A 55,591-nucleotide genomic window follows, 5' to 3' on the forward strand; every position below is an offset into this window, starting at 1 on the left:
GTGATATAGCAATAATTCAAGACACTGGATAGCAGAACTAGCCGCAATAGAAGTTAAAGCATTAACTAATGTGTCTTTAAGAACATTTTGACACAGGTTGTCCAGCCTCACACAGAGCCAAAAGGCTTCAAAACTAAATGGGCCCACTACATCCTGAATGAGCCACTTTTCCATTTTAGGCACCAATCTTTAGACTCAGTTAAGCATGGTCAGTTTGGCATAGTTATCCATACTAAGAGAGTGAGTCTTAGTCACTTTCAGAGGTTGTAAACATGTTGTCATTAATTAAAATGTCTTTGTTGCATCTCCAACATTCTTTCACATATCTTGCTCCCTGACATCTTTACCCATAACCTCCTTTTCACTTTTGTCTTTTTCATATTTGTTTTTTCCATTTGTTGTCACACTGTTACATAGAGGTTGAGAGGCTGTTGAAGGTGTTAGGTCATTTTTATCCGCACTAGAGACACTGAGTTTGTCTGTGACAGGATTCTCTTTGTCACTGAGTGGTTCATCCTTCTGAATATCATTCCTGGATTTGTCAGAGGGCTTAATGGCAGCATGTACGCTTAAATAATGTCTGTATGCTCTCTGGATGACCAAGGCTGATGTGTCCTCCTGTTTACGGCGGAGGGTGGTAGTGATGGGTTCATAGGACACTTTGGAAGGATTGGAGGCCATGAAGCGCTCCTCCATCTGCCCCCTTAGGATGTCCATTTCCCCACCCTCGCCAAGAACACGTTTTGTGAATGCAAACAGGATGTCCAGGCAGTGAATGCGTTCACCACTCACCATGGGGAGATCCATAGAGATCAGTTCGATCTTGTTAGGCATGGCAATGCGTAATGGTGGTTCTAGAGCATCAGCAAATTGTGGCAGCTTATTGTACTCCATGAATTGGGTTGCACGAGGGTCAAACTTCTCCCAGACCTCATAAAACATTTCAAAATCGTCCTCACTCAGTGGTTCGGCACTCTCTTCAGTGGCCACACTGAAGTTTTCCAGGATGACTGCAATGTACATATTCACCACAATAAGGAAACAAACAATAATGTAGCTCACAAAGAAGGCAATTCCCACGGGAGGATTTCCACAGTCTCCTTTAACAGAACTGCCAGGATGCTCTGTGGTACTGTTACACTCATCTTCATTACTGTTAAGAATGGGAGCTAGCAGGCCATCCCATCCTCCAGATGTGGTGATCTGGAACAAACAGATCATGCTGTTTCCAAATGTCTCAAAATTGAAAAGGTCATCAATACCGTCTTCTTTCTTGACGTAAGCAAAGTTTGACATGCCAAAGATGGCGTAGATAAACATCACCAAGAAAAGCAGGAGACCAATGTTGAACAAGGCAGGAAGTGACATCATCAAGGCAAACAACAGGGTGCGGATTCCTTTGGCACTTTTAATAAGGCGGAGGATGCGGCCAATTCGAGCCAATCGGATGACTCTGAACAAGGTTGGTGAAACAAAATACTTCTCAATTATCTCTGAGAGAAATGTGCCTAAGGAAAGAAAGCAAAACATATTAGTCAAATCTTAAACAGTACAGATATACTGACAAAATAATTGATTATGATTCATTTGAGCACCACAGTGGACAGAAGTGGGTCATACCAATGATTGACAGAATGACTACGATGAAATCAAATATATTCCACCCATTTGTGAAATAGTACTGGCGGAGTGAGATCATCTTCAATAAACACTCTCCAGTGAAGATGATAATGAAGCACACATTAATCCAGTACAGAACATTGCCCTTTTGCTCTGTTTGGTCAGCAGTTTCCACCATCATCGCTACCATATTGAGCCATATGAGGGCCATTATGACAATATCAAATGCTTGTTTTGTGGTGAAGTCAAAGATGTATCCTTGAATCTTGTTCTGAAATATACACAAGTCAGAGAAACAAAAATCTATTTTAGTATATAAAGTAATGATCAGATTAGCAATGCAGATTAGATGTAGCCATAATTAAAGTTACATACTGATGGTCTAGGAATAGGTTTTTGTGGTTTCTTTGACCCCAACTTTTTCATGGCATTGTAGTACTTCTTCTGTTCCTCAGTCATGAAGATGTCTTGACCTCCAAAGTGAAAAGGGAATATAAGGCATATTAAATAACTGAAAATGAGATAAGGAGGTACTTTATAAATTGCAAATAATGCTTTCACATATTGCATTTCAGTGCAATTAATCAGTGCAATTAGTCAAAATATCAAATTTTGTTAAGAAAATAGATGTGATACTTATCTTTTTCTTTTGCTGATTGAAATTGTCTATGATAACACCAATAAAGAGATTGAGTGTGAAGAAGGCTCCAAATATAATGAAAACAACAAAATACAGGTACATAATCATGTTGATCTCTCTCTCTGGTTGTTCTTCTTGCTATAATAGTGAAAGAAAATGGAGATATCAATAGGTTAAAGATATAATGCTTAAATTTTCAGCCCTGGTCGATTTGGTGACAGAAGTTGGCAATTTCTTCTTATAACATCTCACTGTGGCTGCTTCTTGTTGTTCTATTATGGCATTGAAAAAATTTAAAATTATCAGCTGATGAAAAATGCCAAGAATGCCATTGTCATGTTTTGGAGATGTATTTTTGATGAAATGACACAGCCAGCATTAACCCCAGACACACATGTACTAGGGTACTACATCAATTCATTGTTTCCTGGGAGTCCCCTGTGCATATGAAGGCAATTTGTATCCAGTATGGGAATGGCAGACGACACCATTAACAATTAAAACTATTGTATAGAGAGGTTATTTCAGGATGTAAACAGGTACTGTACCTATCCAGAGACAGGTACAGTTTATGAAAGAGGTTATATCATGGCTGAAATCATGGCTGAACTAAAAATGGAATCACCTTGCCTGGAGAGTCCACAGCAGCATACATTATGGGCATCCAGCCCTTGAACGTGGCCTGTATAGAAATAGAGAATTATAAACAAACATGTTGTAGAAGCCCTTTGATGTTTCCACCTATATTCCACCAATACAACAAATAACTTTTACAACCTTAAAAATGCACACACTTTGCTATTATCTACATCTATTACTATTTATTCTTATCTTTACCATTACAATTAATTACTACTATTACTATTGCTTACCACTTGCAGCAGTGCAAGGTAACCCATGCCAACATTATCGAAGTTGATTTTAACACTCTTCCAGCGAGCACCTTCTTTCAAGGCATCACATTCTGTCTTGTTCTTCACGTCGTTTGGAGAGAAAATCTTATCTGTGGTTCTGTTGACACAATAGCCGTACTTTCCTGCGAATAGATTGACTCCCATGATGCTGAAGATGAGCCAGAAGATGAGACATACCAACAACACATTGAAGATGGAAGGAATGGCTCCTAGCAGGGCATTGACAACCACCTGCACACCAACACACAAACATAACCCCTATTTACAGCAGGCAGAGATCATAGACTGTAGAAATGATGCATACACTGTATACTTCGGCAATGGTCAGAATAGGAAAACACAAGAGTGAATGTTTGAGTGCCAACATGCACATCAGCAAGAGCTCATCACAGCTATGACTAACACCAAAGCTCATTCACAATGACAATCGCATGGTAAAAGTGGGGAAAGAATTAAGAAAAGAGGCAGGAGACTGAGGAAATATACTATGTATCCAAAAGTGATTTTAGTGGGTTACAACTAATTTTTGAGAAACATTGAAACAGAACACCTTGTAGAGGCAGGAGGACGCCACAAAATGTGTTTACTGTAAACAAAAGCATAAATAAAACATGAAAACAAAGGTAACGATCCCAGGCAACAATATCCAAAACCGTGAAATTACAATGGAAACTAATGTGGTGTTACTGACGTACTGTTGCTGTTCATGCAAATGAGGGAATTCACTGTCTACCACGTGAGGAAAGACCATCATCATAACAGTGCTCTAAATCTAGACCACCACAATACGAAAGCAACTAATCAATATGTGCTGCATTGATTTCAGCAGCTGACAATCCTCCCCCTTCAGTTACATAAGTTATCAACCTCTGTTTATACCATGCTTGCATTGCACATCAAATTTTGTAATGGTATGAGAAGTAGATTTAAAAAAAAAAGTTGTCTTATTTTGGTTACAACAGACTTGGCGCCATTTGTAAGAAATATCCTTAGTCGCTTGGGAATGAGTGGGCAAGATTGATACCACTTTCATATGAGTTTGTTAAATATGAAGCTGGAGGCACACTGGTAACAAGGGGATATAGCTAAGTGAACTTTGAATATTCTGGTAGGATTTTGTTCTGTTTAGACAGAGCTAGCTGTTTCCCTTAGTTTTCAGTCTTAATGCTAAGCAAAGCTACTGGCTGCAACTTGATATTTAATGGACAGATATGCTAACAGTATGAATCTTTTTATTAGGAATGTTTTGCCCCATCTATAATAAAATTAAAGGGAGCTATGCAGGTACTCCTTGTATTGTAATTGTATTGTTTTGTATCAAGCATCCTATCCCACTGTGGATTTGCACATGACTACTCTAACTTAGTAATATCAATCTTCTCATCTAACTGTCTGCAAGAAAGCAAAAAAGAATATTTCTTAAGAAATCTGCATCACAAGTGAATAATTAGAGGATTGTTCAAAGAAAGCGAAGTAATCAGCTAAGTATTTAAGTCACCTCTTAGCACAAATAACTACTGGAGAAAGAGGATTAGGGATGAAGAGGAATGCCTCATTTACATGCAACATATTTTTTTGTGATATTTGCCATTGAGGTCTTGCAAAGTGGTAGAGCTTTTATATGCTGCTCTTCACCAGACTAGAGTGACTATGCTCTGTCCCAGTGTGGTAAACTGATGGTAATGCACCAGGACCTAGAGTGGGTAAGGAAATCCAATGAGCTCTTACCCTCATGCCCTCAAATCGTGACAGGGCTCTCAGGGGCCTCAGAGCTCGCAGGGTTCTCAGAGACTTGATGGCACCAAGGTCAGATTTTCCCATGGCATTGGCTGCCAGACTGACCAGAGAAACCTGGAACAAACACACAAAAGCAAGCATATGTCACGACATAAATACATGGCACACATTAAGCAGAGCATGAGGGAGCATTTCCACACCACACACTGTGCTACTATTGTCTCTGTCCCATACTGAGACACTTCTAACATACTCACAAACATATAGCAGATTATAAGAATTGCTCTTAAGAATAAGTTGGAAATAAATAAATTTCACTGTATGTCTTTTTCTACATAAACAGAGAGACATTTCAACCTACATCAACAATGAGGAAGTCCAGCCAACACCAGGCATTTGTGAAATACTTGGCAAATCCATACGCAACCCACTTCAGTAACATCTCCAGAATGAAGATATAGGTGAAGATTTTGTCTGAAAATTCCAACACTGTTTTAATGGTCTTCCTCTGCTCAATGTAAACATCTTCAAATGCCTGGATGTGAATAAAATGATGGTGAATGATTAACTGTCAATACAGTATGCTCGGAAAGCAATTATCACTGTTGTTGTTATTTAAAGGTATAAGGAGTAATCTGTAAATATTGACATTTATAATGTGTTCATAATCGAAACATGTCAATTTCATTCAAAATCTTGACCTTACTTTGCAGAGAATGAAATTTTTTCTAAATTTGTACCATAGCAATTACAACAGACTAGCATGAGATGGCACTAACTCAATAACATTCAATGGAAAACACTTTAAATGCAGCTGAGTTATTTGAGAGTCTACTGCTTGATGACAAATGCCAAACACAATATGTAAATAAATGAGAACAGCCAAATCAGGTATTCAAAAACAACTGCACCAGACAAGAAGTTCCCACAGAGACTTACCAGTGCCCCGCTGCTAAGCAGGATCATGAAGATGATGAAGCTCTCAAACCATGTGTGCTCCACTATCTCATAACAGGTCTTTCTCAGCGTCCACCATATTTTACACCAGCCCACCTCCGCATTTACCTGACAACATTGGAACTTTTGCACACAGCCTGTACAAAGACAAAGAGGAGATGGTGTTTTAAAAATGCAGCATCAGATTGACTCCAAAGCTGTAGAAAGTTAAGTGGCAACAGTAGTTGCAGTAATATTCACCGGCAGGAAAACAGGGATCAGGATCTAGTGAATCATGTAGTTCAAAGTCTAGAGACTCTCTTCCATCCCCAGCTTCCCCAAAGTCCACTGTGCTGCCCTCTGAGGAACTGAGCTGACCATCATCATCATCATCATCATCTTCAATCTGTAGATGAAGCCAAAGAAAAATATAGTCATAGATGAGCTTATGGTGGCACATATAAGAAGCACCTATTTGTTCATGTAATGAATGCAGTCCATCTCTCCAAAAGTTTAGTTTTCATACAAAAAATACCAAGAGACTTGGATAAGACCAGTGTAATTGTTGGTATGTTCAGAACAGATTATTATGTCTTGTTTAAGGCATGCATTCAATTCAAGATTGAATCAAGTGTATAGATCTGAAAATAAAGATCAGTATGTCCACCTTCTGTAACAAGATTTAAAAAAATGTAATTGTTTGATTACTGACATGAAAACAAATACACATGTCCTCTTTCTGCATAGTAGACTAGCCCCAATAAATGAAACGAAAATAAACCCTTAGGACAATCTTTAGCTCGACAGCAATAGAGCAGTTGAGTGCCCATCACCAGAGTCATAGTCAACTATGTTACAGATATTACAATATGCCAAAGGTGATGGTAGTCACTGTAATTGTCATTTTGTCAACAGTGGCTGCTTTGTATTTAGATAAAATGAGTACAAGGATGACAGCACGCTGCATCTGTCTTCCCAGCTTTCCTAAGAGTGTGTCTCCTAATAGCTGGTAGATGAGCACAGGCTGAATGCCTTGCTGATGAATGCAGGAGCACTTGCATGTCCTGGGACCAGCTAAGTGCAGGGAATGATGTAAGCATGTTCCTGTGATATACTCTGAGCACTAAAGTTAATGTGTTTGTGCCACCAATTAAGCTTCAATCCATCCATTCTGTCGGAATTGCTTCATGTTAAATTTGAGAACAATCACAAGTAAAATCCATTCACTGTTTTGTCAAAACCCTGGAGACACAAGAATAGAAAAGAAAAGAATAGAACAAGAAAAAATAACACAGCTACAACCAAAGTCAACAAAAAAAAGAGAAAAATAGATGAGTGGTCCACTAAAAGGGCATTTGATGGTTACTGTAAATATGGCAGGCAACTCCATGATAATTGTAATGCACAAGAAAGTGTTTTTACAAGTCTCTCATCAGAGCATCTGTAAAGGATTGGCAAGCATGTGCAACAATAAAACTGCTTACAAATCATGACAAAAAATGAACCTAGCCACCAATATAAATATAAATGTGAAAAGTTAGTACCTTAACATCACAGCAAATATTGAATAGAAATAGCAATAGAAACTGTGTTTTTCTTTCATTCCTTTTCCATTGGGAGCTTTTCTCCATCAAAAAGCAGTCTCCTAAAGAGGAGAATTCAGCTCCCCTGCACTCAGATTTAAATGGCACATAATCTGATTAGGTATGGTCTATACTACAGTATATGGCCTCTCCTTGTTAAATGGTCATGGTAGGGAAGTTCAAGGAATCATCATATGCACAGGACTGTGGGCTAAGTGCTTCAACATGACTACTGCAACAGAACATCTACTTCAACAACAATAGCTGTACATGCCAAGAGCCACACACAATACTGAAACCCTTTGCTAATTCATTGCACATCACAAACTCTAGTCTTCTTGCGATATGGCTGATAATACTTGTTTTTAAAGGAGCATTATTTAAGTTATCTATAACACTAAAGACACTTTGACAGCCCAATAAGAAAAAGAGCAGACTTACTATGTGGCATCCTGCTGCATCAGATGAGGCACTGCTGAAGTCCTCTGTGTTGAGGTTTTCAAAGTCAGACTCTCCCACAGCGATAGGAACAGTGACAGTCAGACTGGGATTGTTGATGAAAGACATTATGGAATCATCACTCTTGCTAATGACGACGATGTACTTGTCGCCATTTTTGTCAACTCCAGTCACATCTCCATTGCCATTCTTGGGAAAGTCTTTGATCGTATGGTTGGGGACACCATTGGGTCCTAAAGGTTTGTGGAGTTCGTCCAGGGATTTCTCCTCACCCTTCTTTTTCTTCTTATCCCTGAGACAGACACTGTTGCAGGTGCTTCGAAGCAGGGACTTGGCGAAGGCAATGCCTCTGTGAATCCGTCCAATGGCAATCTGCATATTGTTCGTATCACTGTCATCTTCCGTTGCTGCCAGGTTGTCAGCACTGAATGAACTCAGCAGCAGGGCCAGGAACAGATTCAGCACCTATTGAATAATAATATGACTTCATGTAAGATTGCATTATCTATTAGCTACTGTACTTTATGATAAAATGTATAGCTATTTAACTGTAAAATAGATGGTTATTTTTTATCAATTAACTAGATCCAAATAGTTGGATGACTTGGACTCATAAATTGATCACAAGAGATGATAATGTACCACAAGGTTTCCAATAACCATGACCATCATGTAGACTATGATGCACATGTGCGGTCCAGACACCTCCATACAGTCCCACATGGTCTCTATCCACTCTCCACAAAGCACTCGGAACACAATGAGGAATGAATGAAAAAAGTCATTCATGTGCCAACGGGGCAGTGTGCAGTCTTCTGAGATTTTACACACACAATCCTTGTAGTTTTTTCCAAACAGCTGCATGCCCACTACAGCAAAGATGAAGACAATGATGGCCAGCACCAGGGTCAGGTTGCCCAAAGCCCCAACTGAGTTACCAATTATTTTTATCAATGTGTTAAGAGTGGGCCACGATTTAGCCAATTTGAATACTCTCAGCTGAAAAAAAGAAAAAAAGAAAAAGTTATTTCACATGTTTCTGTGCTCAAAATGCAATATAAAATGCAATATAAAGATATTTACACCTACCAATCTAAATGATCTTAGGACAGACATGCCAACCACATTTGACAAACCAAGCTCCATCAAGCTTAAACTGACAATGATTCCATCAAAAATATTCCATCCCTCCTGAAAGTAATAGTATGGGTCCAAAGCAATGATCTTTAAGACCATTTCAGCTGTGAAGATGCCAGTGAATACCTTTTCAAGAAACAGAAATATTCACAATTATTAAATTGAAAATGGTACCTATTTTGCACAAAAAAGTCAAAAAGTCCTACACTCCACTCACCATATTGCCCACAGACAACACACGGTTGAAATATTTGGACATTGGATAATGATCCATGGCCATAAATAATGTGTTGAGCACAATGCAGATGGTGATGGTTAGGTCCATGAATGGATCCATCACAATTAGTCTAACCACCTTCTTGACCTTGAGCCACCTTGGACAACATTCCCAGATGAGGAACTTGTGGGCGAAATTGTACCAGCAAGGAGGACACTTCTGCCTTGACTCTTCAAGCTCTGACATACACAGGGGAGTTAAATCAAAAATGTTTTTGTCTGAAACTAACCATAATCTTTGATATAATAAAGATAATCACGCTGTGGCATACAATACCTACCCTCCATTGTGCTAGTTATGACACTAGCTACACTATAAGTTCTGTTTCTGGCTTCTGGACCCTCAAGGAAGTCCATAGACTCCTGGTTTGTTCCTCTGCAAGCCTGTTGGCACTCAGTGTCAGTGGTGTCAGCCTGGAGTCAGAAACATAATCACATCTTTATTTAAACTTGAAGGATCATTGAGGTTGCCCCTTATTTACATGATGATGTTGAGTTACAAACACATTAAAAATTAAGAAAGGAAAGAAAACACATATATTAAAAAAACAGCTAAAACAGTTACAGTGTGAAACAGGGAGGTCAGTGATCAGGATTTTAAACTGTCCATAGGTTGGTAGGCTATTTATTTTTAGTGTGTGTCAAAGGTCATTTCATGTATTTGGTGCACTGAAAAGGCTGATTTTCCAAATTCTCGGGGTACCTTAAGCATAAGCCAATCATGTGTGCGAGATTGATACACTACAAGGTTCCAATTCAGCATCACTGAATTTACTTACCAGGGCTTTATAGATAATATGTTCTGCTAGCGAAGATCAACCCAGTTTGTTGTACAATATACAATGGTGTGTACTTTAATTATCACCAGTAATAAATCGCAGTTTTAGAGCAGTTGGAGCAGCATTTCTATAGATGACATCCTCATAATCCAACACTAACAAAGAAACAGCCTCAACAATCCTCTTTCTACAGATCACAGGGAATAATGTTCTGTTTCTGTAAAAGAAGCCAACCTTTTGACAGAGTTTAATAATAACATTGTCTATATGATGTTTGAATATACATTTTTTAGACAGTTGACACTGATGCAATTGTGTCACATATTAGCATATACAGTAGTAGCTGCAGACACTAACAAAAGTTTCAAAATGAATCTGTGATGTGTTAGCGAAAAACTACAAAAGTAAAAGGACATAGTAAGAAAATAAAATACATTAGAAAACTGCATATTCCTTCGATTGATTGATTGATTTGCCACACTGTCATTGTATTGTACTGACCGATACCATATATAAGTACGATTGCATTAATAATATTTTGCAGTAAACCTCTCTATGATAACTTGGCACCATAATGGCACCATAATCATGAATGAAATTTCAAGAATGAAATACCAACATCCCCTCTTATCGTGGTGGAGGGGTTTGCGTGTCCCAATGACCCCAGGAGCTCAGTTGTCGGGGGCTTTTATGCCCCTGGTAGGGTCTCCCATGGCAAACAGGTCCGGGGGGAGGGGCCAGACAAAGGGTAGCTCAAAAGACCACTTATGATGAGTGCTATAAATGGTTTTTCGTGTCCCTTGCCCGGACGCGGGGCCAGGCCTGGGGGCGGGGCTCGGTGGCGAGCGCCTGGTGGCCGGGCCTTCTCCCATGGGGCCCAGAAAGGGGACATGGGACCCCCCTCCCATAGACCCACCACCGGTGGGGTGGGCCGAAGGGGTCGGGTGTGTAGAGGGCTGGGCGGCAGCCAGGGATGGGGACCTTGGCGGTCCGACCCTCGGCTGCACAAGCTAGTCCTAGGGACGTGGAACGTCACCTCTCTGGTGGGGAAGGAGACTGAGCTGGTGCGCGAGGTTGAGAAGTTCCGGCTAGATATAGTCGGCCTCACCTCAACGCACAGCAAGGGCTCTGGAACCAGTCTTCTCGAGAGGGGTTGGACTCTCTTCCACTCTGGAGTTGCCACTGGTGAGAGGCTTGGTGCCTGTATGTTGGGGTTTACCCCAGTAGACGAGAGGGTAGCCTCCCTCCGCCTTCGGGTGGGGGGACGGATCCTGACTGTTGTCTGTGCCTATGGTCCAAATGGCAGTTCAGAGTATCCACCCTTCTTGGACTGCTTGGAGGGGGTGCTGAAAATTACTCCCTCTGGGGATTCCCTTGTTCTGCTGGGGGACTTCAACGCCCACGTTGGCAGCGACAGTGAGCCCTGGAGGGGTGTGATTGGGAAGAACGCCCCCCCGATCTGAACCCGAGTGGTGTTCTGTTATTGGACTTCTGTGCTCATCACAGGTTGTCCATAACGAACACCATGTTCAAGCATAAGGGTGTCCATATGTCCACTTGGCACCAGGACACCCTAGGTCGCAGTTCGATGATTGACTTTGTAGTTGTATCATCGGACTTGCGGCCGCATGTCTCGGACACTCGGGTGAAGAGAGGGGCGAGGCTGTCAACTGATCACCACCTGGTGGTGAGTTGGCTACGGTGGTGGGGGAGGATGCCGGTCAGACCTGGCAGGCCCAAACGCATTGTGAGGGTCTGCTGGGAACGTCTGGCAGAGTCTCCTGTCAGAGAGAGTTTCAACTCCCATTGACATTGAGTCCGAGTGGGCCATGTTCCGTGCCTCCATTGTTGAGGCGGCTGACTGGAGCTGTGGCCGCAAGGTGGTCGGTGCCTGTCGTGGCGGCAATCCCCGAACCGAACCCGCTGGTGGACACCGGCGGTGAGGGATGCCGTCAAGTTGAAGAAGGAGTCCTATAGGACCTTCTTGGCCTGTGGGACTCCAGAGGCAGCAGGCAGGTATCGGCAGGCCAAGCGGAGTGCAGCTGCGGCGGTCAATGAGGCAAAAACCCGGACATGGGAGGAGTTCGGTGAGGCCATGGAAAACGACTTCTGGACGGATTCGAAGAGATTCTGGACCACCATCCGGTGTCTCAGGAGGGGGAAGCAGTGCATCGTCAACACTGTATATGATGGGGACGGTGTGCTGCTGACCTCAACTTGGGACGTTGTAGATCAGTGGAAGGAATACTTCGAAGACCTCCTCAATCCCACCGACATGCCTTCCGGTAAGGAAGCAGGGCCTGGGGACTCGAGTGTGGGCTCCCCTATCTCTGGGGCAGAGGTCGCTGAGGTGGTTAAAAAGCTCCTTGGTGGCAGGGCCCCGGGGGTGGATGAGATCCGCCCTGAGTTCCTCAAGGCCCTGGATGTTGTGGGGCGGTCATGGGTGACACAACTCTGCAGCATCGCATGGACATTGGGGGCAGTGCCTCTGGATTGGCAGACTGGGGTGGTGGTCTCTCTTTTTAAGAAGGGGGACTGGAGGGTGTGTTCCAACTATAGGGGGATCACACTCCTTAGCCTCCCTGGTAAGATCTATTCGGGGGTGCTGGACAGGAGAGTCCGTCGGATAGTCAAATCTTGGATTCAGGAGGAGCAGTGTGGTTTTTGTCCAGGTCGTGGAACTGTGGACCAGCTCTACACCCTCTGCAGGATCCTTGAGGGTGCATGGGAGTTTGCCCAACCAGTCCACATGTGTTTTGTGGACTTGGAGAAGGCATTTGACCGTGTCCCTCGGGGAGTCCTGTGGGGGGTTCTCCGGGAGTATGGGGTATCGGACCCCCTGATACAGGCCGTCCGTTCCCTGCATGTAGCAAAACGTTTACTGCAAATTGCCCTCTGAAATTAATAGCGTCCAATAGCCGTGTGGAAAATTGAAATGTATTTCAAACAATTGGGATATTTTGAAAGATTATAATTACAATTAATTTCACATGAAGGTGCACAATATGGTGGAAGATAGAGTAAAACATGCTGCTTCTTAAGAAAACACATGCAAATAGACAAAACACAAGCAAATTAAGAAAACATTATGCGCAGCTGCAGATACCAAAACACAACACACTAACAAACTACCACACCACAACATTTTACAAAAATGATAACCGACGTGTTTCCAGAGGATACTTAAGAGTGATGGACACATCAGTAACTCACATGTAAATATTATTAAAACACAAATGAGGCCCCTTTTCTACTAAGGTAGACAACGGGTTACAATATTATTTGTATAAAGGTGAGCTGTCCTCCAAACTGTCTGAAGTATTGTGTTACACCTTTAAGGTGAACCTTGTGCATTCGTTTCACAACAAGCTGTACATAGAGACCAATGTTATTTGTGTTAAATTGCAGCGCGTTTCTCCTTGTCAGCCAACGTAACACACAACGCACAGTGTGGGTCAGACAGGAAAATAATGAAAAGAAGAAGGAAACAGAAAACCAACTGAGGATACAGCAGAGCTACAGTATACAGCAATTGAAAAGGGGCCATCTGGGCTAAACAGCCCTTTCTTACATTGTCTCCGGTAGAGGCCATATCCACTGTCACTTTAGGAAGAAGAAGCCCCACGGGTGATGATGGGAGTGAATTTCCACCAACCAGAGACACAACTCCATTACAGTCAACAGAGCTGCGCTTGATCCCACTGGGTGCAAGTAGGAAATGTGGCAAAAAGCTGCACTGGCTCATACTGCTGCTACGTCGATCACACCTCCGGGGAACAAACAAAGAGCCCCTCCGACTAAGGTTGTCCTCAAAAATGCTGTTTTCATCATCGGCAAACTCATTTTCTGAGCCCATGTCCTGTGCTTGGGTTCGGAAACTGAAAATGCTGGTTCTGCTGTTCCGTCGAGATGAGAACAGGGGTCCACGAAAACTTAGAAAGGACTAAGAGAGAAACATATCCTTCAGTGGGTTGTACTGATACACGAAGAAGAAACAACAGTGAGATAACAACGGTCATATGTACTAATGACAATAAAACAGACTTGTGTGGTGAGGTGAAGAAAAAACTGCATGGGTATGATGATCATAATAATGTCGGTGGTCATTGTAAGGAAACTGAAAAATTTTAAATGCATACTGATGAATAGTAAGATGAAGAAGAGGAAGATGATGACCATGATAATGATGATGATGATGATGATGATGATGATGATGATGATGATGAAGAATAATGTAATCATGATGATTATGATGCTCATCATCATGAAGAATTGTAAGGAACGGAAAACTGCAAAATTAAAAATGCATCTTGATGATGAAAATGAAAACGGTAGAGGAAGTTGCAGACAAAGAAGAAGAAGAAGACGAAGATGATGATGATGATGATGATGACGATGATGATGATGACGATGATGATGATGATAAGATGTCATAGTGATAACACTGAAAGAAACTTTGTATGAGGCTTAATTTCCTATAATTAATGATCGGAAGGTATTAACCTGTATAGGATCAGCAAAGTAAAGAAACATACATAACAAAACCTTCACTGAATTGTCAAGTGCAGTAATGATATTATCAATAAATTTTCTTCTCCTGTCTGTCAGTCATTTTGAGCTCTGCAAAGACCTTGACAAAAGTCAGATGCTCCTCTCATTGACAAAAGTTAGACAGAGCTTTACAACACATCTGTGGTCAGTTGTACATGCATCTACAGCTAGTTGTATGTTATTTTGCTAGTTAATCTGAATATCTTATTGTTGACATATATTACTTAACTTATACGATTGCAATTTGATAGGGCTGATATTTGAAAAACAAAAATGTACATATTGAGGTGAAATGCCAATTATATCATTATTGTATATCATTGGTGACTAAATTACATTAAATAAAGATGTGTAAATAGTAGTAGAAAAAGTACAGCATAAAAAGGGGCTTGAAATTGAGCAGGGACATATTAAGCACAAGATAAATAGGTAGCAGAATATAACTGAAATCATACTAAACCTGATGAGCAGACGAGCATTTCATGTCATAGTTGAGCAGGTTTGCATCCACAGAGAAGCGGCATCGGGCTTTGCGTATACTGTCCTGAGACTCGGATTTTGGAAACTTCTCATCAGCCCCTTTGCCCTCTTCCTCCTTTCTTTTTTTTCGCCTGTTGCGTCTCTCTTTGGCACTTTTGGAGCTGAGCTTGGAGATGTCCGAGGAACTCCCAGTACCATTACCTTTGTTGCCATCCTCCTCACTCTCTGCAGCGCCTGCTAATAATGCTGCCTAGAAGAGGAAACAAAAGAAAATGAGGGAAAACAAGTGGAATAGATCTTTGTGAAGCTTTATTTTTGTTCAGGGTTAGGATTAGTGATGTTTCAACTGCACACTATGTAAACATGCTGCACTAATTTCCTGGTTATGATTGGATTAGAATGTCCCATAGAAAACTGCAATTATCTAGGTTTCAGATAACTATTATGCACTGTGGATCAAGTCAGGTTGCAGTGGAAAATTTTAAGAAATTGTATTGGATATCAAAACAAAAAAATTGGCCCTGATCCAGCAACTTGGTGAACGCCCATTGGTGACCACAGATGGTTATGGTGAAGCCCTATTTATCATGTACAGTATATAAAGACCTGTACTGTATGACTGGGATACTGACGGTTCAATTTAAACATATCAAATATAATCAAACACAAAGTAAGAATCATATCTAAGGTACTAGTGGACATGGAAATACTACACTACACATCTCAGTTCATGTTTCTTCATCTGCTGTCAGTAATAACTTTTTTCTAGTACTATAAAAAAAACAAGATGTGTCCTAATTTTTTGTTATTTAATTAGAATCCTTTTTAAAATCATTGTACCGGTAGTGTTAAATATGATATATTGTCCTGGACCCACCTGAGCATTCTCTTGCTGCCGTCTCAGCTGTTCAAGCATAGCCTGAAACTCTTCTTCCTTCTCCTTAGCCTCCTTAATTGTGGCCTGGCTCTGCTCCTCATATGCCATAGCTACTACAGCCAAGATCAGGTTGACCAGGTAGAAGGAACCAAGGAATATCACCAGCACAAAAAAGATCATGTAGGGCTTTCCAGCTGCCCGTAATGTCTGGAAGAAACACAAACAATGTTCTGGTAGAGCTGGTGAAGAATAATCATCAGTACTAGCATTAAATGATTACTATTTATTTTACTCTATCATTTTATCTTTACTATTCTTAATTTTTTTCTTTCTGCCTTGCAATAAATTACACAAGCGTGATTTTAACTATGATAGTGGGGCCATGGTCCCACCTAGAAGTGCAGTTTTATAAGATATCCTTCTTTAAATCCATTAGTTGTGTCTGCCACCTATACATTTAGAAAAATAATGAAAGCAGGTCAGCATATGGGTGCAAGGAACATAAGCAGCAAAGACATTCAGGTCACCCTGTACATGCAGCCTTACACAAGGAACCAGGCGAGAAGCAAACAAAACAAAAAGTAATTCACATACGTTTTAAGAAATAAAGCATTTTGCAACACACTCTGGCAACCTCAGGTTGCCCCATAAATACAGAATAATTCAAGGAGCCAGGTGAAAAGCAAACAAAAATAAAAACAAAACATTAAACCAGCATACAAATGAGAAAGTTAGAAGTCCTTCAATGAATGACTGATAAAAATGACATAAAATCATGTCACAGACACAGTCACAAACACAGTTCAGCTTAAGTGAATTCTTTGTTGTCCACACTTGACAGCCAACTCAAGCACGGTTCCTTAATGCTTATATTGTTAACATACTCGCAACCTATAATGATAGCTTTTGGTTAGTCGCAATTCATCCTAAACTCAATGATTAGTTCCTTAGTTTTTTGACGCATACAGGTCCATGATCAGACTCCAAGCCCTGAATAAGAGACAACAGGGCGGTGTCATGTGCTCAGTAGTCATTAGGCAGCCACTGCTTACACTGTAAAGCTGTGGCCTATTAACTGGATGCCCTTTTAGAGCTTTTCATGTTCATCTTTGTTCCCTCTGGCTAAGATGCACCTGCATGTAGTTTAGAGGTTTGTTTGAACAGTGTGTTTGAAATGTTCTTTTTAATGCCAATGTTGTAATGTGAGAATGCTTTGTCTTACCAGAGCCCCAGAACCAACACAGCTGTTTATGTATTTAAAGAGGCAGACAGTAAAATATAGCATCATGACCAACCCGTGGGATCAAATATTTGATCAATATGCCACCAAACACAGGGCCACTGAGCAGCCAAAGAACCAAGGAAAACCCATAATGGCATTTAGCTTAAACGACTGGTTTAAAACAGCTGTTAAAAATACCTGGATTTGATTTTTTTTAAAAAGATGTATGTATGTATATATGTATCATATATCATGTATAGCTGCTACTAGGTCACATTATGTGGACATATAACATTTTCATTTATATGCAGATGACACTCATATATTTTATCTGGCAACAATGTTATAAAAGTTTGCAATTCAAAATGATATTTCGATAAACTGAGGGGTTTTCTTTTGATCATTTAAGAAATAATTGCAGAGATTTATAGATACGATTACATCATTACATCATTTATCATTTTTATCATTCAAGAATTACTTAAATGTGGATTCGCCACACTGTTTACTGTAACTTACTGTATACAAATCTCACCTGTCTAGAATCTGGTTAGGAAAAAATGCAGCAGTCAAATTTCTCCGATTTCTTTGTCATGTAACTGGCTACCTTTGCATAATTGAATTGATGTTAAGATTTAACCAATCAATGTCTGGGCCTGGCCTCTTAATTTCTGACCTTCTTGGCTCAGGTACAAAATGTTATTTTTTGTGTCAATTTGTTCTCAACACTTTTTTGGCTTTCTAGCTTTCTTAAATACATTTTCTTTTAACCTTTTTAACATGTTTATAACGTATGAAGTGCATTTAATTAATTATTTTACTATTGCAGTATTTTCCTGTATTTTTATTTGTACATCAATAGTTAATATATAGATAGATAGATAAAAAATAGACAATAATTACATAGGGAATGTACAAACATTGACGCATACCTCAGTATTAACTGAAGATAAATGTGTTTATATGAATTATATACTTAGGAAAATTCTTCCAGTTTCTTCCTACCTGCTGGTAGAGGTTTTCCCAGTAATCTTGTGTCATCAATCTGAACAGAGCAAGGAAGGCCCAACCAAATGTGTCAAAGCTGGTGTAACCATAGTCGGGGTTCCTTCCCATTCTTACACATTTGTACCCCTCTGGACACTGCCTGCAACAAGACAGAATGTGTGGAGCTCATGAGGAATCACCCATCTCCCTGTTTACACTGTACCTTAATAATAATGCAGAAACATACGTGTATACATGCACTACAGTATATTCACTCTATTCAATATCTGGCTTTTTATTACTTGTGGAATCAACTAACCCAGCTGCAGTGGAGAATCCACAAAGCAATGCATCCTTTTTGCCTGGGAGGCGATAATACAAACCTGGTAGGGGGAAAAGAAAGAAAATCACAGTTTTGCTATCAATGGTGATAACTGTTGTCTAAATCTCACAAATTATTGTATCAAAAGCAGTAGTTGCTAGGAAACCTACAGAGATACAGGTTTAATTGGTAGATTGCAATTTTTTGTTGCATCAGAGGGGTCATTTTTGAGGCCACAGATGGGCTGCACAAAATAATACAAAATGCCTTTAATATAGTGCACTCCAGTACAATGCAACTGTGAAATATGGCCTCATAAATTAAAACTGTAATTGTATTGCATTAGATTGTAGAAGTAATAAAGTAATAAAGAAAGTAAAGACAGTGGTGAAAAAAGGGAAAAAATAATGACAGGCTACAATGAGAAAAATCAACAGAGGTTTAAAAATAATCACTCTACATAACCTCCCATATCGCTTAAGTCACAAAATGTTTCATTCTTTTATGCAGGCTAAAGCAGAACAGAGGAAAATGAAATACTTACTCTCATTGAGCGGGTTTATGTCATTCGTGTCTGTGACATTCAGTACACACTTTTGCTGTAAATGGCCCATAAACAGTTGTAACCCTATGAGGGCAAAGACACTCAGGCAGAAGACAGTCAGGATCATCACATCAGACAGCTTCTTCACTGACTGGAACAATGCACCAACGATGGTCTTCAGGCCTACCGAATACAGTATCACTTGTTACTCTAGATATTCTATGAAAAGACATTATACAATATAATCATCATGCCAATGAGCTCTGTTGGTAACACATTTATTGTTTGATTACATGTTTTTCTTTTACCATCTAATGAGGATCTTTCACAGTTAAGTTTCTTATTGCAAACACTACAGAAACTAGAAAAAGCCTTTAGAAACACTATGCTGTTAGTATTTTGTTCTTTTGTTGATAACATACATTTATCAGTCAAAACTGTGGTGATATGTGGTGATAAAACAGGAGAAAGTAGCAGAGAAAATCAGGATCATGCAATCCACTCAGAAACAAAAAGCATATTGTTCAATTTACAGATTTCATATAGTAACTATAGTACACAAACAAAATCAAATATTGCCGTAACAGATGCTTAGGGGGGAAAACAAGCAACAAGTTCAAAATGCTGTTCAAAATTTAAGAATGTTATGAGGGCTGAATAAAAACAACAACTCTGTGACATATCTGTGATAAGAAGTGAGATTTGGGAGTATCCCCACGTTCATGTCATGGCAATTGGACAGTAAAAGAAGAGGTAATTGGAGGAGGAAGGCTGGAGGGGGCAGCGTGCAAGATGCTAACTAACATGTGCATGCTCCTTACCTGGGATAACTGAAATAGCTTTAATAGCTCTCAGCACTCTGAATGTGCGAAGAGCTGAGACATTGCCTAGGTTCACAAACTCGGTTACATACCTGTAGGGAAACTAAGAATTATTATCGAATCTCAAACTCAGACAAAAAAGAACATCTACCACAGATTGAAGGCAACATAATGCACTGAATCCCATGTGAAACAATCAAACATAAAATGGGGTTTTTGTACTAAATTATAACTGGTAATATAGATGTTACTATTGTTACTAAAACAGTTTAGAAAAGATATAAAGATTGTCTTATTTTGTTATTAACTGATTTTGAAGTACTTACGCCATGACAATAACAGAGAAATCCAGCCAGTTCCAGGGATCTCTAAGAAATGTGAACTTCCCTAAACAGAATCCTCGGGCTAAAATCTTAACGAGGGATTCAAATGTATAGATTGCAGTAAATGTGTATCTGTTGGAGACAAAAGGTGTTGCTGTTACTCTACAAGGCCTCTTGCGATACAGTATATATATGTGATTTAACATGTAATTCAATGAAAAACTTACTCTACAATCTTTGCCCAGTCAGGCGGTTGACTCAGTGTCATGAATACACAGTTGGTGATGATAGTGAACATGATCACCATGTTGAATAATTTGCAGGCAGCTGTCAAGGAAGCCACTTATTTCAGAGCTAAATCAACATTGGTCATTTGTCATTTACCAAATCTCGAGCAAGGTACAGTAGCACTGGAAACAGGTCACCAGTGTTTCCCACACATTCATAGATTTTTCGGCTTTTGGCTCGCTCGACCTCGCTCATAAAAGCATAATAATGGGACTCTGTCTGTGAATATAGCTTGTCGTAACAATTCCGGGGCAGTAGGTGGCGGCAATAAAACCAAAGAAGACGCACTTAATTCACCTGGTCGGCCAGAAGAAGAAGAAGAAGAAGATAGACATATGTCTTTGCTAGAGGCTATCTGCTCGTGTGTGGTGTGTATGAAACAGGAGGAGTTCGCGGACGTAAACAAAACAGTCACGTGTCCCACAGATGCACGTGTAGGTCAGGAAGTGACGTGAAAGGGACCTATATGGTTTGTTCCGTGTCTGTTTCCTTACGTGTTGGACTAACTACATGTTGACATATTGAGGAAAATATTTCGGTTTTATGGAAACGGATTTCATATTTCACAAGAATGGATACTTGGCGAGCTGTACAGAAAGTCCTGAGTCATAAGATGATCGTTGTGGATAAAGGGAAGACTTTGAAGGTATGTAGCATTATAGCTGTTAGCTTACTTTAGCTGAGTGGCTAGCCGAGCTAACCGCTAATACTATTACAGCTGTGAGCAACCATATAATTCATGAGTGGTCTTGAATGAATCAGGAGAATCTAAGCTTTCTAACAATGTACGGCATGAATATACATGTTTAAGGGTTGGTGTTTAAAACATCAGAAGAACTTGTGGCTAGCTCCCAACTTCCGGTCCGTCCCGTAGGAGGAACAGCGTGTTTTACGCGTCTGCAGTTCCGATCCTTCATGTTGGCTGAAACAGACAAGTCATCCTCAAATATGCTGAAAACCATGTTGAAGTTTGGCCTGCAGTTAGTCTTCCCTAATGTTTATGTGGCTTTGAGGATGTTCCTCACGTTGCCGGTGACAAACTGTGAGGGGGAGCGCTCATTTTCTCATTTGGGGAGAATCAAAAATGAGCTGAGGACCACACCACCACAAATAGATGCCTGTCCTGTGGGAAACACTGGGTCACCCTTGAAGTATATTGACAAACAGCAGATATAAGGTATTGGGTTTAACATAAACAGGGTTCATGCTTTCCACATTAATATCGTAATGAAAAGGATATGAGTGTACCAAAATCTTCATTGATATTCTTCTAAGAGGGTTGAAGGGACTCAGGAGGTACAAGGCAGGAGTGGCATTGAAGCGGAAGATGAACTTTCCTCTGTTTAATACTAGGAAAGTCTGATAGAAAGACAGATGTGACACATCTTATTATAGTTTACAAAAAATATGAAAGAGTATCTAATCATATGATAACTTCCTACTACCATCAAAGAATACTTTATCTCTACAATTTACAGAGTGCATTTCAGTGTACACATTACTAATCACATTTTGTATATTGCATTTAAACCTCATATAAATCCTTTTAACCGGCCTTGTCTTCCCGTACAAGATCCAAAGCCTCTGGCAAGATGACACTGCCTTGATAACAGCTACATGCAATGCTGGGTCAGGAAATCTTCACAGCTTTAGGAATACTTAATCGGAAATAATGTCTACTTTCTACCACAGTTAAAACAAAATCAAAATATGAGTGTGTCAACTCATGACCTCAAAAACAGCACTTGTGTTTTTTTGTCACAGTTCAAGTTTGAAATCAAGCAAACCTACTCTCTGATTGCTGTAGTAGGGATCCAGGTCCTCCAACGGTGTTGAGACCATTCCTTTGGGAATGTCCCCATACTGAAAAGGGAGTGATTTGCCCTCCTGCAGGTCACGGCTGGGCTTACGCTCATTTTCATCATTTCGTTTTTTCTTCTCTCCCTTCTCTCCCTTTGGTTTCTTAGCTTTCTCTTCAGAGATACGTTTCTCGATGGCAGAGAGGGACTCACGACTGAAGCGACGGAAGCTTTCTGGTCCTGGTGGTACAAGCAACTGTGCCATTTTTTCATCCTGCACCTTCAGAGTGAACAGCGAGCCTCCAACATGAGAAAGGCCTGAGGGGTCAGAACAGATAATGAGAGTTGATTAAAGGGTTGAAAATAATTTTTAAAATCCTTGTTTTTTGTACATGAAATATTATTATTATTTATTAATTGAAAGATTGATCATTATTTATCAATTGAAAGATTAATGAGTAATTAGTAACTTGTTAATTGTGTGTTTCTGACAAAAAAACAAATCTGACTGACTGATTAAAACTACCTTAAATAAAAGGAGAGGGAGGTTGGTGTGATTAGTTATCTGGTCAGGGATCATCATCTCAGGAAATGGCAGGCTATAATGAGCCGAGCCATAGCTATCATACACATAAATTCCTGCCAGCTATGGTAAAATTAGACCTAATTATCTTCTCCTCTGTAGATGAAATTAAGATTTGACATGACAATGATCAATTCCAGGTGAGACTCTCGCCCTCCTCTTCCATCCCTCAAAATGAGAAGAGTTCACATTTCCCTCAGAGCATGAGGCACGGCACCGGGAGGAAAAGATTCATCCTGCTAATAGGCCTGACTGGTCTGATGTGTTAGGAAGACCTATGCAGCATTAAATATAAATGCACTATAGGCTGCCACTGCCCTGCCCTGCCACTGAGAGCTTTTGCCTGAACTAAATGTTATAGTGTAATAGAATACTTCCACACTTTGTGCTGTGAGGCAAGAAATCAATCACAAACACACTGGTCAATCAACTGCTCACAGCGCTGGGTTGTACATGTGTGATGTAATCGTAACAACAAAGTAAAGCCACAAAAAAAAAGAGAAAAGAAAAGAAAGGCTGAGTTTCCATATTTCTCCTGCACAACTACTGTAATGTCTGGTTTACACTGACAGAAAATACTTTTGTCATCCTTACAAAAACAATATAGACACAGCTGAACAGAGACTTTGAGAGATTTTGATAAAGGATTTTAGAATTGTGTAATATGGGTGTCTTCATACAAAATACAATCAAGATCATAAAGAAACCTCAATAGAAAAGTCAATAGCATTACCATTGCCAGACTGCCCATATGCCTTGTAAAGACAGATGGTCATTTGCACATGTTCATCAGTGGTGAGGGCATTTCTGGGCAGAAAGACAAATGACTAAATAAGTAAAGTGGTAAAATGGTCTAATCTAAGCATCACGGTCCAAAGCAAGGCTTCCTCAAAATTTTATTTTGAGCAATTTGAGCAATTTTGAGAATTTTGTTACATATATGTTTTTTCATATACTAATATGTAGGCCTAGTTAGTATAGATGAATGTCTACTGTCTGTAAACATTTCTATAACCTATGCTCAGTTCTTGATTATAAAATTTTGGATTACATAATTAGAATAGAATAGAATAGAATAGAATAGAATAGAATAAAAAAATATAAAACTAAATATAAAATAGAACAATAGAAAACTAATTCATGTTTATGTGCTTACTTTATATGTATGTATGGTACATTGATTGCTCTGCTGTTGTGAAACAAATAAATTATTATTATTATTATTATTAATAATAATAATACTTTCTTTTGCATGAAGTGTACTAATAATAAACTTTGGATGTGAGATGACAATAAGTGACATCACTGAAACAGCAGTAGGACAAACTTCTACTTATCTGAGAATGTAAAAAAAATAAAAATAAAATAAAAAATAAACCTCACTCAGCAATGTCAACCTGCAGTGAACTTCCAAAGAGGTATGCATCATTCATCTGCTCTCAACTCATTACAAGCAACTTAAGATATGAGCTGCCACTTTAAAGCTTCAAATAGGCCCACTTCAGCTTATCTGCAACCTGTCGGCATCATGAGGCCATGCCGACTAACCTAAAATGGGTAGACATTTGATTACCCCAACTCTGTCCTGTTGATGAGCTTTGTTTTGATTGACCTCAAGCCACCTGTATGCATGAAGTATATCAAAAACTTTTGAATAATTAATGAACATTACTTATATGCATTTTCATTGACCTCAAAATGGCTCTTGGTAATTAGATGGAGAATGCTTCGTGACAGATTGAAGCTAATTGCTTTCAGGCCTCCAAATGAAACCAGTGGAAGCTATGAAGAGCACTGTCAGTGTCAACAAAGGACAAATACACCATTGATTTTGACATATTTTTAAAACATCTCATTCCATTAAATACAATGAAATTAATTCGCATGTTGTTTTGAAATTTACACTAAGCAATAAATATTTCTGAAGCCTGAATATGACTGATGAATAAACTAAAGTGAGGCGTAATGCAGTGTGTTTGCGCTCACTAGGGTCCTCCCTCTCTGAATATTATCTATGTTTTGAAATTGATTATTGTGAGTAGACTACAAACAAATTGTAACAAGCGTGTTAAAAAAAAGCAGATCTTTACAAATGTCAAGAGCAGAGGCAGAAGATTTAGTACAAAACGAGAAGTTAGTATGTCCATTTTGTTTCTGCCAAGGCACAGCTGTCTGTACTGCTGAACATTTGTTTTTCAGAAAACAATACTTGTCAACACAGTCAAGAGTAAAGAGAGCGTAATGTCAGACTCATATGGATGTATCTATCTATTTATCCACACTTTTAAAAGTTTTTGTGAATTCTGAATTGTCATTTCTGAGGCAGATGGTTATTCAAAAGCATCACACCTTGCTCCATAGCTCAGTTTCTGTCAACTTTTTGCAACACTGACAAACCAAACAAAGGCAGCTAGAATAATTAAAGCACATAGGGATTAGTACATTCATTTATCAGCGAATTTGAAATAGCATGTTCTTTTGTCTTGAACATACCTGCATATATAGTGATCGCAGTTCAGTATCTGCACCCTCCTATGGGACCAACTCACTCACAGCCCTTACAGTAAGTGCTCATAACTAATGCTTGCTTCTGCCGCCTCTTACAGACTACAGGATTAGATCTTGCTCATTCAGGGCGTTGGCAAGGAAAAAGTTGATGATGAGGCGGTGCTAACATTGTTTCTTCAATAGATTTTTCTATTTTCTTTTTTTTTTAACTTATAGGGCTGCCAGGCTACACTGTGTGGCTACAGCCTAGATAGAAAGCAAACAACAATCTCTAATTGACAGCAATCTAATAATGATGTTGACAGTCATGCATACAGGAAGTTGTCTGAGCTTGAGTGTGGGCTAATAATTGCTGCCATGCCCATTAACTACTGCAATATACTATAGCCCATTGTTTGTACTAGAGATTTCATCTATCTATATGAACTAGATGAGATCAATCACCCATTTTTCCAACACTTAGTATCATAAAAAGTGACATTTAAAAACATATTAGATATAAGTCATATGACATAATATAAGAGGGCTATATCAAATTGTCATGTGTGAAACACCTCAGGCACAGTTCCTGAAATTCAAGGACATTAAATATGTTGGTAAAATGAAGACCATCCATTACAAACAGACACACTGGAAAGCAGTTATATTTATGTAAAGTTTAAAGGCTCAGATAGATAGATAGATAGATAGATAGATAGATAGATACTACAGACCTCCATGAATAATTTACAGAAATAAATACACTTTTCGAATCAATGTGTTTTGATAAAAACTACTCAGGACACAACTTCATCAGATTCTATACAACTCACCATTAGTTGTCCATCCTCGACAGGTGAAGAATACTCGAGAAAAAAATTAGGTCAAAGAGCTTTAGTTTGTGTAGAAAATGTTACTTAAAAATAATTCTGTCCGTCTTCTTCTGAGCTTCTCCCTGCGCAGAGCTGGTAATTTCCACGATTTCAACAGGAAACCCTGCGAGAGAGTGTGAGAGTGTTTCATCCGCCCTCCGTTCAGCTGAGTCTTGTCGGACTACTGGACTGCTAAACTTCCGGATGTTCCTGAGTACCAAAAGAGGGGGCAGAGATGCCAGAATGCCTGCTTGTGGTGGATTTGAGCGTGCGTAATTGCCAGGAATAGTAGGTACATATGTTTGCTGAAACTAAAAGCTCAAGCAACAACTATGAATGAGATTGTCTTTTGAATGTGTGTGTGTGTGTTTGCGTGCGTGCGTGCGTGCGTGTGTGTGTGTGTGTGTGTGAAGTGTGTGAGTTTTTAGGAGTCTAGATCAAACATCTGGCCACAGGGCAATCGTTGACCAACAGTTATACAGAAAACAACACAGTGTAAAGTATAGAAACCAAAAGGCTGCGTGAGGAGGTCACGTGTAATGCTATTTAGTTTTGTTTGTTTTTATTTTATTGTATTATTTATGCACGAGTAATAATTCTTTGTAAAGTCAGGTGGGTGAGTTACAGTAAATAAGTGTGATTCGGGATCGCTGTAAATTTGATGCCACCTAGTGGCTGCAGACCATGTTGATATTTATTTAAATAAACACAAATATGCATAGAAAAAGTAGCAAAAGGCAACGCAAAATACAAAAGTTTGTTGTTAGATCATTATATAAATTTAAGAAAAAAGTGTTTGTTTTATTCTCATTTTCTGCTGAAGTGCACCTCTCCCCCATGTTCTGAATATAGCATTTTATTCAATAGCAATTTATGAGCAAGATTTAGGCTATGTTTTTCTTCCAGGTGACAAAAGAAAGACATGACAGTATTAGTACATGACCTCCTACAGTAACATACAATACTGTATGCACCTTGTGTTTAGAGTGCATGGAGAAGATATAGAAATAAAACTTGCTAGGAAGAAAACATGAATGGTTTTAGTCCTATTTATAACATAGAGTAGTGATGCTCTGAAGCATTTTGTCGCTGCAATATAATAACAACAAACTATTTAAAACAAAAAATATCTCTTTCCCAAACCTTTTTCACCTGTTACAAAAATGTATCCTGGTTAAACATAATTTAGATCAGACTTACAAAATAAATCACCAGTTTTTTTTTTCACTTGCTGCTTCGCGCTTCCCCACTAAAATATTAATTTGCTTAAAAACAAACATCTCAGCAACTTCAAGAAAAAACAGGAATTAACCTCTCAAGACTTATCATAATTGTTAGCGTGACAAATAATTCCTTTTTTTCTTATTGTAGCCCTACATTGCATAGCTCCAATACCCTCCCTTTTCTTCCCTCTACCCTGAACAAATGGTTCTTTTTATTATTCGGCTTTAAACTTTAATCCTTTTATTAATCATTTAATTCCCGATTTCCGTGCATGTGTCAATACATATTTGGTACCAAGAACAAGTTTGGAAATGAGTTGAAATAAAAAATATTTTTTTTAAAAAAAAACCCTGTGTTACACAGTGCAATAATTATAGGTCATGCGTTTCAAAAAGTCAGTGTTGTATTAGTGGTACTTTGATGTATGTCAAAGCATTGTGAAGGACAAGGAGTTCACCCAGGATACAACCTGCTGGGGGCGCTGTAGTGATGTTTCAAAAGGCTTTAGTTTAGTTAAATAGAGAGACTTTTAACAGAGAGGGTGAGAATAAACACTGAAGAGAAACCTGGACAAAGAGAAACCAAATCGGCAACAAGCAGGTGCTCAAAATGGCTCAGCAGGTAGGTTCAAAATGTTTATCTTGTACAGTAGATTGGAAGTGACAGACTGATAGATTTTTTGTTTGTTGTGACTGCTTTGTTTTCTTGTTTTCCAGCTTAACAGTGAACAAGGGACCACATTAATTCCTGCAGAAAAAGTTGGAAGGGAGTCAAGAAGTTCAATGATATCTGCTTCTTTTAATTTTATTAATTCCATTATAGGATCTGGAATCATAGGTAGGGTTAAATGCTCACTCCAATACAGTCTGTTGTCTTTTACAAAACCTAAATCATTCAATTATATGAAACTGATTAGATAAATTAAATTAAACCATGGGCTATTTTGTTACATGATTTTAATTCTGTTATGATTATGTTCAACGATCAGTTTCAGTTGTTATTTTTGCTGCAAGTATAGACGCTTGAAGCAGTGAAGCCCTGCAGTGTTAAACCCCTCTCATCATATGACTAGCGCCTGTTGACCCCCATCCTCCCTTTTAACTCTTTCATTCTCAAAAAATGTCCTGAGTCATTGCTCAAACTACACAAAACAGCAGCACAGATTGTTTCAAGCTCCATATTATTATTGTTATTATTATTTTTTTTTACACATAAGAAGGAATTCTACATTAATTTTATCTGTAATTTCTTTAGGGTAAAGTATTCCGTGCGTAAACTAATTATAAACACTTGTGTCAGCATGGCACAGAAACTATAAATCTCAAAAGTCTGTAATCTGACTTTTTTAACAAGACAGATCAATAATCTCAGTTTCTTTCAAGATTGTTTACAAGTCTAAGTGGACTTATTGAAAATATGTGTTCACTGTAGAGATAGATACAGGTTTTGCATCAGATTTCTAACTTTAAACAGAAATAGAGTATGAAAATTAAGTTTGGCATTTCTTTTTATCTGAAGAGCTCAATGTGGTAAGATATCGTCGATAAAATGTCAAGTAGGCTTAGTGTCTCTAACATGAAACTTACCTTGTCTTAATTGTCTGCTACTTTGTGCTGTGTAACTGCTGCTGAAAGTCACCTACAACATTTATTCATATTAACTTATTTATTTAAAACCAGGTTTACCATATGCATTGAACCAGGCGGGGCTCCCCCTTGGCTTCCTGCTTTTGATAGTTGTTGCATTCATCACAGGTGGGTATACAATGTCGGTGCCATTAAAACAAAGGAGACATGAAATTAATCAGATAAATAATATTATATTTTGCTTTTTATGGCAGACTATTCAATCATACTATTAATCAAAGGAGGGAACCTGTCAGGGACAAACAGTTATCAGTCACTGGTACAAAGCACATTTGGTTTCCCTGGATTCCTCATTTTATCTGGACTGCAGTTCCTTTACCCTTTCATTGGTAAGCTGTTTAAAGATAGTAAAATATTCAACTTGAAGTTGTAAGCTTTGGCATGTTTTATCACATTTCCAATGGGGATTGAAAAGTTATTGTATTTTCTATTCTAATCTTGCTGCTGCTTCAGTTCTTGTTAATGAGCCAAACCTCTGTTTTCTTCCTCAGCTATGATTAGCTACAACATCACAACAGGTGACACAATGACCAAAATATTTCAGAGAATACCTGGAGGTACGCAGCCTATCATCAGAGGTGGAATGATACTAACAGCTCTTTCCCCTTTGATAAAAACCATGTGTGCAATAAAATGTAGCTCTTTAAAGGAAACATATACATTACGTGTAAAATATTCCAATGCTTGAAATTAGTAATTAATGCGATGTCTTATTTTATCTTTGCAGTTGGTCCAGATCACATACTTGCAGAGCGTCACTTTGTTATCTTGCTATCAACCCTTTTATTCACGCTGCCTCTCTCACTTTATCGAAACATTGAGAAACTTGGGAAGGTAAGTCTGATTCTTGCGCAGTTTGCAGTGTCATTTGGTGATGTATAGCTTCCTGTAAAACATCCATGTGTGTTACCAGGTGTCCTTCCTGTCAATGGTGCTGACATTTATCATCCTCATCATTGTAATCATCAGAGCAGCTACCTTTGGCCCACAAATGTATGAATGCACATTCTGCAGTTTGCTAATCTTAATTTTCAACCACTGAGTTCATTTAAATTATTACCAAATAATTTATGAAACTTTAACCATAATTATGTTGTTCTGTGTACCTTGATGACTGAACATGAATGTCACTCTCTAGCCCTCCTACAGAGAATGCATGGGCATTTGCAAAGTGGAATGCAATTCAGGCAGTTGGTGTAATGTCTTTTGGTGAGTTTTTCTGCATGATGCTGATGGTGGAGGTGCCTTGAACTCTTTTTAGAGAGAAACTGACTGGAGACAAACTAAAGGAAAAGCCAACATGAAGTATCTTAGTAAGGTGTTGGGCCACTACGTGCTGCCAGAACAGTTTAAATGCACCTTGGCATTGATTCTGCAAGTCTCTGAACTCTATTGGAGAGATGAACACCATTCTTCCAAGACACATTCCCTCACTTGGTGTTTTGGTGATGTCGATGGCAGGTGTGGTCTAACACGTCAGTCCAAAATCTCTCACATGTGTTTAATGGTGTCTTATCCTTAGATCTAAATGCTGATATCACTTTAGTCTCTGTTCCTATTGAAACAGCAGCAAGGTAAGCAGTCTTTGTGACTGAAGTTCCTGCAATCCGTGTCCCAGCAATGAACCCTCTTTCAAAGTCACTTAGATCTTGATACAAAATCAGTATCAACCTGCTCAGTATTTGTATTCATGCCACAGAGCATGCGTGGATGTTAATTGCTTAAGTGTACCATGCAGTGTACCTGTGTAGAATCATCTGCATTTGTTATGTCTCTCCACTCATTTATTCAGGCTTTCCTTTAATTTATCACCAGTCTGTATGTCACCAAATAGTCTGTAGTGTAGTTTTTCTGCCCCCTACTGGTAAAAAATCAATTTATACAGCTTTAGGTAAATGTCTTTACTGTTAATCAATCCCATCATGGGGACAAAGCCCACAGCTTTCATTTATTGACTATAAAGCACAAGATATGCAGTACAGCATTAATGGCAGGAGATCTGGACTATTAATTTAGTGAATGCTCTCTCTAAACACTCCACCTCATCTCAAATAATGTGTGCTGTCATCACCCTCTGACTAAGACTCTCGGGGAGTGGAGAGCTGGGTCTTCACCACTCCATCAAGGCCTTTATGAAAATTGAAAATTATGGCCTTGAATTGAGTTCCCTGGTGGTAATAACTATTACAGCTACAACAGAGGCAATGTGGTTGGCTCTTTTGTGCATGCTGTGGGAAAGAAATTCAGCCTGAACTAAGGCAGGCATGGAACTATGGTAGCTTCTTAGTCTAACAGGGGATAGATATATTTAATTTACCACTGAAGAAGAGAACTACAAAGCAGGAGTATACCGTATAAATTGTTTCTTGAGTCCTACTGATGAGCTCCAGTGCTTGTGTATTCAACATCTAAAATGTTTTAAGTTGGAGTTCAAGCAAAGGAGTAAAAACTGTGGTTATGGGGTTTTCATGTAAATGCAGCAATATTGTTCAATATTATAATTCGGTATGATAATGCAACTCTGATGTTCTGCCACTGTGTGTCTCTTTAGCCTTTATATGCCATCACAACAGCTTCCTGATCTATGGCTCTCTGGAGCAGCCCACACTAACCAACTGGTCACGAGTCACACACATCTCTGTAGGCTCTGCACTAATAATTAGTGCCGCATTCGCTGTTGCAGGCTATGCCACCTTCACTGGGTACACACAAGGTATCAGTACAAATGCACAGAATATGATAAGCTTTGTGCTACATGCCTCTTGTTTTTTTAATTACAAATGCATTTCTTTTATTTTTAGGAGATATATTTGAGAACTACTGCAGAAATGATAACCTGGCAACATTTGGTCGTTTCTGTTTTGGCCTCAGCATAATAACCACATTTCCACTGGAGTGTTTTGTTACACGAGAGGTAAGTACAGTAATACTCTTTCATACGTAGACATATGTAAACAGTTAAATGTTTACATATGTGAGGGAAAGTGGTACCCTTAGAGTTTGAACTTGACTCTTAGTTGTATTTTTGGGCTTTGCATTAACAAGAACAAGAACATTTGGCACATACATTAATTGCTCCTGCACTGTTGCTCAGTGAGTACCAATGCAAAATCAGCTCAGGTGTTTGTATGTGTTACCCTCTGCCAACTTGCAAATATGAGACTAATTTGAATAGTCTTTCCATTAGCAGAAAATGCATAAATTTAATACGTATCTTCTTGTTTATCTTCCCAGGTTGTAACCAATGTCCTCTGCTGTAGGGATCTTTCAAAAGCTGAACATGTGGCCATAACCTTGCTCATAGTTGCAGTCTGTACATCAATATCTTTGGCCTATGACTGTCTGGGAATTGTTTTGGAGCTGAATGTAAGTCATACCTACAAGACCAGTCTGCTGTTTGTATGTAGTGGTCTTGCCCATAAAAATAAAATGTATTTATGTGTGTTCAGTTTTAGTTTAGTTAATGTTTTTTTTAACCTTAATGATGCTCTCTTTGTCCTACCTTTCCAGGGTGTTTTGTGTGCCACACCGCTGATCTTCATCATCCCATCTGCATGTTACCTCAAACTCTCCATGGGCCATTGGTTTCAGAGTGAAAACTTGGTGCCCATCATTTTGATATTACTTGGCTTGTTTGTCATGGTCACTGGTTTGATCATGACTGGCCTATACCCACAAGACTGTTCACACGGTGTGGAGATGTTCTACTGTGCGGATGCCAACATCTCTGGCACTGTACCACCTGTATAAAAGAACATCTACCCAAATAATTATTTGTATTGAGAGATTTGAAATACATAAACAAATGAATGTGGACACCCCTGCCAGATACTGTACTTTTAATATTTTAGGGCTTTTAAAAAATGTTTTGGACAGTTTAAGGGATATCTACCTTAAAGCTACAGCATTCAATGCAGATTTTCAGCCAGGCCTTATCGTTCAATGTTAGAGCCCAACCTCACTGAGGCTCTTGTGGCTGAATGGGAGAAAATCTCTGAGCCAGGTTCCAGAATCTTGTGAAAAGATTCCCCAAAAGACTGGAGGCTGATATAGTAGTATATTTGCCCATGGGTTTGGTGCTTTAAGAATCATAAATGGGTGTAATGTGTTGGTGCTCCACGTTTGATTATATTGTACATGGAAATGTTTCATTTGTATTTTTTGTTTCAGAATGAATAGTCTGTTTTAATGTTTAGGCTATTCTGGATTATTTGTACCCTACAGATGGGGAATGGTCGTTTATAAAAGCAGCCACGCGATGTCACTGTAGACAAACAAAGCAGTTATTAAAAGGAAGCAGAAAACAACAACACAGATGTCATGTTGATGTATTAAGTATAACACTAAATCTACCTAATTGTTGTTCAAGGCCTGACAGCGTTGGACTTTATTTTTGTGTGTTTCTTACCAAGTTGTAACCAAAACGCAGGCCCCACGCCGCTTTTCAAAACGCCCCATCAGGATGGACGGAAGGTAAACTGGAGAGTCCGCCCCACTTTTACAGCTCAGTGTTGCGAGTCATGCAGCTTCTCGGATGTGCGAAGAAAAGTTGGCACAGCTGTGTACGATGTAAGGACGGAAATTATATAGATATGTCATATTAAGAAGGGAGCGAAGAAAGTTTACCACTGGAATGATTTGTGTAAAAACGCACAAAACGCCGAACTTCGCAGCGAAATTATGGATGGTTTATCCAAACAAAATCTGTTTCTAGCAGTCTACTACTAACGTTCTTTGTAGACCGATGGAAGTTGACAACTGCTTGGGAAACCAACTGCATTTATGGTAAGATATGATTTGTAAATAGTTTTTTTAGTCAGTTCTATCAGCAAAATGAAGGGGAAAACGGTTCGTAAGACTGAAAAACTGATGACCTCATGTGGGATTCGCCCAAATTTCAGTATTTGACTCTTTGCATCACTTCAAAGGAGCAGGTTAGACTGAAGCATTTAGTATGTAAACTGATGACAAAAAGATTAATTGTGTCTTTTGTTTGTGTTTGACTAGTCCGAAGGATTTTGTTACACCAATGAGTTTAGTCATGGATGATCACGGATCACAGCCCCATCCAGGGAGCTCGGGTATGAGGTATGTAGGCTCTTCACTGTCATTGGAAATATCAGCTGTCATATCTGTGTATTATATTGGCCAATGACGTAAAAAAATCCACGTGTCCTTTTTTTCTCCTCACCGCAATATTATTTTTCTGGGCCAAATCTCCATGGTCTTGATAGTGCTGTTTGGAAAACAGAGTTATAAAACAGATAAAGCATGAAAAATAAAAATAAATCCTTCAAGCTTTTTACCATTGTGCAACTGCTGAATGCCTGAGAATAGTGCCACCTTTGTAAAAAGAAAAGAAAAAGCCTGTGTATAACCAACTTTCAACCCACATTCCTTTCACTCAGTACATCTCAGCGAACTCACAGTTGTTGCAGACGTTTCAACCTTTGAACTCGCCTCATTTCCTGCTCTCAGAGCTTTACTGAGAAATTGCTTTGACCATATGTTGAGGTCATGGGAAGTATTTTGCAGGCAAAACATTGTGTGTCCTCTGACACTGTGATGAGTCAGATGATTTTCTTGTGGAAATCTTCCACTTCAGCTTTGCTTGAAATTGATATTTTAATAAGATACTGATTGGTTGTGTCCAATAATTTAAAGAAAATCACTGTTAAAGTGCTGTGAATATGTGACACGGTGGAATTTCCCATCAGTTTTGGATTCAGGGACCTGGAGATGATGTCAGCTGCTTGTATTCCAGTGGTTGGAATCATTAAAAAGGGGGGAGTGAGTTTCCAGACCTTTTTTTTTCTTGGTACAGTCACTACTCACTCCTTTGGCATTCAGAGGCGATCTGCCGAGTTTTTGAGATTTAAATTAGAGGTGAGATGGAGAATATGAAGCCTTGATAGCTATCCGTGCAGTTTCCAAGCCAGTATTCCATGAAACTGGAGCTATGCAGAGTTTCCAGTCCTTCCCTATACAGGACTATAATTTCCCATTTGTAAAAAATAGCATTCCAGCACATCATATACAGTTAACTAGAAAAAAAACTGATTTGATTTGCATTCATATTTCACAAGTATTATATTGTGTAATCTGGGAGCACAGCCACTCTCCTTGGCAATGGAGAGCTGTAGACTACCTAAATCTCTCTGTGGTTTGACTATTATTTGGAAAAGTAAACCACCTTCTTCTATAAGTTGTCAGTGTGTCGGGGGAAGGCACATGTTCTCTATCTTATTTGTGGCTTCTTATATTTAGAACCAATAAACCACTGCTTCTGAAAATCCAGCCACTTGCAGTTCAAAAGCAGTCATATGTTAAGGTTTCATGTGACCCCCCTCCCTCCAAAAAGCTATGCTACATTTGTTATCCGACTACTGACCCAGCCAGAATCACTGGGTTGGCTGTTCTCCAAAAACAGATGTTGCTTGCACATGTCCACACACATATTATTTAACGTGAGTTAGTCTCAACAAAATTACAGACACAGGTTTTCTTTCTTTCTGTATTTGTTTATGTTCAGCTGAAAATCTATTTCACCACACTTTAAAAAAAAAAATGAATTCACCAAAAGCATGAATCTTTTTGGAAGCTTATCTAACCAGCAACAGATTCATAATAACTCTATATCTCAAAGTGGAATAATTATTCATCTATACTCAGTCTAACAGTGCACTGCTTGGAGCTGGACTTGTTGATTGGACACACCTTAAACCATGATCTCACATGGCTGACTTTCCTCAGGGCAGAATGTGGAATTAGTTAAGGTATTGTGAATCCCTACAGCTGTTTCCAGACATGCCGGCAGTCCAAGGGCACAGCTGCTCACATGAGTGCAGAGATGAAAATTATGGCAAGAATGACTTGGTCAAACTAAGCGAGTGGGCACGTTGAGTTAAAACACAGTGACAGTAACTTGTTTTCACAGCTACTTACTTACAGCTAGGGATAACAAGGCTGTCTTCATTCAAGAATATATATAATTGGCTATACAGCATTCCGCCCTCAGAGAGCCCACTCAGATTTTCTGCACTCAAAAAGTAAGATAAAGGATGTCATTCAAAGATACCCACCCACTTGATGTAAGAAAGAGAGAAAACTGCATGAAGTCTTGCCCTGGGAATAAACTGGTGTGTCTTTGAATACTGGGATGTTTCATCTGATGGATGCTTTCTGCCTCAAAGGGCTAAAACAGACAAAATGGCTAAGATCCAGGGAAAAGGGAATAATGGGTCGTCTTTGTCACTGCTCTGAAGCCAACGCATTGACCGTAAATAACAGTGAATACTTCTCACCGGACAATTATGTGCATTATGAAACACAGTTTGTTGGTTATTACAACTAATTTTTCTTTTTATCTCTAAAGTACACACTTTCATTTTGCATTTATATAATACTGTTATTGTGCAAAGCCATTGTTTTAAACAGATTTGCTGCACAAATCCTGCGTGGACACTGGCTGAAGTCTTGGTCCCTCTTTGTTTCTATAACACACTCTTCCAGATCATAACAGTTAGATGCCTCCCACTCTCATCCTGTGTGAATTAGTTCTTTGTGTGCTGTCAACAGGAACTGTTACTTATCTCCGATAACATTCAGACATTTTTATGTGACAAAGGAGTACATTTCTCTGAATTTGTTTGACCCTCATTATCAGTTTGTTTTGTTTAGATGAGATATAACAGAGAAGGCCGAGTCAGGTCTGCCTGGGATTGGTTGGGTTTGCTAATGATTTGTTTAACAATAGCTTGCTGTCTAGTAGAACTGCAAAGATTAGTCAATAAATCAATTAGTCCATCAACAGAAAATTAATTGGCAACAATTTTGATAGTTTTAGTATCATTTGCTGTTTGCAGCATCTTAAATGTGACAATTTCATACTTTTCTGTATCCTACATTTGGAGCTTGGACTGTTAATTGGACAAAACAATACTTTTAAAGATGTCACCATGAGCTCTACAAAATTATAATTGGCCCCTTTTTCTTGTTATTTTCTGACAATATGTTATGGACATTTTGATGATTGTATAGACATTTTATATGCTTTACAGTGTAGCAGTTACTCAGTGAATGACACATCATATAGCTGAACAGAAATAGACAGGCATAAAATGTAGAACACAAAACTGCACACTTTGAAATGATTCTCTAGATGGCACTATTTGTGTGAATATGTTCACAGTGCTGAACTCACCTAGATCTTTGTGCATATAGCCATTGGCTTTGTTGAATCTGGCATAATATCAGACTTGTAATGTGCTGATATGCCTTATCATCTCCTAATATTTTGTGTAGCAAGTTAATGGACTATGGCATGACACAACAAACAGCAGACAGCTGTTGCAATGAGGATTTCTACACTGACTATTAGCCAAAGCCACTTGGTGTCAAAGATCTGCTCTATTTCTGTTTCAGCTGTATTTCATTATGTAGCATGCCTCTGAGGGGCTGCATTTGGTTGAAAACTGCAGTTAACCTTCAGAATTCAGTTCATGCTGGAGACATATAGTGAAACACAAGAACATACAGGTATCTCTATATAAAGCAAGGAATTTCTGTATGTAGGTATGCATGTATGTTTGTCCTTTGCATATCTGTTCAACTGTTCATCCGATCATCTCCACACTTGGCGATTGCATTGCTGGGAAACAAGTAGCCTCGTGTTGAATTAGGTGCAATTTGGACATGCGATATGTTTAATATTAATAAACTTTAATTCCATCAGCAATCAGTGAGCTGCTCCACTTTGTCAGGGGAGGAGTGTGGAACTCCAGAGCTCTGCTGACTGACTCCTGCATGTCAAGGAGAGACCAGAGACGAGGCCTGAAACAAGTAAGAGAAAAGTGGACTAAAGAGAGAAAAATATACAGTGAAGACAGACCTTTTAATCAAGAATGGACACTCTGACCCTGTGTCTAGACAGAAAGCATAGTATTAGCAGCACATTTACCAAATCAGCAGCAAGTGACTACACAGGAGGCGTTCAGGTACATGGTTGAGAGTATGTCACTCAGGTATCGTGGTGCACAGAGCCCAGTACACAATGACTGTAGTTATACATGTAAAATGAAGGAAATACTTCTATGGATACTTAGTTCAAAACCAGTTTGTCTGATATGCTCCGAGACTGTGGTGACCACTCAAATCCAACTGAAGGCACAGGAAATAGGAATGATTTAAGAGCCCAATTTAATTAATCCACTTTATTTTAGGATGCACATTATTTTATTTTTAAATGCAGCCCTTATTTTTCTTGAAATGAGAAAAGAGCATGTATTTATTACTAGAGTACATAACCTATTATTTGTATCGTATGTGTACAATAGAATATAATCATTTACACCTCACATCAATTCTTATTAATTTTTCTGTGCATTGAGGTAGCAGCCGGAGGCCCAGCAATTGGACCGTTCCAAACAGGCATGCTCTAAATAGGCATTGCACTAGTTTAACAGAAATTATGAATATGTTCCTCCCTCAACCATGCTTTAAAAAAATTAGGGCAATTGTTATTGTTCTTGTCTTGGGTTTGCATACTCAGCATATATGAGATATGGGTGTAACCCTTGTTATTTTAAGATGCAATTAAGTGGGGTTTTTTTCCCGATGTTCCAGTTCTCGAGGTTTGTGTGCAATATTCTGTTCTCACTATTAGCAATAGTAAGTGAATAAGTAAATAAGATACTCCATTTGCCTGTTTAAGTAAAGATTCACTGTGTGCACTCTCAATTCACGTGATAAGCAAAGGACAAAAAAGCATGCTTGGTGTGCTTTTTGAAAGATGCCCCACTGTAGACAATGCTGCATTGTTTCAGATGAAAGGACACAGTGTGAGAGTTATAATTATGACTCAAGGGGGAGCTGTCTCTCTTCACCAAGGTATTTTATTTAAATGTTGGTCTAACTTTTAAAAAAAGCACTACTGTGGTCACATCACCAGAGTTTAGAATGATAATAACCTTTTCTTTTCTGTTCATGCTCCTCAAGCTGTGTATCTGGAAGTATATGCCTGCAAGCCCAAACAACAAGATGTTAACCTCTTGACAGCTTTAGTAAATTGAAATAAATCTATTTGTGCATAAACTGAAACTGAAACACACATGTTCTGTTCATATGTTTCCTTATCACACATATTTTCTGTGCAAGAACCATGAGATTACTTCAGGGCAATGTTTAGTCTGAAAATACACTGAGATAAGGTGAGGGTAATGTACTGTTACAGAGCCCAGTTCACACACTCGCTGCTTGGGGCATTGTAAAGGGAACTGAGAGATCACCATGTACAGTATAATCTCAAATCTCATTACTCAACTGGCTGGCAGACATACTGACCCGCTAGCTTACACTGCCTCTGCTGTGGTATTAGGCACCGCACAACATACAAATGTGCAAGAGTGAGCACCACAGGGAGCAATAACACTGAATGAAAATGAGGTGGATCATGACAAACGGATATTACATACTGCACTGAAAAGCTAATAATGTGACAAGGTTGATCCTTAAATATCTCTCAGAATTCTTTATAATAGTGTTAAGTGCGTCCTGAGAGTTTGAGTTTTACTGTGCTGGGAAATAAGGTGGGAAAAATGATACTCATAGGAAATTCTCATAGGGTCCCTGTGCTCCTTTTCTCCCTAATCTCTTTCCGTCCCACACATTTTATGAAGTAATGGCCTTTCCAGACCTTCTTTAAAAAGCTTGTGTTTACTGTGAGTGACCTCTCACCAAATTACCAGCTGTGGCTCTGGCCCTGTGTTTTGTCTTTCCTGTGGGACCAACCCCCTTCTGTGTAGCTCCTTAGCTCCACCCCTTTGAGCACGAACATCTCCATTCACCACTTAACCTCCTTATCATCTGATAACATTTGGTGGTGCTGTATGTAGAATGGCCCACACATTCCTAAGTGAGAGTGTAGGGCTGCTGATAAAAAAGCAAGGCAATGACCACTTATTTCATAATGGAAAGTCAAATGTATTGCTTCTGTTCCAGATAGTGCACACTTAACCAAACAAAGCCATAGATTTGACATACTTCATACTGTACACAGTAAGTCATAAGGTTCATTGATTTATAATACACAAAAGTACTAACAGGCTACTAATGCCACTAGAAGGCAAAGTTACAGCTTCCTGCTTTTTTTGCAAACCTTTTGTGTGAATCTGAAAAAAGGAAGGCATCTGTTCCTACACAAATAAATAAAGCTAAAAATAAATTGGAAATGCTTTTTAATTGAACCAATCCTGAAGTGCTGATTAGATTAACAATGAAACCATCTGAAAAAATCGTGCTGAGGCAGTGCTTTGTCTGGCTGGATCTGTTAAGTGCAAGGTGCTGACAGTCACTTTTGACCGCTTTTACTCACAATACTACCCATCTGTCTGTCAGGAATATATCTGTTGACTTTGGAATATTGTGTTAGTCACAGCTCTTCACATTTTATTTCTGTTGAAGTTATATGTCACCTAAAATGATATAACACTAGGCGAGTTCTTTCATTCTTAAAGTGAGGAAAAACTATGAAATGGTCACAATCCAAATGAAAGGCATATCAGTATTAACAGTTCATAGAGAAACTGCTAACTGTAAGGAGAATATATTGTTCTAAACTTTGGTTTACCAGAATAACAATCGTTGTCATAACATTCAACCGACAAGGAGTGAGTCAGTTTAAGTAGAAGTAAGGTGTGGCTGAAAAGTTGGCAGTGGATTCTATAATGAAAAACAAACACAGGAGATCTACCTGATTAAATTAGGGAGTTGGGAAGATACCGTTTTAGTCCAAGAAAATCAATTTTTTCTTCGAATGCTCTGATAATTGAATAATTTCTGGCATGATTAGAGTTAAGGCTCATTCATTGTACATGATTAACACATATTGTATCATGGTAATCCAACATATTGACCCTATGCTAAATCCTGAGTTAGCAATGTGAGCCCACGTGCTGCAGTGCAGTGCACCTCACTGCTCTGTTGTTGCACTGGCCCCACCCACAAGTTTCATGTCTGCACAAGGAGGCAAAGCTGCTTACTGTGCGGCTCATGGCAGCGTGGGGAGTGCCACTGACACACAACGCGCTGGAGCTTTGGTGCGAGGGTAGAGGAGACAGATGTCTGATGTCACAGATTGGGCGTGGCATTTAAGGTGGGCCCTTTGAGGCTATACTGATAGAGTTTAATCTGTCAGACTATTCATGGGAGATACACAACACAATGGAAATTATTTGAGCAGACACAACCTTAAGCAAAGAGGTAAGGATCGTGGAATGAAATGTTGGCAAGCTGAGAGGAAAAGCAGTTCTGTCACACCTGTTCTCCAAATTTCTGCTTTATTCTCGTTTTGTCAATAATATTATCTTTACAGCACAGCCATGCTGTCACAGACTTTTTCTTGAAGCGCTGGACAGAAACTTTAAATATATTTGTGAACTAAATGTTTGAACTCAGATGGTTAACTGTGTGTTTTGACTCGAAGTGGAGGGTGCGTTGTACTTGGCGCACAGTGTGACATGTTTGAGCCTGCACAATATTGTTGACTTGCTGATAAACTAGAGTTCTGGGGATGTTGTGGTCATTGGAGCATTGAATTGTTCTCTCGTTACTTAAAATAACTGGGGTGTTTTTCAGAAAGTGTGACCGAGCAGAAAAGCCCTTTTTAAAAAAAATCTTGTTTGTTTCTTTGTACATCAGCCCACTATTCCCCAAGGGGCCATCCTGCTCAGCAGCTGCTAACTTACCACAGTAGGCATTTTTCACCTTCTTCAGAAACCTCAAAGGAAAATTAAATTTCTAATGATGCTTTGGTCTGGTTTCTTCTTTGTGCTTCTCCTACCTGTTTGATTTAAGATTTGCCTGAAGGGATATTCATTTATTGGATGGACAATTTGCATAAATGTGATATTTCTGGTAAAAGTCATGCAAGCTAGAACAGAGTGTAATGGTATGTAAGGACTTTGATATACCTTTGTTCAACTGGTTGACTCCTGCTGAAATTATGATTGACCATTCTTCAACCTTTCTTTTTCTACCTCACTGTCAGTTTGTCTTTGTAAGCACAAACGCATTTGAAGATTTTGTTTAATACAAGAAGCAGCTTCTAGATATTTATTTATCATGTTGAGGTTTTTCTGTAGAAATGTGTACATTTTTGAAGTCTTAGCATTCTGTGTTCTTTCCCTCAGGTATGAGGCAGAACATCAGATGTTTGTTTGAGCTGTTTCACATATTCAAATTGAAAATTAATTGATGGCTGAACTTAAACATAGATGGTTTGTTGAATACATCACAGCATGCAGTATTTATTCATTGCTTATTTATTTCTGAGTCCATTCTTTCTTGCGTTACTGAAGTTTACAAGACAGTTGTATAATGAAACGTTTTAGATGGCACAATGCTAGTCTATGATCATGTCTGTCAAGTATGTTCAGTGGTATTGAATGGACTTGTCAGACCTCCCTGGGAAACCCTGTGAATGAGGCATCAGCACAGTCAAGCTTCAACATGTCTCCTCTCATTCAGCAACACATCCTGGGCTTCTGAAAAAACACAGCCCTGGATGGCAAAAACAAAACTGCTTGTGTCTTCATGTCCGTCACCTGCTCGAGGTGTCTTGATAAAATTGCTGATGACACAGCTATATAAACTGGACAGACCCTGAACCTAAGGCAATGTGTATTTTTTCCATGCTAATTTATTAATTATTTATATGCGGGTATTTACAGGGAGATAATACAATCCAGTGAATGACACTTATTAGCAGTGTCAATAAGGCCTAGTTTAAGAACAGTTGTAAAATGTGTAGAGAAACAGAAGTGTAGACATAGTGCTAAAGAATTCTAATCCCATTGCCAAATAAACAGCCGGGACCATGAAATCAGGACTTTGTACCCAGTAGAGACCACAGTGTGAATGTCTGTTTTAGCTACTCCATTGACATACTGTATGTATAGGGAATTTATGGCATTCATAATAATATTTGATGTTCCCACCCCACTGGGTGTGATCAGCACATTATTGTTCATCTAAAACTCCTTTCCTTACTGCTTTGCATCTTCCTAAACTGTCCAGTTTGGGTGAGAAATATGACTTTCCAACACAACAATATTATTCTCAGACCTTCTACAACCCACTATACTGTAGGTACTGGACAAAATGAACAACATATTGATAGTTAAGCTGTTTTTTGACTGCTGTGGGGGCTAAAAATGTTATGTGTGCCCTCAAGTTGGCACTACCAAACAGCACATTGAATAACCAAATTCAAAAGCATGTTTAGTCTGAGAAATATCCACATGCTTTTCCTTATGTTATTATTAACATTATTATGGCAATCAACCTGTTACATTATGCAATATTATGTGAAGTGGAAATTTTGTCAACAGCAAATATACTGGCAATCCTGGCATCACATCAAAAAGTTCATGATCCTGCATGAAATTCAGAACAGATAACAGTTAACGGGAAGTACCGTAATTATTGTTGGTAATCCTGGCATGTTTTTACTAAAGAGAACTTAAACTGCAGTAGACTGGAATTAAACCCCACAATTGTACATGATAACTGTTATCTTCTCAAGCATGAGAACTACAGTCTATAAATACAAGTACAAAATCTGGCAATATGGGTTGAAATGTTGGATGCAGATCTGTGAATCAAAATATTGCTTCTAAGTAATGAGTGTGCCACTTTTTCTTTTTTTTCTGTCTGAGAGCCAGTATCACCCTGAAACAGGTTTTGTTGTTTATTATGTGGAAATGATGACTGGCAGTTGGAGGCATGTGCTCACCATTTCAGTCAGCCAGATCAGTCAAATGTGTTTTCTACAATCATCCTGGCTAACACTGGTGCTGTTGGCTCAAAGATAAAAAGCAAACAAACATATAAACTCGAGTGTTTCTGTTGTGTCTCAATTCTCACAGCCAGTTTGTTGTTCTGTTGCTGTCTTTTTGCAGTTTCTCAAATTATAGTGTATCCTCTAGGTTAGTATCTGTATTTTAGACAACTACTGATGAACTGAAACTCATGATTGATACACACATGATTACAGAGCCTGCCATCAAATTGTTTAAGGAACAGCAGAAAATAATGTGTGAAAAGAACCTTTCTGACATTTCTATATTTGACTGCCACTTTGTCTGAAAAGGTTAACCTTGTTCTCTGTTCATTGTCAAAAACTAACACTGGTCAAAAATGGTGGTTAAAAAATGTGATATGTACGAGTCCATGAGACAAATTACATAGATAATATCAAAAACTGCCCTTTACACGTAAGCTAAATCAGGATGATTATGATGATTATGATAGTACAGGAAGTGAGCATAATAGTATTGATAGATATTTCCCAGCTCTAATTGATTGATTGATCAGAATAATGTAACTCCAGTTTACACATTTAGCAAATATTGTGCAGTGGCTTCATGATTGGCATATCTACAGACTATGATACTTGGGCATGTGGGTGTGTTTTCATATATGTCATAATGCTTGAGGACAGCCGCCCCGTAGCAAAACTAATAATCCCTTGCTAGACGTGCCTCCGTAGAGCCTGTGACCTTGCATTGCTCAGATTCCTCTGTGCCCCCACATGAGACTTTACAGGCTATAATTCAGGACATTGGGTCTGCAAAAACCCACTTTATCTATGTGCTGACTAAATTAAGTGACACTTGAATCTTTCTGAAGTAACAGATTCCTTGGCTCACCGAATAACCGAATAACGGCATTGCAGTACAAAAACCTGCTTTTTGGTAGCTTAATGGGACTTTGTGTTTACTTTTGTTTCTTGCCATAACATCTGCAGCTTTTCATTTCAGCCAAACAGTAACAAAAAACAATGTTTTACAGCCATTATGTAAAGGACCAGTGTGTAAGATTTAGTGGCATCTAGAGGAACAGACTTGGTAGAAATGTAATAATATTCATAACTATGTTTTAAACAGGGTATAATCCCATGAAAATAACAGTGGTTGTGTTTTCGTTACATTTGGTCACCATGTTGCGCCACCATGTTTCTACAGTAGCCCAGGATGGACAAACCAAATACTGGCACTAAAGAGGGCCTTTTGCATTTTTCATGACCAAAGTAGGTTCTTCTACATGTTTGGAAGGGGAGGATGATGGGAGGTGTATTCATTTGGCATCTGCAAAGTCACCACTAGATGCAATTAAATCTTACACACTGGACCAGTAAATGTCATAATGGTGACTGTGTTGAAGTCAAATCATCTTTTTTTTTTTACAAACAGCAGGTGTCCAGATTAAAGGATATCTCTGGATTAATTAAATCAGTAGTATATGAAAATGATTTGCCTTCAGTTGCGTTTGTTTTTTGTGACATACGTTGTAACCATCACAGGACTGCTCTCTCCCAGATTGAAACAAATTCCAGGGATGTTAGGCCTAGACAAACACTCAAAACCGGACTTCAAAACTTAAAAGTTTTTGTCATAGTTAATAACCATCAAATTAAAATACTAGGTGTACGAACTGATGATTACTAATGCATCGGGTGAATTTGCTCCATTAAAAAGAACATACACTACACTATCTTACCTAAACACAGCATCTACAGTGACTGAAGCCGAAATCTCTATCTTGCGTCTTATTATCAGCCTCTCTCACATGTCTGTCCATTCACAGTCATTTCTTCAGGCTCAATGAGTAAATCTGTCCACTTGGTTGTCTTGTGACTTGTTTGCAAAGTGGACTTCTCTCTCGCTCTCTCATGTAATAGCCTCACTGCCTTTCTAAAACCTGAAGAAGAAAGGATTCCTTTCATGCTATCTGGTGCACTTCGATTTTCAATCAGATTATTGTCCCAGATAGATAGTAAGAACCATTTTAATGACATTTTTAAAAATGCACACACACGCACATGAGTGGAAAACCATTCCCCTGTCCTCTCATAAGTGTCGTTCACTTACTTGTGTGGCTGCCTCAAAGCAACAGTCAAGTTTTTTTTTTCCCCAAATACTGAAGCGGTGAGAATAATTTACACTGTCTTGTCCAACTACAGGGTGTCGACCAAAAGCAAAGCCCCATCTCCGCCAGGACTAAAGAGGCTGGATTCTGCAGGTTTCTCCCAGTGGTACCCAGGAAACCCTCATTTAACCATGGACCAGAAGGAGAATCTCATTGATAAAGACCTCTCTCTAGTTGTGGTTCTGCCCGATGGAGTGGAAAAGATGACCACGGTTCATGGCAGGTATAGTTAGACCACTGAATCTAAATCAATGTCATGTTCTGTGACAAAAGACCACATGTGAACTTCAAAACTAAATCATCTTTAAATGATGCAGTTGCACAAAATGGGAGTTATGCAGCTTGAACAAGAATACTATTTGTTAAGACTGAGCATTTCAATGTAACATTTAAACACTACATCATAAGACTGATGTCATATTAAGTCATCACATAAAGTTCAGTTCCAGTTGGATTGAGTCAGCGAGGTGGAGTAGCTGAATTTGTGGTTTTAATTAATGTGTTTACTGGGATCAAAATGGGTTGCTGTTCTTCATTTGTGTTCTCCTACTATACAATATGAATAAGAATTAATTAACTTTTATTCATAAACTCCACAGATGATCTCATGATTGCATGCTACAGTACAATGCAGCAGGGACACATAAAAAGCTTACAGTTTCAACATATGTCTATGTCAAAGTTTTTTAGAACAAGGTCTTTGTGTCCTTCTGTGAGTCTACTCGGTCACACTGCTCAGACTTTCCATCAACAGAGTTTACTTAAGATATCATTATCTTTCTCACTTTGTTTACAAACATTCTTTCATAGGTATCTTTTGCACCTTGGCCTCTTGAGAAATGACTCAGACCAATCCACTATGAAAGGATTAAGCATCAAATTCTTTACCTTCTTTCCTTCCTCTAAACCTGTTCTTAGTGCCTGCACAACAGCGTTAACACTTTCTTTTAAGGATTAAGTGTAGGGCATTGTGTTTTAACCGTATGGTGTAGCACTTTCACATAAGCTTCCTGCATAATGTCTACCGTTGGTACTGTAAACTACTGTGAAGTTGCTCTACACATACTTTGCAGCTTCTTTAAACTTGAACTTTTTATCTTAAATAAATGTGCCAAGCTATCAGATAAGCTGTCTCTTTAACTCAAACCAATTGCAGAACTATCATTGAATCCAATTTAACTACTCTTCTTCACTCTTATGCTGTATACATGATTTGGTTTTCTCTCTCTCTTTCAGCAAACCCCTAATGGATTTATTAGTGATGCTTTGTGCCAAGTATCACCTGAACCCATCCAGTTACACCCTAGAACTGGTCACCGCCAACAGGAATAACATCAAGCTCAAACCCAATGCTCTCATTGGAACTTTGGATGCAGAAAAGATCATACTTAAACCTAAAGCGGAGGACAAAAGTAAGAAAACAGGTCCTCAAATGCCCGAGGTATGTGAAGCTGAGTGAGACAATGTGCTTGTACATAAACAGCACCATTTGCTATTCGTGTTGACTAAACAGATTTTTATCAAAGTGACACATTTTGTACTCTCCAGGCAACTGTCCGGATGGTGATAAACTACAAAAAGACCCAGAAAACAATATTACGAGTCAATCCTCGAGTTCCCCTGGCTGAAATCTTGCCAGCAATCTGTGATAAATGTGAATTTAACACAGAGAGTACAATTCTATTGAAAGATGGACAATCACTGGCCCCTTTGGACTTGTCCAGTTCTCTTAATGATTATGCAATAAGGGAGGTTTATGCAAGAGACACAAAAGGTAAGTACAAAATAAATTAATATAATGAAATAAAAGATTAAACCTTTCTGTATATCTGGAGATTTTTGTGGTTTAAAATATCGACCACTAGTGTTTGTTTTACTGTACTTTGCTGTCTGTCCTTGTTCTGTTCGCTCTGCAGGACAATCTGCTTCTCCTGTGTGTCCAGCCTCACCAAGTCATTCAGGTAGTTCAGTTTGTAAATTGCATGATTTATATCAACAAAGCTGTCATGTTTTAAATAATCTGACTTATCTTACAATTTGTTTTTTCCAGGAGCAGTTACACCAGGCAAAGATAAAGATCAGAAAGAAAAAGAAAATAAAGGCCTCTTCAGCATGTTTAGGAAAAGCAAGAAGAAATCTGACCAGGTATACATGTATTTTTGTTGTTTTTAATGTTTCATTGTTGCACATACTCTACTGCATTAAGGTTTGATATTCAGATCATGCAAAGATGTAACTATAGCAGAAAGTACATTGAAATGTTCAGAGGGAGGTTTGTGTACTTAGGTTTCCCATTGGTTGACGTGCACTATGTTGTTTGGGAACAGTACTCTTATCATGTTCTGATTGGATGTTTGTTCTTTAAAGGCAACAACAGCCAGCGCACCAGCTTCTCCGGTGCTTGTGAGCAAGCCTCGACCACTCAGCATGGCCTTGCCTAGCTCAAACTCGTCTCCGCTCAAATCACCCACAAGCTCCATGGATGGGTCAAAGAAGAGACGAGCGCCTCAGCCCCCAATCCTTGTGTCTCAGAGCTGCACCTCAGACATTAACACTCGCCAGAGACTCAATTCTGAACCTAGTGCTCAAGTGGATAGTGACCAGGTGAGTGAACTCTGACATTGTCACAGCTCTGACTGCTTCGCTGTAATGCTAGAATGGCAGTCATATGATTTCTGTGTTTAGTTGCATTGATGATATAACTTAATTAAGTCTTATTATGTAGATGGCTGGTTTAAGTCGGGGGTCCTCAGCAGAGTCTTCACTGAAGAGAACCAAACGCAAGGCTCCTCCACCCCCTACATCCCCTAGTGTTGTTGTCCAAGAAACAGATCCTGTAGATGAAAATTTGCAAGGTTTGTCTTTGTTTACATTTGTGTCTATTTATCTGTGTCTCAAATCATGTCTCAAATGTTTCATTTGTCACTCATACAGAGGGCTGCAGTGTTTATTTCAGTCATGCACTTCATTTTACTGCTGCATTGGAAGTAAAATATTATTTTATTGTGTGGTGTTTTTACATGTACTTTGACCTCAAGCACAAATACTAATATACTGTATGTCTTTTCAAACATTGCAGCCTGATTCTACAATACTTGTTTTATATGACTCTTGTGCCCCCTAGTGGTCCTTATTTAATAGTTGCTCATATTTAACACATTTTACATCTCTGTTAGGACTTCCTGTGAAGAATGAGGCATATTAATCTTAATAGGTTTTATGTTTGACCATGCAGATCCTGCCTCATATGTGAATAATAATCTGTACTGCACTGGCTCTATTAACATATTCTCTGAACTGCCTCTCTTGTGTATTTAGTTCTCAAAATGTAGACTTGTGTCATCAAATCAAAACCATCAAGTCAAAACCAAGTTATTATGGTATTTGTGAAACATCTTCATTAAAAATCTAAACTATAATCACATGCAGATTGAACAAGCCATTTTTACTTGATTCCAAATTACTTCAATAATGCTCTAAATTCCTTGGTATTTTCCCCTGTTTTGTTTTGTTAAATTGCTTTGGTTTTACTTTCCTGTGATTGTCACACACATCTGACCCTCATTGTATTGTCCCATAAGGGAAGTTCCACCCGTCCTGCACACAAAAAGCCATTTAAAGCAACACTAAGAATATTTAAAGTGTAAACCAAAGTCTTAAAAACAAAAACAGGCATTTACTTTGGTTTACATTACTGCAGCGATAAAGAAGGGAGATACAGTAGTGAGGGTTCTCACTTTCTGTGGGTGGTATCTAACCAAGTAGTCCTCTGCCACCACCCTGATATTACAGAGGTGAGTGTAAGTTTATATTTGGTATTCAGAACACTGAAATTGCATTCTAAAAAAACTATTACTTTTGACAATCCACATCACTGTCATCAGTTTTTATTACATACTCCAGAGAAGGATCTGGATTTTTGCAGGACCAGGACAGTGTGTCTGGAATTTAAAAGCACTGCAGTTGAACCAGTGTCCTATACATAATACCCTCTAATGATTTTCTTTCTTGTCTTCTCTCCTTTTTGATAACTGTCTATAGTCCTCTGTGCCTTTCTTTTTCTTATTTGCTTTACATGCTTGTACTTTTACAGGGCTGTTGCATCATAACATTTTGCCACTCATTTGCTACACACGATCCCTTTACTAGCAACACATCACCCAGATTTACTAAAAAGGTTTAATCTCAGACATTTTACAACTGCTGTCTGCCGTATACATTATTTCCTTCCTTCCTCTTGGGTTTAGATTTTTCAGACACTGATGTTTACAGAGAAAGATAACTTCCTGTGTTGTTTCCCCAGCAGCCCAATGCTGCTCAGTAGATATTGACATTATAGGCAGAGAATAGCAAGAAGCTGCAGTTTTGTTAAAGTAGCCTTGAAATTCCTTTTGCTCTCTGCTCCTCTGAGCTGCACGTCCTTGAAGTGCTAAATTAAGAAACCAGACAAGGGAGAATGAGATGTAAAAGATTCTTAGGTGGAATTCATTCCTCAGAAGAACCTTTTATTATTGGAAAGAGTGAATGTTTACCCAAGAGTACCGAGATAAATATGTCAGACACTTAATTTCTCATACTTATGGTGGAAAATTTGGATTTTTGTCAAGAAAAGTATCCAGTCTCAGTTGTTTTCACATGAGCAACTGTATTTCCTTGACAGATTTAATGTGATGTTGGATAGTCCACTGATTCTCTAGCAACACTTTACGTGTAAAGCCATTTTAGGTGTTATAATGTCTATGATATTGTGTGATGATCCCTGTGATGTTGTTTTACAGGTGGTGCAGCTGCTAACACACTGGAGGAGATCATGGAACAAGAGGAAACGACTGCATCTGTTATGTCTGCAACTGCTAGTGATGCCCAGGGAGAGGACAGCAGCCTCAGCTTGTCAGCTGATGTTTCACTGCATTCCCCGTCCCCAGATACTGAGATACTGAGCACAATGTCCATGGAAGACGTTGGGGAAGATCAGTCCTGTGATCTATCCTCAGATGGCAAGTACGAACTCTAGTAAGACTTCTCAAGGCTGAGTCATGTGTTTATGTTTAGTATAAGCAATACTTTTAATTCCTCTATGCATGCTTCATATTTACAGTCAACTGCAGAGCACCGTGAATGATCCTGCAGCTCTGAGTGATATGACGACAACTGCTGGCATGGACTCATCTGAACTGGCAGATACTAGTGGGTTTGCACTTTGAAGTTATGGTTTTTGCTTCTCAGAAGAAAGTCAACACACCTGTCTCACATGATAAATGCTCTTTTCCATACAGATACTGATTCATGTCAAGTTGAAAATGTAAGCCAACAGTCCATCTGTGAAGAGTCTACAACTGAAAGTGTCAAAAGTGATTGCACTACTGTACCCAGTGGCCTCCCTCCCTCACTGCCACAGCCTGTAATGCAGGATGCAGAAGCACAGGCCTCTGCTCAGGCAAACACTGAAACCCTTGGAGACCAGACTGGCAGGTTGGAGAGCCCAGTGGCCACCAGCACATCATGCCCCACTGGAGAGGATGCTCAGGTGCAAACAGATTTCACACCACTCTCTGTGCCTCCACAACAACAGATGGACCAAGTTCCTTCCTCAGATAATGCGCCTGCCTTTGAATCAGCAGGGAAAAGAGATATGGCCACTTTGACTGAGGAGCTGGATCCCAATGACCTCAAACATGCCTTATCCCACACCTCAGAGACCTCATCATGCCAAGACTCAGCACCATGCTCCCCTGCAGCAACAAAGGCACTGTCTATGTATGCCACAGACTCTGAGCCAAAACCCAAGCCTTCCAATGAGTTGACAAGGGACTACATCCCCAAGGTGGGGATGACAACGTATACGATTGTGCCCCAGAAAACTCTGGAGAAACTGAGATATTTTGAAGTTGCACTGACACTGGAGGCACCTAGTGAAGCTCAAAAAGAGGGACTTAACATCGACTCTCTTCAGTTGGAGGAGTGCACAGCATCCAGGGAACAGACAGAAGTGTCAAAAGAAAAAAGTAATCTGCACTCTAAAATACCCAGGGAAGAGTTACTGACTAGCACTACTACTACCCAAGGCACTGCTAATGGAAGTCTACCTGAATCCATGAATTCCTCATCACCAGCAAGTTTACTTAGAGCAGACGACAAGATCTCATCCACGTCTAATGGGGCATCTAAAGCAGTCTCACCAGCAGAGGTCAAGGAGATGAAAATTCCACCCGCAACTAAACCCAAGCCTGGTTCTTTCCGCTTGGCAAAGCACAAAAAAACACCTGGGCATTATGTAACTTCAGCAGCAGAGAAGAGTCTCAGTGCCAGTCCTGGCTGTGGCCAGATGGAGGCTCAAGAAAGTGCAGAGAGAGCAAAGTTACCACCCCCTCCCCTTCCTCCTCCTTTGCAGTGTCAAGACCAGACGACAGAGACCACTAATGTTGAGCTGAGCCATAAAGAAGATGACAAGAATGTACCCGTCATGCGAGTTACTAGGCAAAGCAGTTTACCATCTAAAGAGCCAAGTTTAGGGTTAAGCTTGGAGAAATTAAGGAGCTTTGCAGCCCCCAGACCTTACTCTCCTACAACCCCATCCCGCTTCGCCCAGGCAGTGTCCTCTGCTGTAAAAAGAAGTCAATCCTTATCCCATGGGCCAAAGTTGCCTCAGTCACCTGTGTCGCCAACGTCTCCAATTAGTCGGTCACCAGGATTATTTAAGTTTAAGGTGGGTCATCAGTACTTTAAATGTAAGCATACTTACAATATTTTTTAAATATCAAGGTAAAGATGAAAGCAGCAGAAGAGTTAACATCACTTTAATTGCAAAATGTCATATGTTGTTTTATAATATGCTACACTCTGCACTGTTGATCGAAGCAATTATTATAAAACCACTGCTGGAACTGAACTGTGTTAACAAAATAGTTTTTTATAGTTCCTGTGACAGTCTGGGGTATATTGTGACAGACCTGCTGCACAAATTCACAAATTTAAATCCATGTACTGTATAGAGCTTTATAAATATGAAATGAAAGATCAACAAGGTTATGGTATATTTTTTTCAGTTTTTTCAATTTATAGGCAATCTCAATTACTAAAATTAATACTGGATGTACTTTATAAATAACTCTAAATAGCAGTGGGGACACAAAGGGAATGAAGGGTAGTACTATCTGCTGACTGCTAAAGGACCAGTGTGTAAGATTTAGTGGCAACTAGCAGCTAGGTAACCCATCACTATCTTAGCTTTTGGGATGGTCAGCAGAAGAAAAATAATTCTGTGTTTGAAAGAATATAGAATTGGATGTCACCCGTGATCTGCATATACAGTTTATAAATATATTGACATTTTTTCAGTAGTTTTAAAGATTTTGAGGTGCCTATAAAAAATACTGCAGTTTTGCTTTCTTTTTGCCTAGCACAGTAACTTTTCAGTGATTGTGTGTCTCTTTTCTAACACCACAGGAAGGTGAAAACAGAGAGGCAGATAGTGACAAAGGCTCAACTCTGCAGGGAGGAGAGAGTGAACCACCAGTCTTTAGTGAGGTTGCTGAAATGGAAGGAGAGAGTAATCCATAGCAGTGCCTTTATTCTTCTGACAATATATCATCTACTGTAAGCAATTGCATGGCAGCAAAAATGTACAAATGTTTGCACAACACATGAATGAATTTTCTTTATTTGTGTCTCTTCCAGGAGGAGCTTATCCTGTCTACTTTGAGTTCTCCAGAGCCCTTTACCCCATGACACAGGAGAAGAAACTGTCTTTTGTTTTACCTCTTTTGTTTGTCTCCAACATTGTACATAAAATGATGTATTTTCATAACTAATAAGTGCTGTATTTTGGTTTATTCTCTCACCTCATTAAGTAATACCCCTGGCTGACCTGCAATGCTTTAATGCTTCTCTTTTATTTTGTTTGGTGACTATCTTGCATTTAATGCATTACTGTTGTGAGTGATTAATAATGGTAAATGAGAACAATTCTATAAATTATTAGACTGATTTCCAGTTGATTTCCAGAGTTGTAATTGTTTTTTATCCAGAAAATGTCTTTATTAATTAATACTGTATGTATAGGACAGACCAGGTCACACCTATGGTACTTAATTCTTCGTATATCAAATCTATATTTAAGTTACAGAGTTGTGATTAAGCTATATGCAGAAATACACTGATGTGTACAGTGCACCTGTTGTCCTTGTCAAGCAGTGTTGTTATGAATAAAGCTTTTATCATTTCAGCTGCCGTCATTAAAGTCATTGCTTTCAGTGTATACATTAATAGCTTAGCCAGTCCCCCCCCCCCCCCCCCTGCATAAACTGCTGAAATCGGACCCCGTTGACTATAGCCTGTTGTTCTCAGCAAGATCCAGGTAAAACGTGACGTGACGCAAAGCACGTTACAGTAGAGCACCTGTGCTGCACGTGAGAACAAGCAGGCTCACTCCCCGCAGGAGCAGCGATATGATGACCAGAGTGAAAGGCTTCAATGGGAAACTGCATATTAAGAGGCATAAGGTAAGAAAAGCAATGCAGGTCTACTCCAGAACTTTAACAGGTAGTGAAGCTGCAAACGAAGCTAGAAGGATTGTGCGATTGACACGTTCACTGCTCCGTACATTTTGACTTAAAACGTTGAATAGCCAAATTTAACGTTACCTTGATTGCGTTGTATTGAAGTGCACAAAATGTCAGAAAAATGTAACAGGGAGCTTTCTCTGGTGTTGATATTGAGGTGTGGCAAAGGGCCGGTAACTGTTGATACAAGTGATAACTGTTTATACAAGTGATAAAAAAGTAAGCAGTCCTCGTCGACCTACAGGCTATTATACAACCTGCTAAGTAGGCTATTAATTGTTCATCACCTAAATGTTATTCCTACCGAGTACCGTGAAAATTCAGCTTTCAAAATATCTCAATGCAACCGCGACAAACTCTACATTTTCCATTCGCACAGCAACTCAAGTGAAGGTTTACTATTAATTAGTAGGCTAGTTAAATGAAAATGCGTTAAATGCGTACATTTTACATAATCCATGTTCCCTAAAATACAGATGAATACAATTAAACTGCAGTAGGCTACTATTTGGATAAATTACTTATGGATCACAATAAATTGTTTTTAAAAATCCTCACTGTTCATTTAATGTGAAAGATGACCTTTCATAGCATTTAAAACAAAAACTCATCTTTACACCCTATACAATTCTACATAATTATGGACAGACAGTAGATCAGATAAGCACATAGCCAGTAGCAGAATTGGTGCAGTCCACAATCTGTGGATATTTTAAGCACTTTGGAAAACAATAATTTTCTGTTGGACAGCTGTCCTTGCCTCTCCACAGCTCTTTTAACATGCCAGAAATGACACAATGAATTCAAGTGAGAAATGGCAGTTAGTATCAGCAATGAATCGTATTTAGGTGAGAAATGAATCCCTAGTGTCCCAAATTATGAATGGGCTAGGGTGGGTTTTGCCTGTAATGATGTTACAATAAATCAAGTGTTTAAC

General features: G+C 39.1%; 3 protein-coding genes across 5 annotated transcripts; 2 read left to right on the top strand and 1 right to left on the bottom strand.

Moving 5' to 3' along the window:
• Positions 1-318: 318 nt before the first annotated feature.
• On the bottom strand, positions 319-22,560 carry scn1laa (sodium channel, voltage-gated, type I-like, alpha). The gene is made up of 26 exons (XM_053329167.1): positions 22,288-22,560; positions 21,737-21,855; positions 20,436-20,525; positions 20,212-20,340; positions 19,886-19,977; positions 19,065-19,247; positions 18,518-18,581; positions 18,217-18,358; positions 15,990-16,196; positions 15,093-15,362; positions 13,653-14,024; positions 9,584-9,716; positions 9,244-9,482; positions 8,979-9,152; positions 8,532-8,888; positions 7,890-8,354; positions 6,109-6,253; positions 5,851-6,005; positions 5,273-5,446; positions 4,903-5,025; positions 3,133-3,405; positions 2,886-2,942; positions 2,261-2,398; positions 1,996-2,100; positions 1,621-1,891; positions 319-1,508 (listed from the first exon to the last, which is right to left on the bottom strand). Exons 1-26 carry the CDS (start codon positions 22,558-22,560, stop codon positions 319-321), a joined length of 5,940 nt encoding a protein of 1,979 aa, XP_053185142.1.
• A 5,510-nt stretch (positions 22,561-28,070) lies between these two features.
• slc38a11 (solute carrier family 38 member 11) lies at positions 28,071-32,857 on the top strand. The gene is made up of 12 exons (XM_053329168.1): positions 28,071-28,082; positions 28,172-28,298; positions 29,141-29,215; positions 29,302-29,436; positions 29,599-29,664; positions 29,835-29,941; positions 30,021-30,100; positions 30,246-30,316; positions 31,659-31,820; positions 31,909-32,021; positions 32,342-32,473; positions 32,618-32,857. The coding sequence occupies exons 1-12, from the start codon at positions 28,071-28,073 to the stop codon at positions 32,855-32,857; spliced, it is 1,320 nt and encodes a 439-aa protein (XP_053185143.1).
• An 810-nt stretch (positions 32,858-33,667) lies between these two features.
• cobll1b (cordon-bleu WH2 repeat protein-like 1b) lies at positions 33,668-54,317 on the top strand. 3 transcript variants are annotated; one of them, XM_053328975.1, is made up of 14 exons: positions 33,669-33,892; positions 34,115-34,195; positions 46,128-46,316; positions 47,330-47,534; positions 47,642-47,867; positions 48,010-48,054; positions 48,144-48,238; positions 48,461-48,697; positions 48,819-48,948; positions 50,872-51,094; positions 51,192-51,280; positions 51,370-52,799; positions 53,540-53,689; positions 53,771-54,317. In XM_053328975.1, the coding sequence occupies exons 1-13, from the start codon at positions 33,852-33,854 to the stop codon at positions 53,651-53,653; spliced, it is 3,105 nt and encodes a 1,034-aa protein (XP_053184950.1). In that variant the 5' UTR covers positions 33,669-33,851; the 3' UTR covers positions 53,654-53,689; positions 53,771-54,317. The 3 variants fall into 3 exon arrangements, with proteins under 3 accessions (XP_053184951.1, XP_053184950.1, XP_053184952.1); XM_053328976.1 differs by having other exon boundaries at positions 33,668-33,892; positions 53,540-54,317; XM_053328977.1 differs by lacking the exons at positions 33,669-33,892; positions 34,115-34,195 and adding an exon at positions 41,187-41,365.
• Positions 54,318-55,591: the final 1,274 nt, after the last annotated feature.

This window comes from Scomber japonicus, chromosome 11, assembly GCF_027409825.1.
Source record: "Scomber japonicus isolate fScoJap1 chromosome 11, fScoJap1.pri, whole genome shotgun sequence".
In the NCBI taxonomy this organism is placed as follows: Eukaryota; Metazoa; Chordata; class Actinopteri; order Scombriformes; family Scombridae; genus Scomber; species Scomber japonicus.

Bases quoted from the DNA above. Each gene is read 5' to 3' on its own strand.
- scn1laa (XM_053329167.1), bottom strand. From the start codon at position 22,560: ATGGCACAGTTGCTTGTACCACCAGGACCAGAAAGCTTCCGTCGCTTC. The intron at 8,889-8,978 runs GTAGGTGTAAAT...TCTTTTTTTCAG, and splicing joins TCCTAAGATCATTTAGATTG to CTGAGAGTATTCAAATTGGC. The intron at 6,254-7,889 runs GCAGCAGGATGC...CTTCATCTACAG, and splicing joins TCAGCAGTGCCTCATCTGAT to ATTGAAGATGATGATGATGA.
- slc38a11 (XM_053329168.1), top strand. The intron at 29,437-29,598 runs GTAAGCTGTTTA...TTTCTTCCTCAG, and splicing joins GTTCCTTTACCCTTTCATTG to CTATGATTAGCTACAACATC. The intron at 29,665-29,834 runs GTACGCAGCCTA...TTATCTTTGCAG, and splicing joins ATTTCAGAGAATACCTGGAG to TTGGTCCAGATCACATACTT.
- cobll1b (XM_053328976.1), top strand. From the start codon at position 33,852: ATGGAAGTTGACAACTGCTTGGGAAACCAACTGCATTTATG. The intron at 33,893-34,114 runs GTAAGATATGAT...GTGTTTGACTAG, and splicing joins GGAAACCAACTGCATTTATG to TCCGAAGGATTTTGTTACAC. The intron at 48,949-50,871 runs GTTTGTCTTTGT...GTTGTTTTACAG, and splicing joins TGTAGATGAAAATTTGCAAG to GTGGTGCAGCTGCTAACACA.